The sequence below is a fragment of the Miscanthus floridulus genome, chromosome 3, assembly GCF_019320115.1.
Source record: "Miscanthus floridulus cultivar M001 chromosome 3, ASM1932011v1, whole genome shotgun sequence".
NCBI classification, from domain to species: Eukaryota; Viridiplantae; Streptophyta; class Magnoliopsida; order Poales; family Poaceae; genus Miscanthus; species Miscanthus floridulus.
The window spans coordinates 39686847-39755722 of record NC_089582.1 but is presented as its reverse complement, the minus strand read 5'-3'; the positions used below and the strand labels follow the sequence as shown (position 1 = coordinate 39755722).

The window sequence follows — 68876 nt, the reverse complement described above, 5'->3', positions numbered from 1 at the left end:
GAGTTGTGTGATGAATTTGGAATTAGACATCAATTCTTGGCCAAGTACACTCCACAATCAAATGGCCTTGTTGAGAGGAAGAATAGAACACTTATTGATATGGCAAGGTCTATGCTTAGTGAGTACAATGTGAGTCAATCTTTTTGGGCCGAAGCTATCAACACGGCTTGCTATTGTAGCAACCGCCTCTATTGTCACCTATTGAAAGAGAAGACACCATATGAGCTTTTGAATGGTAGAAAGTCCAACATTGCATATTTTCGGGTCTTTGGTTGCAAATGCTATATCTTGAAGAAAGGCACTAGATTAGGCAAGTTTGACAAGAAATATGATGAAGGATTCCTACTTGGATACTCAACCACTAGCAAAGCATATAGAGTTTGAAATTTGGATAGTGGTACTCTTGAGGAAGTTCATGATGTTGAATTTGATGAAACCAAGGGTTCACAAGTAGAGAATGAGAACTTGGAAGATGTTAGAGGCATTCAACTTTCAAATGCCATGAAGAACATGGATATTGATGAATTGAGGCCTAGGCAAGTGAATAATGATGAAGATGATCAAGTGCAAGTGCTCTCTAACTCAAATGTGCAAGATGATACAAATCAAGTTAGTACAAGTAGCTCTCATGACAATGAACAAGATCAAGTAGCTATTGCATCATCTCAACATAATGATCAAACAAGTGCAAGCAATCAAGTTCCAATCCTCCAACCAACCAATATTGCAAGGGATCATCCATTGGACACTATAATTGGTGATATTTCTAGAGGTGTACAAACAAGATCAAGATTGGCTTTATTTTGTGAGCACTTCTCATTTGTGTCATCCATTGAACCAAAGAAGATAGATGAAGCATTGAAGGATATTGATTGGGTGAATGCTATGCATGAAGAATTGAATAACTTCACAAGAAATCAAGTATGGGAATTGTTAGAAAGACCAAAGGGACACAATGTGATTAGAACCAAATGGGTCTTTAGAAACAAGCAAGATCTAGATGGGATAGTAGTGAGGAACAAAGCAAGATTGGTAGCACAAGGCTATACACAAGTTGAAGGTCTTGACTTTGGAGAAACATATGCCCCAGTTGCTAGATTGGAAGCAATTAGAATCTTGCTAGCCTATGCTTGTGCCTACAACATCAAACTCTATCAAATGGATGTCAAGAGTGCATTTCTCAATGGTTACATCAATGAAGAAGTATATGTTGAGCAACCTCCCAGTTTTGAAGATGACAAGAGGCCCTACCATGTGTACAAGGCATTGTATGGCTTGAAGCAAGCACCTAGAGCATGGTATGAGAGATTAAGGGACTTCCTACTCTCTAAAGGGTTCATGATGGGTAAGGTTGATACCACTCTTTTCGTCAAGAAGATTGAAAAAGATCTATTTGTATTGCAAATCTATGTTGATGATATCATATTTGGATCAACCAATCAAGACTTTTGTGAAGAATTTGGAAAAATGATGGCTAAAGAGTTTGAGATGTCCATGATTGGAGAGTTGAGTTACTTCCTTGGTCTTCAAATCAAGCAATTGAAGAATGATACATTTATGAGTCAAGGCAAGTATATCAAGGACATGATCAAGAAGTTTGGGATGAATGATAGTAAAGCCATTAGCACACCAATGGGAACCAATGGCAACTTGGATAGTGATGCAAGTGGAAATATAGTGGATCAAAAATTGTATCAGTCTATGATTGGAAGCCTACTCTATGTGACCGCATCAAGGCTGGATGTCATGTTTAGTGTATGCATGTGTGTAAGATTTCAAGCCTCACCAAGAGAAAGTCATTTGAAGGCTACAAAGAGAATATTGAGGTACTTGAAGCATACACCAAATGTTGGTTTGTGGTATCCCAAAGGAGCAAAGTTTGAGCTAGTTGGTTACTCTAACTCGGATTATGCGGGATGCAAGGTTGAAAGGAAGAGCACCTCAGGCACATGTCAATTGTTGGGAAGATCACTTGTTTTATGGTCATCAAAGAAGCAAAATAGTGTTGCATTATCAACAGCCAAAGCCGAATACATATCCGCCAGTAGTTGTTGTGCACAAATACTTTGGATGAAGGCCACTTTGAGTGACTTTGGAATCAAGTTCAAGAAAGTGCCATTGCTATGTGACAATGAGAGTGCAATCAAGTTGACCAACAATCTGGTCCAACATGCAAGAACAAAGCACATTGATGTCCGCCACCATTTCATAAGAGATCACCAACAAAAAGGGGACATTTGCATTGAGAGTGTAGGCACCGAAGATCAACTTGCCAATATATTCACCAAGCCATTGGATGAGAAAAGGTTTTGCAAACTAAGGAATGAGTTGAACATATTGGATTTCTCAACTATGTGTTGATGCACCCTCACTTATATGACATGCCTCTCCTTCGAGCTCTCTAAGGTAAAAGTTGATTGGCATGTCATACATCCTTGCTAAGGACATGACTAGTGCATCTAGACATTTCTCCATTTTATTAGGCTCATTCATGAAAATCAAATGATTTTGATGATTGTATGGTACCACTATTGCTTCTATGCTTAACTTGATCTAGTGGTAGCATATGACATGTTTGTGAGCTTGTAAACCTAGTGTTTAATCTAGAAAATGAGCTCTAAGTGTTTAACTCAACATGGTACAAGATAACCCTTATTTGGAGGTGTGAAGAAGCTTGTCCTTGGATCAAACCGAGCTAAATATCTTTAAGCAAATATTCTAGTTTGAACCAAATTTGAGAATATGATCCTCACCCCATTGATTGACATTGATAATCTCGATCCTACAAGTGGTACTACCTACGTTTTGAACCTTTGTGGTCATTGATGACAAAGGGGGAGAAATGAGTGTACAAAGATAGAAATGAAATAGGGAGAGAAAAATAGTAGTGATATTAATACATGGGGAGAAATATGACAAAGAAAAGGGATCAATTAAATTTTTGAGCACACAAGTAGGGGGAGCAAGCTCATGAACTTATATGATGTATTTGAATGTGCATTTCATATGTTTGCTTGCATGGCACAAGTTTTAAATTTCAATATCCTTGCTTGTGTGGTGTATGCTAGTTGTAGATTTGAATGATGAAATAAAAATCTATCATGCATAGGTTATCTAGTGATTTCATTTCCAAGTGTTTCTAAGTGGTATCGAGCTAACCATGGTACTAAGGATGGTATAATGGTGCACTCCGATTGGTATCACGCTTCAAAGGTCCATCTTTTATACCTTAGCATCATTTGGTAGGCATTGCCTCCTATATTTCCTATCTAAGCATATGTGCAAGCTTCAATCCAAACTCTTAGCACATACGTAGGGGGAGCAATTGCTACCATATGGGATTTATGAAACTTGTCCATATCTTTTTACACATGGTAAATATGCTTAGACAAGCAACATGGATTCAATTGAATTTTAATTCATATCTTTGTATAAGGGTTGTCATCAATTACCAAAAAGAGGGAGATTGAAAGCTCTAGTTTGGTTTTGGTGAATTGATGAAACCCTAAGTGCTAACCTAGTTTATCAAGTGATCATGAGATAGATAGCACACTCCAAGTCGTGAAGCAAATGAAGATCATAGCATGATGATGATGATGGCATGGTGATGATCAAGTGCTTGGACGTGAAAAGAAGAAAGAGAAAAACAAAAGGCTCAAGGCAAAGGTATAAATGGTAGGAGCTATTTTGTTTTAGTGATCGAGACACTTAGAGAGTGTGATCACATTTAGGATTGATAGCCGTACTATTAAGAGGGGTGAAACTCGTATCGAAATGCAGTTATCAAAGTGCCACTAGATGCTCTAACTCATTGCATATGCATTTAGGATCTAGTGGAATGCTAACACCCTTGATAATGTTTGTGAAAATATGCTAACACATGTGCACAAGGTGATACACTTGGTGGTTGGCACATTTGAGCAAGGGTGAAGAAGTTAGAGGTGAAGAGGAGTTAGTCTTGCTGGTCGCTGAGTGACTGGACGCTGGTCTCAGAGGGACCGGCGCGTCCGGTCAAGTGTGATAGCATAGACGCCAGCGTCGGTCATCGACCAGACGCTGGGTCTTGGACTGACCAGATGCTGAGGTCCAGCGTCCGGTCGTGTTGACCAACAGCGCAGAATGAAGTCAACAAGTGACAGGACGCTGGCTGTGTTCGGTCAAGCATGACCAGATGCGTCCGGTCGTGAAATATCGGTTCTGGAACCTTACTAGAAATGATCGGACGCTGGAGGCTCAGCGTCCGGTCAGTTTGTGCACAGCGTCCGGTCAACAGATGACCGTTGAAATCTGACGAACATCATTTGAAGCAGGGGACACATGGCGTGTATCATGTGACCATACGCTGAGGGACAGCGTTCAGTCAATCGGACCGGAGCGTCCGGTCACCCCGCGTTGTGCCCAGTGAAGGGGTACAATGGCTCTATTTTGTGGGGGCTTCTATTTAAGCCCCATGGCCAGCTCAAGCTCGTCCTCTTGGCCATTTGCATTGACATAGCAACCTTATGAGCTTAGCCAAAGCCCTCCCACTCTTCTCCATCATTGATTCATCATCTTTGTGAGATTGGGAGAGAATCCAAGTGCATTTCTTGAGTGTTTGCATCTAGAGGCACTTAGTGTTTGTGTTTCGCTGTGGGATTCACTTGTTACTCTTGGTGGTTGCCGCCACCTAAATGGCTTGGAGCAGCGAGGATCATCGAGCGGAGGTTGGTGATTGTCTCAGGCTCTGATCATAGTGATTGTGAGGGGTTCTTGACCTTTCCCCGGCAGAGAGCCAAAAGGTACTCTAGTGGATTGCTCGTGGCTTGTGTGATCCTCATCTTGTGTTGGTTGTGCGGCACCCTATTGAGGGTTTGGCGTGTGATGCTAATTAGCGCGTGAACCTCTAAGTAAGTGAATCGCCACAACGAGGAGTAGCTTGCCGCAAGCAAGTGAACCTCGGTAAAAAAATCATCGTGTTCATCATTTGATTCCGAGGTGATTGGTCTTCATTGTTATTCATTCTTGTGATTGATTGGCTCCTTCCTCGACATGGCGGTATAACCTTCTTGCTCACTCTCTTTATATTACCGCAAACTAGTTGTCAAGCTCTTTAGTGTAGCTAGTTGTGAGAGCTTGTTAGTTTGGTTAGTGTGGCTCTTTAGTTAGCCTTTGAGAGCACACTAACTTAGTGTAGTGACATAGCTATTGTGTGGATAGAAACTATATAAACTAGAATTGTGGTAGGTGGCTTGCAATTTTAGTAGGCTAGCGCAACACTTGCTTCGCCTCATAATTGTCTAACCTGTTTGCTAAGTGTTGTTGTAGAAATTTTTATTAGGCTATTCACCCCCCTCTAGCCATTAGGACCTTTCATCGATGCCGCTCCCTAGGCGTGCCCCTGCTAACTGCTCCTCCGATAGGGTCACGTCTGGGGTGTGACACAAGAAGACAAGCTTCTCATGACCTCTAGGGGCTCGCGGGCTTCTGGGCCCATGCATCAGCCCCTGGAGCCAACGTCCTTCACCACCAAGAAGACTCTAGATGGTCTCACCAGGGGGAGGGCGGTCCAAGCCAACACCATTTGACACGCAGAGTGTTAGAATAGAGCAGTCAAACAATGCCCAGGCTTCTTCGGCTCCAAGACACCTCGACGGTCCACGACGCACCGCTACAAGGCCCTCCTGGACTTCAGCGCACATAGACCATAGACTAGAACCCTCAAACCACCTTGTACCCGACCTATCTCATTATATAAGGGATAAAGTCAAACCTAGAGGGGAGAGGATCCGAGTTTGATCACCAGACACTCCATTCCATTCCATCAGCCAACATCCACCACCAGATTGCCACCGGTGAGGTGCTCCCGCCGCCTAATTGCTTCTGGTACTACCTCCCGGACCTACCTCTCAGGATACAGAATGCGGCGGTGTCCTTCTAGCTGGAGCTAGAGCACCTCATCAGTCACGAGACACCGCGGAACATTATCCTCTCTAGCGCAGCAGGGACTGATGTCCCCTCGCTCTACGCCTTCCTTGAGGTCCTCTCAGAGAACAGACCAGAGTATGACTCCGATGGCAGTGACTATGACACCCTGCCGCACATGTGCTACCATGTCAACGGCGATGATCTTGTTGAGGAGGTGCCTAGGCTCACGCCACTGGATCAGAGTCCCCGTAGCCACATGACCTACCTTTAGGAGAAGGCGGACCACTTGCACACTCGGTAGGTGGACTTGGAGTCCACCGAGGTAGAGCTCAATCCTCAAAGGCAGGACTTTGCGTGGCAGCAAACTACGCACCCTCTCGATGACGATGACGACGCCCACACGAGGGCTCCTAGCAGCCTCTGCTTCTCCAGCGTGGCGTACAACATGGCGACCATTGCTTGCCACCTAGAAGACATCTCCGACATGCCGGACCCGAAGACCAACGAGCAGCTAAATGAGGTGAAGTGGCTCCTCTGCATCACCCTCGAGTTGTAGGCCACGAGTTTAGCCTCTCGGGGCCACGCCATGCTCTCCTAGCCATCCTAGACGACGACCACTACCAACGGGGGGGAGGGAGTGCTCTGACGCTCATACCCTACAGGCGGTGGGGAGCAGCGGCGACACCTCCAACAATAGCTCCAACCAGTCATGAACCCGGGGCGCCAAGCCTCGGCAGGAGCGAAGGCGTGACCTTTCTCCTCAGTGTCCCCCCATGTGGCACCGGATCAGCGATGATCATGACATCTGTGATACCATAGAGGCTAGATGCCATGCTTAGGCATAGTCCTGTACCCCTGAGCAATGGGGCGGGGGCCCTGTCCTGGATCACTTTGGCCCCCTAGCGTTTGGGGTAGTGATCCGAGCGGCCCCCAACCCCAGGCATTTTTGGCCACCGACACACATCTCCAAGTATGATGGCAAGACCAACCTGGACCATGAAGGCCGGGGGGTCAGACGATGACTTTGCCGTCCAGTACCTTTCCCTGCTTCTATCAAGCTCAACAAGGGCTTGGCTCGAGCAGCTCAAGCTCGGCAGCATCCGCTGCTGGGTGATCTCCGTTCGGTCTTCATCGGCCACTTCTAGGGTACCTACACCCACCCAGGGAACTCCTAGGATCTTCACAACTGTAGGCAGAGGGCCGATGAGACCCTATGGGAGTACATCCAGTGCTTCTCCAAGAAGTGCAATGAGCTCCCAAAAATCACCAACGCCGATGTGATCAACGCCTTCATCTATGGCATGACCTGTGAGGTGCTCATCCACACCCTTAGCTGTGAGACCCCATGCATGAAGCGGGAGCTCCTAGATGTCACCACCTAGTATGCCACTGATGAGGAGGCCATCCAGGACAACTTCACCGGGTAAGCCAAGGCCATCGGCCACCTTAGCGGTGGTGATGGCGCTAAAGATCCTGCCTCATCCTAGACCTTAGCTGCGGGGAGGAGATGGTCACCATGGCTGACCGCATCGCCAGACCTCAGACCCGCGGGTGTGTTGCATGCCCAGAACACTTCAAGAAGGCGCTCGAGTCCCCCTACCCGTTTCACGGGGGGCAAGCGAAGCATCTCCTCAAGGACTATGCTACCATGAAGGGCTACATCCGTAGCACCCTCAACCACCAGCGCAAGGCCTAGAAGCCTGCCTCAAAGGCTAGCGACCCGGCAGACGATGCCTAGGAGAAGACAACGAGTTCCCTAAAGCCGAGCACTGCCTCATGATCTTTGGGGGATCCAAGGCATATGAATCCTACCGGTAGCACCACATCACTGAGCAGGAGGTGAACGCCGTTCAAACCCTTGCCACCCTAACGTGGCTTCGATGGTCCCAAACGGCCATCACCTTCGACCAAGAGGATCACCCCGATCGCGTCCCTCATCTAGGGCACTACATGCTCATGGTTAGCCCAATTATGGGCACCACGCGCCTCACCAAGGCACTGATGGATGAGGGCAGCGGCCTCAATATACTCTACACTAGCACCCTCGACAAGATGGGCATCCCTCAGAGCAGCTTGCATCCTAGCAAGGCGTGGTCCTACGGGATTGTGCTAGGGAAGGAAGCCATACCCCTCGGGCACATCTGGCTCAACATCACCTTCGACCAGCCAGACAACTTCCATAAGGAGTAGCTCACCTTTAAGGTTGTCGACTTCCTCAGTGTCTACCATGCCCTCCTCAGTTGATCGTGCTTCGCCAAGTTCATGGCTGTCCCCAACTACACTTACCTTAAGCTTAAGATGCCAGGCCCGAAGGGGGTCATCAGCATCGAGGGCAGCTTCAAGCAAACCTACTACTACGAGCAAGACTACATCGCCCAAACGGCCATGCTCAATGCCCCCTGTGCTCCCAATGGCCCTAGCCACGACACAAGAAGGGCGTCGGCGGGGGAAGCAGCTAAGATGGCGGCGGTGATCGATCAACCGAGCATCGGCAAGGCGGTCAAGACCCATAGTGGCTGTGGTGGCTCGACTAGCCCCTCCATGTAGGCTCTTGGCTCCCTAGAAAGGGCTGACCCGATCGAGGTGAGTTCCAACCTCCTGAGCCAAGGCCCGCCTATCGACCTCCCTTGCTAGACTACCTCTTCAAAAACAAAAACCAAGATAAGTCTCATCCTTCTAACCCTCTTACTTTCGCTTACCTTTGTTTGCTCTATTTGCTATCTTCCTTGACCTGAGCCATCCTAGCGATGGCTCGGCCGCACCGAAGGATCGACTAAGCTAACCACTTGCTAACCTTTTCTGAAGGAGGACCACTGTAGAAGGCCCTTGAGCGAGGCAAGGATGGGATGGATGGAGCAGGAGGAGCAGGCGAAAGATCGGTAAGGTGCTAGCGGAGTGGCCCCGGCCATCATGTTACCAGCTATGTCCTCTTTCTCCTCTCATGTGTCAATTCTGTTTTCTTTGCAGCTATCTACCTATCTCCCGATCCTTCATTGGATCGTTCCACCCCACTGCATGCCGGTCCAAGGGCCCCCAAAAGGGGCATCGCTGAGGGTTCTAGGTTGACCCATCGGGCTTCAAGGTTGCCCAAAGCAACCAAAAGTGCGAGGGATGCTTAGGAGACGAGCCTACGCGGCTATAGCTGGGGCGCTCAGAAGTGCCCTAACCATCTGGATGAGCGATGTCTGAGTACTGACCTAGAGCTGCTCGTGGTGACCCAACGAGGGAGGCAGCGAGCCCCCGAGTGCCGACAGATGGGCTTGGGAACTATATGAATGGCTCGGTCGGGAAGCCAAGGATCTCCCCTCTAGGGGACATGACCGGGGCATGGAACGACCGTAAACCCAGGGTTCTCATGGACTTACCCGCTAGCAGCACAGGGGCGGCGATCTTGGCCAATGAGGCCATCATCGTAATAGCCTAGCCCAATGAGGGATCAAGTCTCTGAGCATGACTCAAGAGAAGAATGAGATTACACATGAAAGTAATCTCATTTCATCAATTGGGAACAACCCGATTACAGTATACGATGGCAAAAACCACAACCGACCCACTGCCATGGTAGCAAAGGCCGTGGCCGCCCGGTTGGGACCCCTTGGTTGAGCTTCTATGGCACATAGATAGGCACAGTGAAGGTGGGGTAGACCCCGCCTCTCTAGAGCTCGGGAGCCGATCCTGGCTCGGGACCAACGACGCTCGACCAAGCAAGCCAGCGCAAAGGCCCGCCAAGCCCCTAGGCTACTGGCTCTCCCATTGATAAAATAGAAAGACCCCATCAACCCAAGGTGCTGGGATTCTTCCCCTTTCTCAAGGAGGAGCAGTGAGGCAGGGACTCGATGAGCCCCGGCATCGGGGAAGCGTTGGCACTTGCAACTCAGGGCAACACCACGGACGCTCAGGCTGCTGGTGGCAATTGAGGCCACCGTCTCCCGCCTAGCACCATGGTTCCACAACTACCTCTATGCCATGTCATTAGCTCCCAGTCGTTGGAGTCCTTCCACCCTCAGAGAAGCAGCCGCCCGGCGGACAACACCAAGCTCACTCGAAGGGAAGCATCGCACTTCATCGACACCGCCATCACCGCCAAAGAAGATGGATCCAAAGAAGAAGAACAGAGGGGGCCAGAGGAAGGGATTGAAGACACTGCGTCCCCTAGGGGCCTCCCTTTATAGCCAAAGGTGGTGCGCTGTGAGCGGCTCTAGCCCCTCCAATCAGCCATCAGCGGCTACAAAGGACCCTAAGGAATTAGCTAGGCGTCCCTTCAATCCCTGTAGCATGCCTCTGGGTGGTTGTGTGATGATGGCCGTGCAGTAAAGATGGAGTCAGGGAACCACTGGCAATGAGTCAAGTCCCCGATCCACTTTCCACCACGCACGACGCCCACTCCGCGCACGCCTCCTCATGGGACTTGGGTGGATCTGCCTCCCCCCGGGCCCACCAGCTATCTTCAACGATGCAGATCCATGTGCACCAAGCACCATGGCTCCTCCTCCACTAGATCTACTCCATGTGGCCCTGACATCCCATCTCCTAGATGAGACAAGATGGCACAGAGGCACGCACGTGCGTCATAACACCTCCACTAGGCACAATGGCCTAGATGCCATCAACCGCCTATGCAAGGCATTAGCGGATGGGACACGCCCAGAAGTCGCCCCCTTCACTGGCAAGGAGGCCCCACAATGGCCTCGGGGGCTACGCCAGCTCCCCAGATGGAGCAGCCCAACCCCTCGATAAACAGGCACTCAGGTGGCGCATCCCCCAGAAACCAACCAACTCCCTAGAGTTGGGTCAGGAGCCGTTGGGTAGTGGGCCCAATGAGGGCCTCTGTCTAAGCCTTGGTGCGCTCCTACTTCCCTGATCTATGGCTGTAAAGGGTCAGCCCTAGAAGGCCAGCTCAAGAGGATCAGGACCTGTGTTATCGCAGCCCTCAGAAGGGCATGGAGCTCTGGATGATCAGATGGCCATGAGCCAGAGCCTAGCGCTCTCGATCACCTAGCCCACGGTAGGCTCCAATCACAAAAGGAGGGCACCCCTGGGCCTACTGTTGGTGACTCCCAGACGAGCTCACTGAGCCCTCACTTGAGTCGAAGACCCATGTGACATAGACTCACGAAGGGATCAGCATCATCTTCGCTCGGCCTCGATAGTCAAGCATCATCCATCACACTAGAAAAGAGGGCCCCAAGCAAGGCACAACACTCTTGCCAGCGGAAGCCATCCCCACCAAGGAGGGTTTGGTCACCAGAAGATCGAATTCAGCCCTTCGTCGCCATCACGCTAGGTGAGGCCACGAAAGGCTCTGGGGCTCCTGACGAGATCCTAACATACAGGTATGTTAAGCCTCGGGTCCAATGGTTCCTGAACAAACAAGACCCCTGATCGACCCCTTCAGGATCGCCTAGGGGCTCGGGGGCTATGCCCATCGGGCACTCTCACGCGCACCCTCTAGCAAAGAGATCCAATCGAGCCTGAGTCAACCACAGCTTCCGCCTAGGACTTGGGGGCTTACCCAAGCCTTGGGCTCTCGATTTACGGCACCTCTTGGCCCGGGCCTTGGCTCCTGCCCAGCTAACGATGCCAGCCAAGGCCCAGGCATAAGAAGACAAGCCTCAGGCTACCGATGCCCAAAGGCTCCTCAGCGTTGCTCCCTTGGTGTGCCCTTGCCAACTACTCCTCTGATAGGGTCATGTCTGGGGCGTGACACAAGAAGATAAAGCTTCCCACGGCCTCTGGGGGCTCGGTGAAAGCCCTAGTTTGGTTTTGGATAATTGATGAAACCTAGCACTAACCTTTGTCATGAGTTGTGATATGATCTAAGTTGGTGCAATCCAAGTGATTGAGTAAGATGAGGTCCATGGTGATGAAGGTGGACTTGTGTTGATGATGATCAAGCTCAACTTGGAAAAGAAGAAAGAGAAAACAAAAACCAAGAAGATCAAGGAAAAGGTATATGATAGGTTTTTATTTTGCACTCAAGACACCATAGAGGGTGTGAGTGACTTAGGATCGATAGCCATACAATAAAGAGGGGAAATCTTTGGCTAAATGGTTATCGAGTGCCACTATGTGACATTGTTCTTGCATATGCATTTAGGAACCTAGTGTGCTAACTTTGACCCTTGTAAAATTCTTTGAAAAATGCTAACACACGTGCACACAAGTTCTACACTTTGTGGTTAGCAAGTTGGAAGCAAGGGCAAAGTGGTTGTGGACTTAGAAAATGAAAAGGAGCTAAAAGTTCACGACCGGCCGCTGGCCGCGGGGTGACCGGACTCACCCCGGGTGTGTCCGGTCACTTATAGCCGCGATGAAGTCTCTGGCCGAGAGCACTGAGAACCTACTGGATGTAATGACCTGATGCTGGCCGTGCATCCGGTCATGATAACCAGAGGAGGCGGCATTCGGTGGCGTGATTGGACGTAGGAACAGAAAAGCGATCGGACGCGCAGAAGAAAAGCAATTTTGCTGATGTACGCTGACGTCGCGCGCGTGGTATTCACTCGATGATTGAATTGGTACTCATCTTGTGATTGGTTCACTCCTCTATGGGGCGGTATAATCACCCTACTCATTTATTTACATTTCCGCAAACTAGTTGTAGCAAGCTCTTTAGTGTAGCTAGAATTAAGAGCTTCCCTTGTAGTTTAAGTTCATCTAGTGGAGCTCTTCAGTGTAGCAAGTGTGAGAGCTCTTAGTGAGTAGTAACTTAGCCAATTGTGTGCCTAGTAATCATAGTAACTAGAATTGTTGGATAGGTGGCTTGCAACCCTTGTAATGCTAGAGCAAATTTCCATTTTGCTATTTGTTATACTAATCAAATTGCTCTAGTTGGTTTGTAGATTTTTACGTAGGCTATTCACCCCCCCCCCCTCTAGCCATATTAGGACCTTTCAAGTGGTATCAGAGCCATGGTCACCATTGATTCAAGGCTAAACAACCTTCTATGCAAAATATGGCTCAAATAGTATTCAACCATGTTGGGGGCAAACCACCATTCTTTGATGGCACATCTTTTGACTATTGGAAGAGAAAGACAAATATGTACCTTGGTTCAATCAATGACAAGGTGTGGGATGTGGTAGAGAATGAGTTTGTGATTCTTGACCCTACCAATCTCACCGACAATGACAAGATCAACAAGCAATGCAACACTGTGGCACTCAACACAATATACAATGGCATTGATTCAAAGGTGTTTGAGCAAATCAAAGATCTTGAGAAGGCAAGTGAAGTTTGCGTGAGACTAGAAGAAACATATGAGGGCACTTCAATGGTAAAAGGTGCCAAGCTCTACATGCTCAAAGACAAGCTATCAAACTTCAAGATGAAGGATAATGAGTCTATTCCAGCGATGTTCTATAGGCTACATGTCATCATCAATGATCTCAAGAGTTTGGGTAAGAATATGAAGGATGAGGACTTCTCTCACAAGTTCTTGATGTGTTTGCCAAAGAGATTCAAGACATTGAGAACTATCATCTTTAGAGATGGATTGAAGGATGTCACTCCAAATGAGGTGCTTGGTGATGTGATGACCGAGGACCAATACAATAGTGATGGTGAAGAGCTTGTGAAGGAGGAAGACAAAAGAAGAAGAGTGTGGCATTCAAGGCTAGCTCATCATTCAAGAACAAGGGCAAGTCCAAGAAAGAATCAAGTGATGATGAAGATCTTAGTGACATTGATGATGAAGCTATGGCTCTCTTTGTGCGCAAGATGGGAAAATTCATGATGAAGAAGGGCTATGGTGCAAGAAAGAGAAGAGATCACACCAAGAGCAAATAATATGTGAGAAGATGCTACAATTGCAAGAACCCCAATCATGTTGTAGCAGATTGTCCCTAACAATAGTGACAATAATGAGGATGAGAAGAAGAAGCACAAGAAGGACAAGAAGGAGAAGAAGGAGAAGAAGATGACCTTCCAAAAGAAGAAGGGTGGAGGCTATGTGGTCACTTAGGATAGTGATGGCTCTTTGGATAGTGATGGCTCTAGTGATGATGACAAGAAATCCATCAAGAAAGCACTAGCAAGCATCGCCATCAACAACAAGCCTTCCATCTTCGACACTCCATCGACATGCCTCATGGCAAAGCCTACCAAGGTAAAATATGATGTGAGTGATGATGATAATGTGAAAGTGATGCTTGTAGGAGTGATGATGATGATGAGGAGGAATACACCAAGGAGGAGCTCTTGGACATGTGTGAGCAAGTGCACACTTGCTTTGAGATGAAGAGAAAGGAGTGTAAAGAATTGCGCAAGAAAGTCAAATTTCTTGAGCAATCCATTGATGAGCTCAATGCCACTTCATGAGAGGCTAATGGAAAGCCCATGAGAAGCTTAGCAAAGCTCACTCTAAGCTTGAAAAGGCTCACTCCTCTCTCCTCGAGCAAGCCAAGAAGGAGCAAGTGATTGCTACATGTGATGTGGAACTAACATGTGATATTATTGATGAATCTTTTTATAAGCCCATTGTTGTTGCTCCCACTAACCCTTCTTGTAGCACTACCACTTCTACTTCACCTTTGAGTGATGGTTTCACTTGTGATGCCTCACTAATGGTGGAAAATGAGACCCTCAAGAAGGAGGTGAATGAGCTCACTCGTGCCTTAGGCAATGCCTATGGTGGAGATGCCCGCTTGCTAAAGTGCTTGGGTAGCCAAAGGTTTTCTCTCAATAAAGAGGGATTAGGCTATACCCCCAAGAAAGGCAAGGCGGCCTTTGTCACTCCCAAAGCTAGCTTTGTGAAGGGCAATGGTCGGTTTTGCAATAGATGCAAGCAAGTTGGGCATATAGAGCAATATTGCAAGACTAACAAGAACAAGCAACCTAATGTATCCTCAATTAGATTTGATTCTTGTTACATGCTTGTTAAGGGTGCCAATGGTGTGAAGGCTAAGTTCATTGGTACACCAATTGTGGGCCCAAAGAAGAAGGCCATTTGGGTACCAAAGACCTTGGTAACTAACCTTCAAGGACCCAAGCAAGTTTGGGTACCTAAAAAGAATTGATCTTCTTTTGTAGGTCAATTATAAAGCCGGAGGAAGGCATTGGGTGCTTGATAGTGGGTGCACACAACACATGACCGGTGATTCAAGAATGTTCAATTCAATCAATGAGAATGAGAGCAATGGGATTGATAGTATCACATTTGGTGACAATGGCAAAGGCAAGGTCAAAGGTCTTGGTAAGATTGCAATATCCAATGACTTGAGCATTTCCAATGTGCTACTAGTAGAGAGCTTGAACTTCAACCTATTGTCGGTAGCTCAACTTTGTGATCTTGGTTTCAAGTGCATATTTGGTGTGGATGATGTAGAGATCATAAGTGTAGATGGCTCTAACTTGATATTCAAAGGATTTAGATATGAGAATCTATACTTGGTTGATTTCAATGCTAGAGAAGCTCAATTGTCAACATGTTTGCTCACTAAGTCTAGCATGGGTTGGTTATGGCATAGAAGGCTTGGTCATGTTGGAATGAAACAATTGAACAAGTTGATTAAGCATGATCTAGTTAGAGGCTTGAAAGATGTCACATTTGAGAAGGATAAGCTATGTAGTGCATGTCAAGCCAGAAAGCAAGTTGGTAACACACATCCTAAGAAGAGTATGATGAGCACATCTAAGGCATTTGAGTTGTTGCATATGGATTTATTTGGGACCAACTACATATACAAGTATTGGTGGCAACAAGTATGGATTTGTGATTGTGGATGATTTCACTAGATATACATGGGTGTTCTTTCTTGTTGACAAGAGTGATGTGTTTGCAACCTTCAAGACATTCATCAAGAGAATTCACAATGAGTTTGAAACAACCATCAAGAAAGTGAGAAGTGACAATGGAAGTGAGTTCAAGAATACAAGAATTGATGACTTTGTGATGAGTTTGGAATTAGGCATCAATTCTTGGCCAAGTACACTCCTCAATCAAATGGCCTAGTTGAGAGAAAGAATAGAACTTTGATTGACATGGCAAGATCTATGTTGAGTGAGTACAATGTGAGTCATTCATTTTGGGCTGAAGCAATCAACATGGCTTGCTACTATAGCAACCGCCTCTATTGTCATCCCATGATGGAGAAGACACCATATGAGCTCTTGAATGGAAGAAAGCCCAATATTGCATACTTTCGGGTTTTTGGGGTGAAAATGCTACATATTGAAGAAAGGCACAAGATTGAGCAAGTTTGAGAAGAAATGTGATGAAGGTTTCTTGCTTGGTTACTCCACTACTAGCAAGGCTTATAGAGTTTGGAATTTGGCTAGTGGTACTCTTAGGAGGTTCATGATGTAGAATTTGATGAAACCAATGGCTCCCAAGAGGAAGATGAGAATCTAGATGATGTGAGAGGCACTCAATTGGTCAATGCAATGAAGAATATGGATATTGGTGATATAAGGCCTAGAGAGGTGATTGAAGTTGAAGATGACAAAGATCAAGTGCTCTCTAACTCAAATGTGCAAGTTGACATGAATCAAGCTAGTTATCATCTCAAGTGCAAAATCAACAAGTGGCTAGTACATCATCTCAACCAAATGACCAACCAAGTGCAAGCAATCAAGTTCAAGTCCTCCAACTAATCAATGTTGCAAGAGATCATCCATTGGATTCTATCATTGGTGACATTTCAAGAGGTATGCAAACAAGATTAAGATTGGCATTATTTTGTGAATATTTCTCATTTGTATCATCCATAGAACCTAAGAAGATAGATGAAGCTTTGAAGGATGTTGATTGGGTAAATGCTATGCATGAAAAGCTAAACAATTTCACAAGAAACCAAGTATGGGAGTTAGTTGAGAGGCCTAAGGATCATAATGTGATTGGAACCAAGTGAGTCTTTCATAACAAGCAAGATCAAGATAGGATAGTTGTAAGGAACAAAGCAGATTAGTGGCTCAAGGTTACACCCAAGTTGAAGGTCTTGACTTTAGAGAAACATATGCCCCGATTGCAAGATTGGAAGCAATTAGGATCTTGTTAGCCTATGCTTGTGCCCACAACATCAAGTTGTACCAAATGGATGTGAAGAGTGCATTTCTCAATGGATACATCAATGAGCTTGTGTATGTTGAGCAACCTCCTAGTTTTGAAGATGAGAAGAAACCCAACCATGTCTACAAGTTGAAGAAAGGCTTTGTATGGATTGAAACAAGCACCAAGAGCATGGTATGAGAGATTGAGGGATTTCCTACTCTCTAAGGGATTTAAGATGGAAAAGGTTGACACCACTCTCTTCACCAAAAAGCTAGGCAATGACTTGTTTGTGTTGCAAATCTATGTTGATGATATCATATTTGGATCAACCAATCAAGATTTTTGTGAGGAGTTTGGAAAGATGATGGCAAGTGAGTTTGAGATGTCCATGATTGGAGAGCTTAGTTACTTCCTTGGTCTTCAAATCAAACAAATGAAGAATGGCACATTTGTGAGTCAAAGCAAGTACATCAAAGACATGCTCAAGAAGTTTGGAATGGATGATGCTAAAGCTATTAGTACACCAATGGGGACAAATAGAAGCTTGGATAGTGATGCTAATAGGCAATATGGTGGATCAAAAGATGTATCGGTCTATGATTGGAAGCCTACTCTATGTGACCGCATCAAGGTCGGATGTGATGTTTAGTGTATGCATGTGTGCTAGATTTTAAGCCTCACCAAGAGAAAGTCATTTGAAGGCAACCAAGAGAATATTGAGGTACTTGAAGCATACACAAAATATTGGATTGTGGTATCCCAAAGGAGCAAGATTTGAGTTGATTGGATATTCGGACTCTGATTATGCGGGATGCAAAGTTGAGAGAAAGAGCACATCGGGCACATGTCAACTATTAGGAATATCACTTGTGTCTTGGTCATCAAAGAAGCAAAATAGTGTAGCACTTTCAACCGCCGAAGCAGAGTACATTTCGGACCGGTAGTTGTTGTGCTCAATTACTTTGGATGAAGGCTACTTTGAGTGACTTTGGAATCAAATTCAAACAAGTGCCATTGCTTTGTGACAATGAGAGTGCCATCAAGCTCACCAACAATCTGGTGCAACATGCAAGAACAAAGCACATTGATGTCCGCCATCATTTCATAAGAGATCACCAACAAAAAGGGGACATATGCATTGAGAGTGTGGGCACCGATGATCAACTTGCCGATATATTACCAAGCCACTTGATGAGAAGAGGTTTTGCAAGCTAAGGAATGAATTGAACATACTTGACTTCTCAAATATGTGTTGATGCACCCCCATTATATGACATGCCTCTCCTTCGAGCAAAGCAAGGTAAAGTTGATTGACATGTCATTCATACATTGCTAAGGACTTGTTTAGTGCATCTAGTCATTCCTCACATGTCTTAGGCTCATTCATGAAAACCAAATGAATTTGATGCTTGTATGGTACCACTATTGCTTGTATGCTTGAAATGATCTAGTGGTAGCATATGACATGTTTGTGGGCTTGTGAACCTAGTGTTTAATCTAGAGAATGAGCTATAAGTGTTTAACTCAACATGGTGCATGATAACCCTTATTTGGAGGTGTGAAGAAGCTTGCCCTTGGATCAAACCGAGTTAAATATCTTTTGTAAGTAATCTAGATTGAACCAAATTGAGAAAATGATCCTCACTTCACATGGTTTCACCCCAACCTATCTAAAATTTGAGCTCACCTTTTGTGTTAATTGTTGACAAAGGGGGAGAGAATTCACAAAGATAGTAAGATAGGGGGAAGCAAACAAATGAAAATGATATTGTAAGGGGATTAATTAAAATTTGAAGCACACAAGAAAGAATTCACAAAGATAGTAAGATAGGGGGAGCAAACAAATGAAATGATATTGTAACGGGGATCAATTAAAATTTGAAGCACACAAGTAGGGGGAGCAAGCTCATAAACTTATATGTTGCATTTGTATGTGCATTACATATGTTTACTTGCATGGAACAAGTTTTAAATTCCATATCCATGCTTGTGTGGTGTATGCTAGTAGTAACTTGAATGATGAATGAAGCACTAGCATGCATAGGAAGAGTAACTAGACTTGTGCTTATCATGTAAAAACTAGACCCTTTCATATAATGTTGATCTCATGGGGTTTTCTAGTTTTTTGTGAATATATAGTTACTAATGGTGCTAAGGATGGTGTATATTGGCAACTCTGATTGGTATCACACTTCAAAGGTCCATTCTTTACACCTTAGCATCATTTGGTAGCTATTACTCTCCCAAACTTTCAATCCATGCATATGTGCAAGCTTTCAAATCCAAACTCTTAGCACATATGTAGGGGGAGCTAATACTACCAAATTTGGGTTGATGAAACTTGTCCATAATCTTTACACATGGTAATATGCTTGGGCAAGCAACATGAATCCAAAAAGATTTAATTGAATATCTTTGTAAGTAGGTTGTCATCAATTACCAAAAAGGGGGAGATTGAAATCCCTAGTTTAGTTTTGGATAACTGATGAAACCTAGCACTAACCTTTGTCATGAGTTGTGATATGAGCTAGGTTGGTGCAATCCAAGTGATTAAGCAAGATGAGGTCCATGGTGATGAAGGTGGACATGTGTTGATGATGATCAAGCTCAACTTGGAAAAGAAGAAAGAGAAAAACAAAAATTGAGAAGATCAAGGCAAAAGGTATATGATAGGTTTTTGTTTTGCACTCAAGACACAATAGAGGGTGTGAGTGACTTAGGATCGATAGCCGTACTATAATGAGGGAAAATCTTTGGCTAAACGATTATCGAGTGCCACTAGGTGACATTGTTCTTGCATATGCATTTAGGAACCTAGTATGCTAACTTTGACCCTTGTAAAATGCTTTGAAAAATGCTAACACACATGCACACAAGTTCTACACTTTGTGGTTAGCAAGTTGGAAGCAAGGACGAAGTGGTTGTGGACTTAGAAAATGAAAAGGAGCTAAAAGTTCACGACCGAACGCTGGCCGCAGGGGTGACCGGACTCACCCCAGGCGCGTCCGGTCATTTATAGCCACGGTGAAGTCTCTGGCTGAGAGCGCTGAGAAGAGACAGGACGCAGCGACCTGACACTAGTCATGCATCCGGTCATGCTAACCAGAGGAGGCGACATTCGGTGGTGCGATCTGACATAGGAGCAGAGAAGCGATCAGACGTGCAGAAGAAAAGCAATTTCGCTGACGTACGCTGGCGTCGCGCACGTGGTGAGTGAGACAGTGAAGACCAAACGCTGTTGTGCATCAGGTCACGTTCGACCGGGCGCGTTCGGTCACTAATTTCTTGCTCTAGAATCTTACTGGACTTGATCGGACGCACTGTGAATGTGAGTCCGGTTGTTTTGGGGACGAGTCCAGTTATTCATTAACTCATGGGTGATCGTTAAAGTTACCGTTGAGATCAGGTGACTTGGATTCAAACGGGGACACGTGGACAACTGAGGGTGATCGGACACAGGCCGACCGGACGTTGGGGTGCGTTCGATCAGTGCGTCTGGTCAACCCGAGAGTGTCCAACGGCTCTTTGAGTCTTGGGGCTCTATAAATAGAAAGGTACTGGCTTGGGGCTCACCCTCTTGGCACTTTGACATACTTGATATCCTTGTGAGCCTAAGCAAACACCTCCCACTCATCTCCATCATTGATTCATCATCATAGTGAGATTGTGAGTGATTCCAAGTGCATTTGCTTGAGTGATTGCATCTAGTGGCACTTGGGGATCATTGTGGCTACGGAGTTCTTGTTACTCTTGGTGGTTGCCGCCACCTAGACGGCTTGGAGCAGCAGAGGAGCTTTGGCATGAGTTGGTGATTGTTCGTGGCCAGCTCCGGTGATTGTGAGGGGTGTTGTGCCTTTCCCAATGGAGAGTCGAAAGGTAACTCTAGTGGATTGCTCGTGTCATTGAGTTACCTCACTTGTGGGTAGGTTCTTGCGGTGTCCAATTATGTGGACGAGGTTCGTACAACACCTCTTAGCCGCCAAACCACCAAGTGTTGGTCGACATAACGGGGACTAGCGTGCCAGCAAGCACGTGAACCTCGGGAGAAAAATTGGTTGTCTCTTGCCCTTTGGTATTCTCCCGGTGATTGAATTGGTACTCATCTTGTGATTGGTTCACTCCTCTACATGACGGTATAATCACCCTACTCATTCATTTATATTTCTGTAAACTAGTTGTAGCAAGCTCTTTAGTGTAGCTAGAATTGAGAGGCTTGCCTTAGTTAAGTTTATCTAGTGGAGCTCTTTAGTATAGCAAGTGTGAGAGCTCTTAGTGAGTAGTGACTTAGCCAATTGTGTGCCTAGTGATCATAGTAACTAGAATTGTTGGATAGGTGGCTTGCAACCCTTGTAATGCTAGAGCAAATTTGCATTTCGCTATTTGTCATACTAATAAAATTGCTTTAGTTGGTTTGTAGATTTTTACGTAGGCTATTCACCCTCCCTCTAGCCATATTAGGACCTTTCACTTGGGGGCTTCCGGGCCTATGCGTCAGCCCCTAGAGCTGACCTCCTTCACCACCAAGAAGACTTCAGAAGGTCTCACCCGGGGGAGGCCAGGTCTAAGCTGACACCAGTTTGACACGCAGAGTGTCAAACAGGGCAGTCAGGACGACTGCCCTAGGCTTCTTCGGCTCCAAGACACCTCGACGGTCCACGGCTCACCGCTGCAAGGCCCTCCTAGACTTCGGCGCACATAGACCATAGACTATAACCCTCAAACCACCTTGTACCCGACCTATCTTATTATATAAGGGATAAGGTCGGACCTAGAGGGAGAGAGGATCCGAGTTTGATCACCAGACACTCCATTCCATTCCATCTGCCTCCTGCTCTGCACCGAGGAGCAAGGCAACCCGGAGAGGGGCACCAAGAGCCCCTCCTCCACCGCATCCTGCTGTCTCCTTTCTCTCCGATGAGGGGGAGACTCCACCGGTGGTGAGATAACCTTAGGATTAGCACCGAGCTAACCCCCTACCAAACTCTCTTCCTTTACACTATGTTGTAACCCCTAGATTTTGGATGCTCTTGAGTATAAGGATCATCAGCTACTGGACGTAGGGACCGAATTGGCCCGAACAAGGATAAACCGTTGCGTCTTCTCTGCATGATTCTTGTGTTCCTGAGTCCACCCGAGCCATCGGAGACCCCGTACTCTAACACCGACTCGAACAACATGCTTGCCATGGTTTCGACCCCGCGACACCTATCGCCTCCTCCACATGGCATTTTAGGCATCTGGAGCGACGAACTAGAGGTCGGGAGTAGTGTTTTTTGGTATCGCTTGGTCTGAGGAGGAAGAAGAAGCTCGTGTTGGGCCATTAGCCGAGTACAAGTTGACGTCCCAATTTTTCTTTTGGACTAGCCTAGAACCTCAAGCCTGAAGATTGGGTGCCCTGAAAGGCTGAAACGTACACCACGCATGTCTCTACGATTGGCTTGAGTCAAGCCCCTCCGACCAGTGTCGATTCGGCAAAATAAACTCTAGTTTCCCGACGTCCGCCCACGCTAGCCATCGTTGTCGTGACACCAGTCTATGCCTGGTGTGGCTGCCCCTAATCGTTGGTCGGCTACCCTGCATCATTGTGGCAGTCGTCGGAGGAGATCAGGCAAGAGAGGAGACTAAGGAGAGATTTCACGGAGAGGGGGAGTAGGGGAGTGGCAGCGATAGTGTGGTGTTATTTCTAGTCGTGATCATGAATATGGAGTTGCGCCGGTAGCAGCTAATGGCTGGTTGACGTTGGGGTTGGGTGTGGATGAGGCGCCCCAATTGCCCCTATTGGCGCTACAACACATCGTCAATTGGTGTTGCCTGCAGGGGCGGATCCAGCAGTGGGGCGGGGGGGGGGGGGGGGGGGGGGGGGGCTCAAGCCCCCCCTACCCAAACCGAAGTAGTGCAAATTACCGTAGAGCCCCTATGAATTTTTAGGCTATAGTGTAGGGGGGCTGAGACTTAAGATCGAGCAGCAGTGTTGTTCAGTCCCCCCTAAAATATTTCCTGGATCCGCCGCTGGTTACCTGAGTTGTAGTTCTTCGTGGTGGGGACACTAGCGCTCCTTGTGGCTTGACGACCAGCACTAGAAACTTGCAAAGGTATGTTCTCCCACCACCTAAAATCTTGACCGAGCTCCACCACTAATCCTTGATAATGTGGGCTAGCTATGTGTGTCATACCAACAATCAATTTCAGACACTTCTGATTATACTTAGGGCCTACTTGGCATAGTTTTTAGAGACTTTGATTTCTCCTATCAAGGGTACTATAGTACCCCAAGCTATTTTTCACGTTGTTTGGTTTGGGGAGTGGCGCTCGGCCCGCGTTAGCTCGTCCGGTGATTTGCGAAGGAACGAGTCGGTCACGTGTTCATGTTGTTGTAGGGAATCATCTGGTTATTGGGGAGTCGACCGTGCACCAAACCAAACACGGTATTTTGCCTTGGACATATGTTCGGATCATTCTGCACGTAGCTACTCCCCAAACCAAATTAAACACGCCGTTTCTCTCTCACCATAAAATACACTACTACTGAAGCCAGGTTTTTAGACTTCACTGCTAACTAAGCTATGTTTCTTAGGCTTCAGTGACTCCGGCTTGTTAGGGCTCTGTTACTAGAGCTAAAGCCCCACAACCCATGACAAAGAGACGGCCTTAGCAAACCAGGATGCTATTTTTTAGGCCTATAAACATTGACTTTGATTTTGTCTTTGGACAATCACCAATTCACCAATGTACTCGTCAACTGTTAGTTTCACTTGCTTGTGCACCGCGTAGTCGTGACTTTGCTGGCAGCAGCTAGCTGCTAGCCTGGGGCAAAAGACCAGAAAAGGGCCGGTTCTGAGCCTGGGAGAAAGTAGTGCTTTTATCCTATCCTCGTCCGGGCAAGTGCCAACGGCAGAGGGCCCATATTATCCTCTGAAAAGGCTAGCGGATCACGGCAAGCTCGTGGTGGTGGTGGTGGGCGGTGGCCGCTGTACTTCGTTCAGAGGACATGCCATCCACGTATGTCCTCCAACCAACCTCCAAACTCTAAACATGAAAAAAATATACTTGACAAAAGTCACACTGCGCCTCTGCGCGTAAACTGATTAGTGCTCAATCGAGTCATTTGTGAGCCACATTGCATGTAAATCTACTTGACAAAAGTCACTAGAACCTGGGATTGGAAAAGCATTGGAGCCCAGCAATTAATGTCGGAGACACATTATTGCATGCATGTAAAAGATACCAGAGACCCAAACGAAGTGAAAGCAAATCATGCTCAGCAAGGTACACAAGATCAAGAACGCAACTTCTCTTCCTTGGCTGGTCAAAGGCCCTCTTTAGTAGAGCTCTAACCGGCTCCGCCAACTCATCACATAACGGCACTATTTGCTACTGTAACACAAATCTTTTTTTCTACCTGCGGTTGAAAATGAATTATAAAATGTAGGGTCTGTCTATCCATGGGGCGAGTGATTTTGGGAGCCGTGACACTCTAGTGTTGGACGGCGCCCCAACACCCGATTGGTAACAGATAAAAAATCGAGTGATTCTTGTCCATACAACACTTGATTTTCATGACCCTTGGATCTAGATCAAGTAAACAAAAAAAACTATCCAAACAACACAAAAAACAACCAGATTATTTTTATGTAAGTCAAATTGAAAAATATCAAAGGAGAACCAAATAAAACATACAAAAAATAAATAAAAAACTAAAAAATAGATAGATTATTTTCATGGAAGCCAAATTGAAAATTTTCAAAGAGGAACCAAATAAAACATACAAAAAATCAGAAAAAGCCAAAAAAAAGATCAGATAATAGTTTGAGTAATTCTGACTATTCTTATTTACGAATAATCAATTTACATCAGTTGAACACAGAACTTACAACCAAACAGAAGTAGTAAAATATAGTTCAATAACATGTAATCTGCTTTTATTAAAAGAATGAATATACATACAATATATAGCTAGAGGCTAGGTGATTTGATGGGGCAACATGTCCCTTCACCTGCAAAGCAACAGGCAACTGCACCTGCAGTTGCGTCTCCATCGGCTGCAGTTGTGTCCCATGGGCCGCAGGCGCGTGGTCCCGAGCAGCGCCACCGCGACTCACCGATGCCACAGCGCAGGATCGACGGGCAGAACAAAAGAAAAGAAAGATAGACGGCGGAGATCAAAAGACATGAATCGGACGGCCCACAAATTCGAGTGACAGGAGGCAAAAAAATCATACAGATTTAGCGAAAATGTAAGGAGTCGGTGAAGTAAAAAGAAAAAAGTACTCACGATTTCACTGGTTCCTTGTCGCTACAGTTAACGTTATTGAGCCGAAGCTGGTGAGAACTAAGGCCCCCTTTGACAGGGCTCTTGGAGGTTCTGGCTCCTGACTGTAGCAGCCTGTCGGCCGACCAGCAGCCGATAGGTGACACTGTAGCAGCCGACAGTGATATGCGCAGTGATCGTCAGGCGAAGAGCCATGCCAAAGGGGCCTAAGAACTTCACCAAACAAAACAAGGGACCAGCATTATCATTGTTTGGATCCCAGCCATAATTTGGCTTTGTCCCGGCAGTCGTGCCAGCCTGCAGTTTAACAATTTGGGGCGGCCGTTTCAGCCGCCGAATTTTAGCCCACGGCGCGCGAGGACATGTAAACACGCCCCAAGTCACACAGGTGCCACCGTCAATGTTCACATCCACATGGAGCAAAAAGTCATTTTACAAGTTTCTTCCGAAATACGATGACTTGATGAGAAGCTGAAATTAAACCTCAGTGTCAACTTCACAGGAATGCTTTTTAGCAACAATAACATACATATGCCAAATAGTCAGATCCAGTTATGTACAGCAGCAAAAATAAATAAATCATACCACATGAAGGAGAGAAAACACCACTGCATGCATAATTCATGACCAAGTCAGCAAAATCCCCAGAGTGAAAACAAATGGTTCAAACCGGATCAAAAAACACACAGGCTAATGTATAATACAGCATCCCTTTGGTTGGTATACATGTTCATCCGTATACAGACATTTTTTCCAGCTTATGTTGGAACATGGACTTCTAAATATGTGCCGCAATAATTACTACTTCTCATTCAAAAACCAAAAGGCCTCACCACGCGTACGAATCAAAACTAAAACATGACCCCAAAAAAAGGCATTCACAAAATGTTTCTGTATCCACTCCCTCCTCTAGCAGCTCCTCCACCTCTAGCATGTTGGTGTTCGCAAACCACACCGCTGGTTAGCTAGACAAAACTAACCTGTATATTAATCTGACAATCACCGATTCACACTCATGCACCTGGACTGGATGCCTGGCTGAATGGGTGCTTCATCTACCCCAAGTCATATATGGAATATAGTAATACTCTCCCTAGGAAGTGATACCTGCAAAAGGAGCCATCGTATCATTGTTAGAACTTGAATTTTTATTTGTCCTCAGATCCAAACAAACTAAATTCATTTTTTAAAATAAAGAAACAAAAATCATATATATAGTTCAGTATCTGATACCAGGAAAAGAAGGGTACTACATAGGAAAAGTTGACGTTCAGGATGGACTACAGCTCGTATGAAAAGCAGGCCTTGCTTACACCATAATGATATTGGCACTGACCAGATGTTCCTTGCATGAAAATTCTGCTCTTCTAATTTAAATCTATATCATACATTTCTAGAAAAATAACTGAGCAGATGACTAAAGTCTCAGTGAACATAGTACTGAGATAATCTTTCTCAACAAAAAAAAAATGACGTTCCAGCAGTATCTCTCATTCTCTCTGGTGTATCAACTCTGCTGGTCAATACTGGCCAAGTATGATAACAACAACAACAACAACAACAACAACAACAAAAACAACGTAGCCTTTCAGTCCCAAGCAAATTGAGGTAGGCTAGAGTTGAAACCCACCGAGAGCCCCAAGTCACGGTTCAGACACTTCAATAGCTGCTTTTAAATACTCCTATTCAAACATAGATCTCTAGGTATATCACAAGCTTTTAAATATCTTTTTATTGTCTCCCCCATGTCAATTTCGGTCTTCCTCTACCTCCCATCATATTATTAACTTGGCTTACGACTTCACAATGCACTAGTGCCTCCGGAGGTCTCCTTTGGACATGGCCAAACCACCTCAACCGATGTTGGACAAGCTTTTCTTCAATTGGTGCTACCTCTAGACGATCACGTATATCATCGTTCTGGACTCGGTCCATTCTTGTGTGACCACAAATCCATCGCAACATACACATTTCTGCAACACTCAGTTGTTGAACATGTCGATTCTTTGTAGGCCAACATTCTGCTCCATACAACATAGCCGGTCTAATCACCGTTCTATAGAACTTACCTTTTAGCTTTTGTGATACTCTCTTGTCACAGAGAATGCCAGAAGCTTGTTGCCACTTGGTCCACCCTGCTTTGATTCTATGGCTAACGTCCGCGTTAATATCTCCATCTCTCTGTAACATCGATCCCAGATACCGAAAGGTATCCTTCTTAGGCACTACTTGACCTTCCAAACTCACATCTCTCTCCTCTTGTACAACTCCGTCAAAATCGCATCTCCATCTCATGTATTCGGTTTTAGTTCTGCTCAATCGAAAATCTTTAGACTCAAGGATCTACCGCCATAACTCTAGTTTCCTATTTACTCCCGCCTGGCTTTCGTCCATTAACACTACATCATCAGCGAACAACATACACCGAGGGATATCCCCTTGTATGTTTCTAGTAACCTCATCCATTACCAAAGCAAAGAGATACGAGCTTAAGGCTGACCCTTGATGAAGTCCAATTTTAATCGGAAGTAATCTGTGTTACCATCGTTTATTCGAACACTAGTCACAACATTGTTGTACATGTCCTTGATGAGGGTCACGTACTTTGATAGGACTTTATGTTTGTCCAAAGATCACCACATAACATTTCTTGGTATCTTGTCATAAGCCTTCTCCAAGTCAATGAAAACCAAGTGGAGGTCCTTCTTCTGCTCTCTAAACCGCTCCATAACCTGTCTTATTAAGAAGATTGCTTCTGTGGTTGACCTTCTGGGCATGAAACCAAATTGGTTTGTTGATATCTGTGTCGTTCCTCGCAGGCGCTGCTCGATGACTCTCTCCCATAACTTCATAGCGTGGCTCATCAACTTAATTCTCCGATAATTAGTACAACTTCGGATATCTCCCTTGTTCTTGTAGATTGGTACCAATATACTTCTTCTCCACTCCTCAGGCATCTTGTTCGATCGAAAGATATTATTGAACATCTTGGTTAGCCAAACTATAGCTATATCCCCGAGACATCTCCACACCTTGATTGGGATACCATCAAGGCCCATCGCTTTGCCCCTTTCATCCTTTTCAATGCTTCTCTGACCTCCGATTCTTGAATCCTCCGCACAAAGCGCCTGTTAGTGTCATCAAACGAGTCGTCCAGCTGAACGGTGGTGTTCTCGTTCTCACCATTGAACAATTTATCAAAATACTCTTGCCATCTATGTCTGATCTCATCCTCCTTCACCAAGAGCTACTCCCTCTCATCCTTTATGCACTTGACTTGGTTGAAGTCCCTTGTCTTCCTATCGCGAGCCCTAGCCATCCTATAAATGTCCTTCTCTCCTTCCTTTGTACTCAAACATCGGTAAAGGTCCTTATAGGCCCGCCCCTTTGCCTCACTCACCGCTCGTTTTGCAGTCTTCTTTGCCACCTTGTACTTCTCTATGTTGTTTGCATACCTGTCATGATACAAGCGAATATAGCACTCCTTCTTTTCCTTAATAGCCTTTTGCACATCTTCATTCCACCACCAAGTGTCTTTCGAGTCGCATCCGCTCCCTTTGGTCACTCCAAGCACCTCTGAAGCAACCTTCTGAACACATGTTGCCATCTTCTCCTACATGTTGTTTGCATCGCCTTTATCCCAAGTATGATAACTACAGCAAATTTCTCATTTTAAGTTGCAGCATTGACATTACATGATACACCGTAATGAATTTGTACTGACCAGATGATTCATGAAAATGGACTGCCCATCCTAATTAGAATCTATCTTACATCTCTAGAACTGTTGAGCAAGATGACTCAAGTCTCAGTGAACCAACTACTACGATCGTCTTTTCAAGAGAAATAAAGATCTTATAGCATCACGCTTCCTTGTGTATCATTCAAATTTGACTCTGTTTTCAGTTCAGTTTTAGCCAGGTATAATAATAGCTAGACACAGCAAAATTCCCATTTTAACTTGCAACTGATTGTTTTTTTTTTTTTTGTTTTTAAAACGATATCTACAAGTTCTATTAAACTTCATCTTACTCCCTTTGTCCCTAAATGTTTGTCGCCACGATTTACGTGCCGATAACTTACTCGATTTATAGAAAATGTGTGCAACATTTCTATCTTCAAATAAATTTATTAAAAAACTAGATTCAAATATCTATCCAATGAGACTAATTATGTATCATAAATATTAATATTTTTTAATATATATTTAGTCAAAGTTGTTTCTCGGGAAGCGAAAACAACAGACATTTAGGGACGGAGGGAGTACTAGTTTATAGACAGAATTGGCACAATGCCAGAATGTTAAACATAATAATCAACAAAACAAATCTCCAGAAATCTAATTGAGTAGATGTAGGAAACGCAAATGCTATCAGCTTCAGCTATTCATAGTAGCTTTTCAACACTAATTTTCTGCAATTCTGCTCTAGTTTGAATGTTTAGGTGAAATAGCATGTACCGACTTGTCTAAACATTTGTTTCAATATTTCAATTAGTATTAGGATTTTCGAGTATGACAAATAGATGCTTTGCCCTCAATTCCTGCATCTTGATGAACAAGTAGTCAAGTACACAGAATAGACAAACAACTGACTCTATTGTACAATATAAGAACAACGCTGGGAATTTTACAGTTGTCAAGCAAAAAGAGATATGCTTGAACTTAGAATAACAGATTTAATGAACCCACAATTTGGTGGAACTACTTATGCTTAACTGATGCAATAAAAACGATACACTAAAAATCTCACAAAAAGATGGGCAAAAACAATGAAGTGGCCCTTATTTCAGGAATCCTAGCCATGGCTAACCAACGTCCACTTTATGTCATTAAGGTGCGTGTTTAGACTTGAGCAAAAGAAACTTGAAATACTAAACATCCATTATAAGACATAATCAGTAACTAAGACGTTTCCCATTTCATTGTGTATAAAACAACGGAAAGAAAGAAATGGAACAGATGTCCAGAAAGCAGCATAATGTTTGGTTTTGTGGTGTTTTAGTCCAATGGTGAATATCAGATCCTCCCTTATCTCTAAGCTTCTTTTAAAACTTGCTATGCATAGACATCTGTAAATATATAAACTTTCAGCTCAGGTAACTAGACAGACTAGTAAAAACTATCGTAAACCAGCTATAAATTGGTGCAAAAGTTGACTGGCTGGTCTCCACTTGGTTCCTACTCCTTCCATTCCAAATTGTAAGTCATTTTGGCTTTTCTACATACATAGTTTCTACTATGTATCCAGACATAATGTATATCTAGGTGCATAGCAAAAGCTATGTACCTAGAAAAGCCAGAATGATTTTCAATTTGCAATGGAGAGAGTACTAGTTTTATAAATTTTCATAGTAACTAATTACAAGTATTTATATGTGTAAGAAAATTATGAACATGACAAGTGTTGCAGTTTTGCTTGATGCAGAGCTCTACTCAGCAATCAAGAACGCATCCTACAAAGTTCTAGATTATGCGTACCATAGTTGTAAGATTAAGACTTAAGTGTATTTGTAATAAAGATATGCAGTATGCTAAACTACATTAACAAATGGCCATGTTATGAAAGTTTAAAGCTAAGTAGACCATGTTATGAAAGTTTAAAGCTAAGTAGACCATGTTATCAAAGTTTAAAGCCAAGTAGACCATGTTATGAAAGTTTAAAGCTAAGTAGACCATGATATGAAAGTTTAAAGCTAAGAAGACCATGTTATGCCATGATAGATTTTACAAAAGCAGAGGCATTTTCCTTATCTCAAATCTCAATTTTGTCAAGTTTCCTGATGACTATTTTACTTCTTCAAACAGCATGAAAGCCAATGTGAAAAATATAATAACATAGGAAACAAGAGCACAGAACAATCCTTGAAGAAAAGCCCAAAGTTTCAATTTCTTTTTGGACCATGGTGCAAACTCCTAATCATTAATTGATAATGTTACCCAAGGTGCAACATATTTGGATAAAATCATTTGCCCTCACCTATACAGTATCAACCTTCACATATATACATGATGCTGTTAAGAAAATCTGATGGTATATCCCTCTTTTTTCATAATCTTTTAATCTGTTTTATGTTAATACACTACCTAGTCGTTCAGGCACAGCACTACACATTTCCAACAGTGTACTGAACACAATGCTGCAAAACTATAATTGTAGCAAAATTCAGCTCTCGGCAGGAACCAGTTGGCCAAGAGAAATTCCCGTCCAGTGTGTCAAATATTGTCGAATATATCCAGAGTTTGACCAGAATGTTGAAAACATCATACACAAATTGCTTCCTAATCTCTTTGATTTACTCAGCACAATGTTGAATGAATTTGGCACGAGAACTATATCAAGGCAAATATCGATGCAGATGGTTTTGAAGAGAGTCAAGAGACAATGCCAGTGTTCATACTAGAATTGTTCATCATCATTCAAAGCTGCAGGGGCTCCTTAGGTTGAAGGGACTGGCAGGTAACATCCTGCTCGGGAATGGAGCCAGATTGTTCAGTTCCTAGCACTCTGATAATCATGTGGCTAGAAGTCCATTTCCAGTCGAATATCCTATCCCAATCTCACCAAATAAAGGGCAAGAAGCTTGTACAGTGCTTCCTCTACAGTTAAAGTGAACAATGCAACGCAACTCTAAATGCAAGGGCCAATAGACCTGTGACTTCAAATAGTTTGATTACAATTCAGCTCTACAGTCTACTCCTATTAATCTTCTTTGCGCAAGTTAAAACTCTACTGAAGAAAGCAAGAAAATGCTTAGAAAATACAAATAAAATCAAATATTCTATTTGAATATCTGGAAACAATACCATGACAAATTCACTATGCTGCAAGTAATAATCTAACTGAAGATGCACATGTCACGTTCATATGAGTACAAGTCCACGAAGTGTTTTATAAATGTACTGATTATCCATTGTCAAGTTCTATAAATGTCATAGGAGTACAGGACGTCAAAACTATATGATTTCTCTTTTTATTTTGTTATGGAAGAAACCACTACATCAGTCAGCCAACACGTAACAAAACTCAAGCTTTAATTAGCACAGACTAACTAATATGTTATGGGTCCAGTACTCAAGTTACTTGAATTATAAATGGAATTTAGAGGAGCCCACAACAAAGGCAGTGCCATGAAACTTGTATTCAGATTGAATAGATGCAAAAATTCAGACAAAAATGTTGAAATGAAAACTGACCTCTGCTTGGCTGATTGTTGTTAACAGGATAGTTGCCCATGTGACTTGCTGACATGTCTCATTTGATAGTTGGATCAACATTTCCAATATCATGACCAAAAGAAGGCATGTCAACCTCAGATGATGCGAACCTCCAGGCTGTGCCACCATAAATAGAGCTGCTCCCATATGTATCTGGGTTGTTTACTTCATATGTATTGCCTGATGCAGAAAAAGGCTCACCGATTGTACCAGTTGAGTTGCTCCTCCCATAGCTGCCAGAAGGCAAACCAAAGCTATTATCTCCAGCTCCACGACCAAGGTTCCCTGATCCAAGACTTGAAATGCTGCCCATCCCATGAGCAGAAGGGAGACCTCCCCAACTGTCACCGGTAATACCGACTTGGCCCCCATTTCCAGGTGAAGCAAAAGCACTCATGTTTGTAGGATTGCTCGGGTAGTTTAGACTCCCATTACCCCAAACATTCCTAGACATGGAACTCAACATTGATCCTGGAACATCGTTAAGACCAAGGTACCCCATAGGGCTACCCAACCTGTTCGAACTTGCATTGAAGTACGAACCCATTTGCCTCCCGTTGGAGTTGCTGATGAAACCAGAGCTTGCACCGAATGTTCCACTCATCCCGCCTTCAACATTCATGCCCATCCCATAACCTGGGCCAAAGGAAGAGAACCCATTCCGTGCACCTGAAAGCAAGCCATACCTTCCATCCACCCTCATACCATAACCTCCTATGGGGTTGGGGTTGTAACCCTGGTTGAAGCCGTTGAGGAAGCTATGAACCCTGTTCCCCACTCCCACAGGCGAGCGCACGACAGGTCCAGGGGACTGCTCCTTTGGAACAGCCCTCTTGACCTCGACCATCTTACCATTGAGCTCATGGAAGCTCTTGTGCAGGGCTTTGTCCACGGCGTCTTCCGAATCGTAGGTGATGAATCCAAATCCCCTCGGCCTCTGCGTGTTGTGGTCGTACATCACAACCACATCGGTGATGACGCCAAACTGCTCAAAGTACCTTCTGAAGTCGGCCTCCGTGACGTTCGAGGGCAGGCCTCCGACAAAGATCTTCCTGGTGCGTCCCGGTCCAGGCGACCCTATGCTGCTGGCGTTGCTCTTGCTCACGATACTGTGGTCGTCCCTGGGAACAGCCTTCTTCGCTTCCACCTGAACCGAAACGGGACAGGACAATTCAGCTATCAATCAACAGGGTAAACAAACAAACACAAGGCCGAAGCTTTATTACAGCAGAATTGGGGCGGCCCCGAGAGGGAAGGGAAGAGTACTACCATTCGTCCGTCGATCATGTGCTTGTCCATGGTGACGCGCTCGGCGACGGCGGCGTCGGCGAACACGACGAAGCCGAAGCCGCGGGCGCGGCCCGTGCTGCGATCCCGCATGATGACGGCCTCGGTGACCTCGCCGAAGCGGCCGAAGTACTCGCGGAGGCGGTCCTCGCTCGTCTCCCACGAGATGCCGCCGACGAAGAGCTTCCCGTAGTCGGCGGCGGCGGCCTCCATCGCTCCCGCCTCCCGTGCCCTCCCCTCCTCTCCTCTCCCCCCTGCAACCAACCACCACAGACGACGCATCGTCACCACGTCATCGACCAGGAAGGAAGGAACGCCGGTACTTATCCACATTCCCCCGCCGCGCGCGGCCGGATCCTAGCTGGGCGCGACGCGGCGATCGCGGAATTACGCACGGGGCGGGCGAGATCCGTACCAGATCCGGCCGGCCCCGGCGCGATCCGGCAGAGTGGCGCCGATCGGCGTACGAAGAGCAGAAGGGGGTCGGGACGCTTACCGGTGGGTCCGCTGCGGCGGCGGCGGTGGCGAGGAGGGATCCGTCAGCAATCGGAGGACGCAGGGTGAAGAAGAGGCGGGCGGAGCAGAGGAGGGAGGAGGAGGAGGAGGCGGAGGAAGCGTGGTGCGGTGCGGCGGAGGAATGATTGAATTCGGAGAGGAGATTGTTCTGGTTTTTTACATGTTGGGGGAGTGGCGGAGGGATCTCGCTCGCTCTTTGGGAAATTTGCCATTGAAAAATCACCGTATCCGTCCAAACTCCATAAAATACCACTCAAATAACGCAACGTGTCACCTGAATATAGCATTATGTAATGTTTGAAACAAGAGGCTTTTACATATATATCATTAAAAAAATTTGTAATTACACATAAATCATTAAAAAAATTGACCGCACACGAGTGTCATCGTTCTGAACTTCTTTGCTCTCCAAACTATTTCATTGGTGTTTTGTTCGTTTTTCACCGTTTGGGGAGTTCTAACAAGTGGGTCAGGTCAGTAAAAACATCCATAATACTCCTCTCATCCCTATCCTCTCTCTCAAACTCTCTTCTCGTACGTGCGGGGCGGAGCTCGCCTGCGCCCGCAGCGGCTGGCCGGGGTCAAGGTCGCCCGCGCGCGCCCACGACAGTCGGGGCAGAGCTCGCCCGTGCTTGCCGAGGCTGGGGCTAGGCTGGGCGGCCGTGCGGAGCAGCGGCGCCGAGGCGGTCACCGTGACCGCGAGCTCGCGCGCGTTAGCCTGGATGAGGTGGCGCTGTGGTCGGAGTGGAGCTGCCCCCACGCGGCTGCCCCCGGAACACGGCGATCTCCGCGACTAGAAAATTCATGGTTGTGTATTATGAGATTTTCGAGTGGAGCAGTGTTCTTGTTTTTTCCTCTCGTTTCTTGCCCCGATTAGCTGATTCTTGAGCGTTTTGGTTCGTTCATTTTCGTTTGATTCGTGCTATGACTTGAGTTTAAGCTACTCCTTAAGTGAATTTGATTGAATCGACTCGAGCACGAAGAAATCGAACGAATTACGTTTTTTTTGGATTTTTTTCGTGTTCTTGGCTACGATCTGATTTTCTTGGAGTTTGAGTCAATCTCAAGCGATGATGTCTTGGGGATAGGCTCGTGCCAAGCTGAATTTCACCTGTGCAAATTTTGAGTTCGATTCGTGGAGTTTTGGGTCGGTTTTTGTCGATTGTTTGTCCGCTTCTTTTTCTGTTTGTGAGTTCGTCGGTCTTTGTTCGTTGCTAGCAGTATTGGCTGCTCGTCTGTTTGGCAGGGGACGTGCGTGGGATTGGCTGAGCCAAAGGGGCGTGAGTGCCTAGCACCTTGGTGCTCATCCAGCAGCCATGCTGCTTACTTTCCCAGCGCCGTGTGCTCCCTGTGCGTGAACGTTTTTGTTCGTCTTCGTTCTCGGCTGTGTGCAGACCCACAGTCGTTCTGTCCCTCCCTGATCTCTGTGTTCGTTGGTCTCCTATATTCCGGCCACGAGCAAACCAGCACAGCAGCGTGCTTGCCCTTGGTGGGCTGCTCGCCGAGCCGGAGCCCAGCACCGAGCGTGCTTGCATCGAGCTGTGCTTATTCCTACCCGTGCGTGGCCTTCTTGGTTCCTATGCGTGCGTCCGTTCAGCAGCAATTTGGAGAGCAGCCCCTCCGTCTAGCAGTAGGATGGCGGCCGCGAGCTCGAGCGCGAGCTCCGCGGGCCGCTGACGTGAGCGTGGGCGCGAGCTCCGCCGAGCGGAGCTCTGCCGGCTGCAAGCGCGAGCGCGAGCTCCGTCGGGCATGGACGCGAGCGCGAGCGTGAGCTCTATCGAGCGCAGGTGCGAGCTCCGCCGACGTCGGACGCGAGCGTGAGTGGTGTGGATGAGAGAAGGGTATTTTGGACCTTTATACTGATCGGGCCCACATGTAACGGTGAAAAATGAACAGAACACCGATGGAATGGCTTGAAGAGCAAAGAAGTTCAGAACGATGGCCCTCGTGTGCGGTCAAATTTTTAATGACTTGTGTGTAATTACGAATTTTTTTAATGGCATACATGTAAAAGCCTCTTGGAACAAACATCGTCGCCTCCGTCAAGCTCCTCCCCTTCTCCTTCCAGAGGTGAGTGCGGCCACTGTCTCTGCTCCAGGTGGGACCGTGGTCAGCGACGTTGCTGCTGCATTCCAAAATTGGCCACTTGTCTTGCCAGCACCGTGGTCAGCGACGTTGCTGCTGCTGCTGTCGCCGCCGGCGAGGCTCTGGTCGGTCTCCCCCGAGTTGCCAGTAGCAGGCTCCTTGGTCTGCGCCTCTGTGGCTTTCGGCCTAGGCCGCCCACGAAGCAGTCCATGGAGAAGGAGCATGTGATGGGCCACTGCACGACACCGGTCTTGGTCGAGAACTTGTAGGAGCTCCCATACCCCACCCTTGGCGTAGTGTCGATGCATTCAATTCACTCATCGCAACCGCACAAGGGTTGCTTTGTGCCTTTGTTTGTTGAACCAAGCACGTATCAGTAGTACTAGTAGTCATGAGTGGCTTTGATCTTGCAAGAACCAAACACGTATCCATAGTCTTTGATAAAATTTGTTGAACTTGCAAGAACCATGCATCGAGGAGTTCATCTCAACAAGTATCGCCTTAGATCTAATGCATAACGGATGAGACATAGCTATTGAATTTTACTACAGACGTAAGAACATCCGGCCGCTGTATATTTGATCTCATAGGACACAGTATAAAGGGTCATCGATTTTGAATGTCGTAGCAACTAGTCAACCCCTTGACTATTATGACTGCTTGGATTGGAGTAAAAAAAGTATAAAAAGGACCCATCACAACCGCACTAGGCATTCAAGTCTCAAGCGTGTCATGGTGGTCAAAAGCTCCTTTTCTCGATTCCTTCTTGTGTCTAGCTTTCCTACCGCATTCACAGCTTGGTGTGGAGCTAGGAGAACAGGACATGTTGCTTGTGACTTGGGGGCATCATGTACATGACCGAGCTGTGTGATGCCTAATCATTGAAGTTGTTGTTCGTGCGGTTGTTGGGCAACAACGCATTACCAGAGTTGTTGAAGACCATGATTCTAGAGAAATCTTTGTGCTTTACAGCACTGTTGCGGATGCCCATCGGCTCTCTAACTACAGTGGAGACGTTAGTGGAGACCGTGTCATTTTCAAGATGGTTCACCATCTCAACTTGATCGGAAGTCCTTATGACCTCAACTATCTCAACAAGACCAACCCGATTCGACGACATTGAGATTTTGTGTGCTCCGGATACTGTTCATTGTCCTGTATCAGTAGTACTAGTAGTAGTAGTAGCCATGATTGGCTTTGATCTGTGGGATAGCACGAAGTCATGTAGTGTATGTGTTGAGCTCTTGTAGTAGGAACCCTTGCTAATATAGTATGTTGTGTTATTTGCATGTCTGTGTCAAATTTTGTTAAACTTGCCAGAACCTTGAACCGAGGAGCAAGTCTGGCCTTAATCTAATATAGAAAAGAAGAGCCATTGGTGTTGAAATGTTACCAAACAAGCAAGAAAGTCTGCCTGCCATTTTTTTGAATGACTCAGACAATGAAGATGATGTAGTGGATGAAGTTTCCTCAATTAGTTTCTATTTGTTTTTTTGTTGCCTTGGGTGTCTAGCCTGATGGCATGAAGTCATGTATTTTATGTGTTGAGCACATGTATGAGAAGGCAACAGCACGTTCCTCGCGGTTTAGATCTGTAGAAGGAATGGAAGAGCTCTAGGAAGGTAGGAAATAAAACAAGTGAAGTTGTGGACGAGATCATGGCGGTTAGAGCGACGGAGCGGAGAAAGCAACAAAACGAAGATTTACTCAAAGATTCTGAATTTGGACCAAATATATATAGAGGAGTATGATGCGTAATAAGTATTTTATACAACATAAAACAATGAGCTTAATCAATAATCCTCTTCGATGAAGTGCGAGAGGAATCTCTGCACTATCGGGTCAAGATACATAGACAAATCTTGTCGGCACATCGGGTAGGTCGATCTCTGGGTGAACCACTTGGTGATGCACTTGTGGTGGAATGCATGGCCACAGCCGGGCATTTCCACAGCATGGTCAGCCATAGGATTAGATGTTTCATTGTATAGGCAGATGATGTAGTCCCAACACCCCGCTGGCGCCACCTCTGCCTCCGCCTCCGCTTAGAGCGTCAAGAGCACCTTGGACGCGATGAACTTCAATTGTTCATTGACCCAAAGCTTAAGCGTGGCATGGGCAATGTAGCCATCCCAATAGGCCTTGTGCGCCAAGGCCATGAGTTTAGGAACCTCGAGCTCAGGAAGGATGTTGTCCCACTGCTCATCGGTGAGATTGAGTTGCTATAGCCGCGTGAATGTCCTCATCAAGTCACGAAGGACATCATAGACACCTTCTTGGTCGCCAAGGATGCCCATGGCTTGATTCGCCTTCAAGATCCTGGTGGCGCTGCCTCCTTTGTACAGGAGGTACACTGGCTGCCAGTGATCGCCGACTTTGAGGGTCTTGGCCACCGTGCATTCTAGGGTCATAGAGAATGATGCTTCAAGGATGCTCCTACCAAATGGATCCTTGATGGTGAAGATGTTCTCAACGTCATTCTACACTTGACGTGGTGTTTGAAAATGGAAAACTAGGCAGCAGGATCTCCGACAGAGCTCATGGCAATGGCTACTCTATGGGTCTAGTGGCTTAGTTTGTAGCTATGATTTGAATTGGTTTGGAGTTGGAGCAAGGAGGATTTAAAGGGAACCTGGTGTTAAATAGCTGCGGGGTGAACGGGGGGACAGTTATGAGATAGAATTTGAAGTGAATCGCTTCGAATGTAGAGGACCTTGGATGGCTTCTAGTAAATGTTGTCCTAGATTCTAGGGGTTGGTTGAATAGTTTCCAATACTGGACATGTTGGGAATATTCTAGTAGAACGTGAGATGTGTTCGGACCGGTAAGATTTACAATGCTTGGACTTTCTTGCGTGTGATGTATAATTTGAATAGCTATGTGGCTCCTCCGTTAGGCATTACATCAATGTGAGACTTGATCGGATGAATTCTGTTATGCATGTTTACCATTCTATAGACCAGAAAGAGAACCGCACCAGGGATTCAAGTCTCAATCTTGTCATGGTGGTCAAAAGTTCCTTTTCTCAAGTATGAAGTCATGTTAATCATCTGTAGTTAGAACTAGTATGTTTTGGTAGTACTTGGATGACATTGTGTTGTGGGATTGCATTGCTCTCCTCTTATTTGCATATATTAGATAAAATTTGTTGAACTTGCAAGAACCATGCAGCAACAAGTTCATACGAGCAAGTCTCGTTTTTCCTTGTTTTCACGTGATGGTTGTTACTGTGTCATTTAAAATTTTAAGTTTTGGCCCTGTTTTTAAATTTAGGTCAGCACGTAGGATTGTCCAACCATTGAGAAACAACACAGGCCGAACTTTAGTGCACCATGCAATGTGACATACATCGAATGGAACTTTGTTTACTCCTCTACTAATTTTCCAAGAATAGGGGAACATGGAGCCCCTGAACGAGCACCTCGCAAACTTGAAGCACCCCCAATCGAGTATGGAGCACCTAAATAGGAGAGAGCAAGGGAACAAGATTTGCTACGATTCACTTTCCTAAGACACGTTTACATGGATGCCTGGAACTCAAGCGAGGCGTCGTTTGGTTCCTCAAGAAAGAATCGTCGCATTGGACGATCCACTTCCCCGAGACATGTTTACACGGTATATGTGATCCTTCAAGAACACAGAGTCTCCACCTACATAAACTATAGGCACTATTCCCCCAGTGCTCTCTGCCTCATCGTAGTCATGCATTCGTACTTTGCTCGGACGCCGCATCCGTCATCGTTCGTCACGCGCGTGCTCTAACTCTACTTCTTCCTTGGCTATGTCATGATGGGTCGGCTCCCGATGGAGCTGGCCATGGACATTGCTGGCTGCATCACTGAATAGTCATATGCCCCCATGGATGACCTTGCCAGCCTGTGGGCAACCTGCCCGTTCATGCGCAAGGTGTGCGGCACCGTCGAAGTCGGTCGGTGCATACCACTGCGTTGGGTGCTGCAGTGTCAAGGTTTCTAGGAGCGCCACTACTATGATGACGACTACCACGCCTTACTCACCACTAGGCTAGCCAATGTGGGCAACCTAGAGGCCTAATTCCTCATCGGCTTGTGTCCCATCTTCGTGGAAGCCCACAGGTCGATGACACCGTTGATGGAATGGCTCCAGCACTCTGCCAAGGCAGGCTATAAACTTGGTATGTACGTCTACGCCTTCATGCTCTATAGGTCAAATACCAGTGGCGGTAATGACAACATTGCTCAGCACCTATTGAGGGAGCTTGAAGGTGCTAACAAAGCGAGGCCAGCTGCACTGTCGTGGAAGAACCAGACCTTTCCGCAGTTCCACTGAGACATGTGTTGGCGGTTGCAGGACATGGTGCCACATGATGTAGTGCCTAGTCTTTGCCCCCTTCATTACTAGGACATGCATCATTAGTGCATAGGCGGCGGCGGCAAGCCTGTCGGATTTGAAGTATGGGAGTTGTGGTCTATGTTCTGCAGCAAAGAGTGTAGGATCTCATGGGGGTGCGATAAGTTATTCACATCAATGTGGCAGAATTATTTTAATTTGGCAACAACATCAACTATATGTGTATCTCATTGTTCAAAGTCTACAGGTGCTGATCATATTTTTTCCATATGAGCATGCACCCCTGCACGTGTAAGAAAGTTGGGCCTCAGTACATTTGAATGCGTCAAACAGTATCCTCCATAGTTTTTCTCTTTTTTCTGTGATGCTTGTTACTATGTCGTTTACAATTTTAAGTTTGACTAACTTTATAGGAAATAGTAACAACATCTATGACATAAAAGATCACACCAATTTGAACATAATCTTATCTAATTCGCACGAATGCAATCACACGAGTACAATCCAAAACATCACAAAAGATTTCGTCGAATCATGCAAATAGAACAACATTTTATACTGAACCTAACAATAAGCTTAATCAAGAATCTTGATCCGTGAAGTGTTGCCCTATGTATACATAAAGCATGTATACTTCACAGCATACTGAAGGTCCACCCTATGTATATATAAAGCCTAGTCTCACTCCCATTGTTTGATTCCACCTTGCATTGTGCGAAAAACCCTCATCTCGCCTCGCAAAGTTCCGAACTCCGCCTCCCCATCGCTTGCAACTAAGGCTGAGCCCATGAAGTGCTACTCGAGGAAGGGTCACTCGACTCTAGTCCCCGCTTCCTCTAGTGTACTGGCTCTCCCTGCTTTGGAGGAGGCGGGGCTGATGGTACGCCCTGCTTTGGTGCCAGCGGATGTGGCGTCGATGTCTAGTCATGGGAGACTAGTGTTCCCATCGTGCTCCCACTCACTATCTCCTAGACTGCCATTGCTCTCCCCATCACCCTTGACGACGACGCTAGCGCCAGCGGCACCGGTGGTTCCGTCGCCACCACAACTCCCGATGTTCTCCACTTCGCCTTTGTCGCAAGCTGCGTGGACTCCTCTGTTCTTGCTAGGCCACGTCTCAAGCGAGTCTCATGTATCCTCATGCTCCCGCTCGGCATCTATCGAGGACATGTTTGAGCGCTCTTTGGCCTGCATTACGATAGACTCAGAGGACAATCATTGGCATGGGTACACAACTCTCATCCCTAAGAGCTAGAAGCTGATGATACGTGCCAGCTGCTATGGCTTGCTGGTCTACCCCCTTTGCCTAGTGAGTACGCCCCGAGGTTGGACACAGTCCGTTGTTAGGGAGCATGTCCTCGCTTGGGCCAACCGTCGCCCACATGGGACGTACGCCATTGATAAGAAGATTGTCTGGCATCGCGCGTCGGTGATGAACCAGTGCTGGATCATCAATGGGGTAGGCACCGGCGATTCCATGCCATACAACATCGATTAGAATGGTTAATTATTTGTCTTCTAAACCTAATCGCTCTCCCCCTTATCATCTGGGCTTGAACTTGTCTTACATTGTGTAGCGATTCCTCCATGACAGCACCACCCCCCATCATGGGGCTTCCCACCAGTGGTGCCGAAGAGTCGTCCCATTGCTGTTCACTACCACCAAGCCCGTCTATCCCCGCATAGCCCTCTAGTTCTGAAGTGGGTGAATCTTCAGGCGACAAAAATATCATAAGTTATTGAAGCATTACCACGAGGTCCGAGCAGTCTTGTGTGTGTCTAGGCTACACGCTGACATGCTGCGTGGGGACTTGGTGGCTATGTGCACCACACTTGTCGTGGCCTTGTAGGAAGCCATCGAGGCACGAGAAGACAAGGTGGCTGTGGAGGTCGAAGTCATTCATCAAGTGGCTGCCACGGCGCTAGCTGCTACCTAGCTTCAGTTTGGTAAGGCGCTGAATGTTCAAGTGGTGAAGCAGGGTTTTTTGCCAGGATCAGATGATAATGAAATCAATGATCTCATCGAGAGCCTCTGGCCAGCCACCAATAGCATCTTAGCGAAGCTAAACATGGAGCAGCTCCTACACGCCCGCCTCGACCCTTGATCTGTGGAACGTATCAGTAGTACTAGTAGTCATGACTAGGTTTGATCTGTGGGACACCCTTGCAAATATGTGAACTCTTATTTGCATGTCTGTGTGAACTTTTGCTGCACTTAAGTATTATAGGTGGGTTAAACTCTGTTGAGGATGGTCTAGCCCCTGTTGGTTGCTTTTTGCTGCAAATCTCTTTATGTAGAGTTCATACGAGTAGGTCTCATTTTTCCACCTTTTTCTATGATGCTTGTTACTATGTCATTTACAATTTTAAGTTTGGACCATGTTTTTAAATCTGGGTCGCACAGGATTGTTCGGCCACTGAGAAACAACACGGGCCAGACTTTTGTGCACCATGCAATGTGACATACATCAAATGGACTTTGTTTACTGCTTTCCTAATTTTCCATGAACAAGGGAACATAGAGAAGGTAGTAAGGTCTACTAATGAACTCTGGCAAGATGCTACGTCTACCATACAAATAGGTGTGGACTAATAACACAACTAATTGGCTAATTATTAGAAACTCTTGGAGATGCTCTAAGCACCCGATCTTGAAGAACAAGCACCTAGCAAACTTGAAGCACCCCCAATCAAGTATGGAGCCCCAGAATAGGAGAGAACCAGATGATTACAAATGTTCTATTTGCACAAGATCTGCAATCACCAAGGTCAAGCTCCTGTTCAATGGCAGCATCTCGCAAAACTTGCACTAGTATCTCAGTGAGGTGCTTTATATTCCATAATCTTGTTACCTCTGAGGATCAATGGATGTAGACCTGCATCTTGATGCTCAAATGCAACAAGATTATGGAATCTAAAGCACCCAATCTTGAAGGCCTTCTCCAAACACTAGCATCCCTATGAGGTGCTTTAGCTTCATCTTGAACCTCTCACGGGCTCTAGGCCATGAGAGGTACAAGGAGGAAGACAAAGCACCTCTAGGCGATAAATGAAAGATGATCGCCTCATGAGTGTGTGTGGATTCAAGAGTTTGTGGATTGAGCCCAATAGGTGCATCCAGACCCAGGTTAAATAGGCTAGCCGAAGATGGAGAAGTGCAAGTAATGGTGATGCAAGTAGTTGGGAATTAACTCATGGTGACTTTACCGCTGATAGACCAAATCTGACCGAGCCGATAGACCAAATCTGACTGAGCCAGACACATCTCACTCTTCACTCTTCGGTCTACCCCTCAACTATTGTGACTGCTTGGATTGGAATCAAATAAGTATAGAAAAGACCTATCACAACTGCACCAGGCATTCAAGTCTCAAACGTGTCAGAAGCTCTTTTTCTCGATTCACTTCTTGTGTCTAATTTTCCTACCGCATTCGGTTTACTCTAATATTTTATTGTGCTCGTAAGAAAGTTCGATGCGGCACATTTCATCTTGTTGGACACAATATAGTACAGATCTATGAGTAAAACTATTGTCTACGGAGTGCACTCGGTCAATTTGTATTAGTTGTAGTAGTAGTCATGAGTGGCTTTGATCTGTGTTGAACCCAGCTCATCTTATTTTTTGTGTATTTGATAAGATTTGTTGAACTTGCAAGAACCATGCATCAAAGATGATTTTTATTTAGAATGTTTGTACTTCACCAGATCACACAAGATCAGACCATCTGAAATCTTGACTACCCGGACGACGTACCCCTGCATTCCCACATAGGCGCACATGCATGGGTGGCGTCGGTAGCCTATTACAGTAGGGGACGTTGCTTTCGACCTATCGCATTGATGTGATGGGGCAAAGCCCCACCGCCCACCCACACAAACGTCTTGAGCGTGGGGTGGTCGACGGCCCTCAAACTATAGCAGCAGAGATAAGGGGCGAGAGGAAAGGTTATACACCTGTTGCCTTCTCTCTCTAGAGCTCCCAATTCCATCCCAAAGCTTTTGCCTTCCACCCTACTAAAATGACCCTGATTTCCACCAAGGGAAATCCACAGCGTCGAAGTGTAATAAGATTGTTGTAGATCATATTACCCAAATTCCAGTCGAATATCACATCCATACAACGATAATATCAGAGTACAAATAGTGTGGAATTACATAAGTTATTACATCGCCGCATTAGCGGAATCAAAAGTAGCATTCACTCAGAACAGCTTGAAGATAAGATCGCCAAACTCGAGCGTAGGCATGAACCCCTCATCCGTCAAACTCTTCGGAGCTAAACTCCTCAGCAGAACCTGTGTGCCAAAATTTATCAGTACGATTTGTACTGGCCACTCCCAACCCTATGAGCATTGCTTTGTGGAAATTGGATGCAAGTGGGACATAGTCAAAGGAACCTATAAAGCTGGGGTTTCCTATGCAATAGCATATCAAGTAAATAGTAATAGTTTGTCAAGTTTTTAACACCATTCCCACACACATTCCACTCCATTCCCTTTTCCGAGCCAGGTTTCGATCCTGGGATCGACATACCACCATCTCCATACCATCACCATACCCTACCATCGCTCAGTCGATAGGCCAACTCCCTCTCGGCACTGTCTCAAGGCCCATAGCCCCTGGCTATGACCGCCACTCTCACGGGGGAAGAAGAGAAGGACTCATCTCACTATCTAGTTTAAGCGAAACCCAGGAAAGGTCCATAGCCAACAAGTCGGCACATGTATCGATCGATCAACCATACACTCTGTAGAGGTTTTACATAACCACAAGATCTGCCTTCCTCGCTGATCGTTGTCAACTAGGCTAATTCCGGCTGCTTGCTAGCCTAGGATAATGCCACTCTACCACTCAGCCCTAGTTCACCCCAAGTCAAATCTGGGGTGGCTGAAACTGTGAGTCATGAGCCGGGTCCACAAGGTCTCCATGAAGTCTCGGAAGGGTGTGGGGGGAAATCCTCCGTGCCCCGTACCTGCTTACACTGTCCACTATCAACCTAGTAGTAGTGGCAATATCCTACCAAGTAGTCCAGCCGTCCCGCACCATATAGGGCGAGTGGTACGTAAGGCTTCTCGGTGAATCTGAGTACTAGTAAGTCCTTAGGGATGACCAAGCCAGAATGTCTCCATCAGGGTTTCCATTCATCGTGCCACCATAGCACCTCCATCCCGGGCTCCACCCGTCACAGGTTCACACCTAGGTCCACCTCATATACCATTTACCCACCATAGGTATCCATTTCCAGGGGTGCCCAGGTAGCATCCCATAGCAAGACTTGCCCTAGGCTCGTCGTATACTCCAACTTGGTCGACACAACCCTCACCCTCCACACACCCAAGTCACACACGTAGCACTCTCCCCATAGTCCAGGTAACACCAGTTTCCACCACGCACGTAGTAGGAGCATAGTAGAAGTATAAGTAATGAAATATATAGCAGTAAGCGTGTGTCTAGCCTAATAGCAGGGTATGCAGGGATAAGGTTGCGTCAAGGTAAAGGCTTTCAAGCAAGCATACTACCATGCATGTCCTAGCATAATATAATTGTAGCAGTAAAGTAAAGCGATAGCAGTTCTATATTAGCCATGCGTAATAGGTGCTATGAGATTGGGTGGGATGTGGCACCTTTAGTGTAGTCGTCTCTGTACTCCTCACGGTACTCACGATCCTCGTCTGTCTGTTTCTTCTCCGAGTCTGCAAACGATCGTAATATAGTCGCGTTAGCGATATCTATAGAATAGCACAAAGAAGCAATGAAAATTAAAAAGAGACAAATGCACTTGAACTTGGGTTCATTGCATAGAGCTTGATTTTAGATGAATTTTGGTCCTAGTTTCGTATTTTTCCGAGGTCGTATGAATTAGTTATGAATTTCTGAAGATTAAATCTATCTCTGAAAATGGAAAAGGCTAAATTAATCCTGGGCTGACACGTGTCATGCTGTGGTTGGTCCATGCGGCTTGCTAACGTCAGCATGATGTCAGCATCACGGTTTTGAGCTAACGGGTGGGTCCCAGCTGACGTCAGCATGATGTCATTAACGTCGTCCGCACCGACAGGTGGGGCCAAAGCTATTGGGTCACTGATAGGTGGGTCCGGTCAAAGTCAACATCAGTCAACGATGAGTCAACGGTCAACGGTCATCCGTCACGGTCACTGACATGTGGGCCTGGTCTGCTGATGTCAGCAGCTAATGTCAGCGTGATGTCAGCATGATGTCACCTCGACTATGCTGGCTTCTACCATGTGGGTCCCATGTGACGTCATCATAACGTCAGCATCTGACGTGTGGGTCCAGGGTGTCCATGTCACTGACAGGTGGGGCCAGGTCAACGGTCAGCGTTCACCAGTCAACGGTCAATACGGGCTGGGTCCGAACTGGGCCGGTTGGTCTTCGGGTTGGGCCGGTCTGGGCCAGGCGGGGCCAGACACGTGGCACACTGTGACGCAGCCATGTCACGGCCGTGGGCTCTTACTGGGCTGTGGTCCATGGTTGCGGTCTATGGTGGACTAAGTGGTGCTGGTCCATGGACCATAGACTGGTCTATGGTGGACCAAGTCCACCCGTCGCCTCCCAGGCGTGGTCTAGGTACTCCGGGTGCATGCGCAGGTGGCCGGCGAGGGGGGGTGTTCCCCTATTTTTCCCGTGGCGGTGCTCCTGCCGGCAGTGATCTTCACTGATGAGCCTCTGTGGCAAGGCTGGTGTCTGATTGATGTGGGGAAAAGTTTCCTTGGGCCACGGCGACTGCGTCTGCGGGGTCAAGGTGGCGACCAGAGCTCCCCAAGGTGCTGGCCATGGCGAGCGGCGGCTTAGCAGGGCTCGTCGGTGGTGAGGTCGCGCACGCTGGCTCTCCGGTGGCTAGTGCTGGGCAGATGGGGCTTCTACGGTTGTCCCATGGGTGCACGACGAAGGCGTCCAGGCTCAAGTGGGGCTTCGGACTCCTAGGTGGCCGTTTGGGGCTCCCACGGTCATGGCGACGCGGTGTCGATGGCGATGCGCATGCTGGTGCGCTACGGGCTCTGGTGGGGTGTCACGGTGGTCTCGGTGTGCATGTGGGTGCATGTGTTCCAAGTGGCTGAGGCAAGGCACTGGCCTACGCGCTCTAGGCATGGAGCGCCATGGCCGACGGTGAGGTTCGGCGGCAGAGAGAGACCGGAAGAGGGGAAAAAGCTCACCGTGGGTGGCGTGGAAGACTGGATGGCGATGCCGTGTCGATGCGAGGCCATGCAGCTCCGGTGTGGCCGTGCAGTGCCGTGTCGAGCCACGTTAGTGACGAAGCGCCGGCGCCGTCTTCGGCTCCGATGACCTCCTCCTCCGCGGCGGCTTCGGCGCTTTCTTCCTCTCCTTCCTTCCCCCTTCTCCCTCCTCTCTATTGGTCCCGGTGCGCAGCGTATGGCCACCAAATGGCGGCGGGTGATGGACGATCGCTAGGGCTCTGGGGCTGGGGCTCTTATAGCCGGAGCTTCGAGCTCCACGGTGGACGGCTAAGGATCACGTCGAGCGCATCGAGCGGCTTACGGAGCGTGGGTGGTTGGCATGGCGTTGGCGTGGGCGCTGCGCCAAGGGGGGGCAAGGCCATGGCTCGGGCGTGACCCCCTAGCCCGCTCTGCCATTACTGTCGGGGCTCTGTCGCGTAGTGGTCGTGCGCGGCGTGGAGAAGAGGAATAGTAGGGCTGACTTGTGGGGTCCAGCGGCAGCGGTAGTGAGCAAAGGCGGGGAGACATGCGGGCATGGGCGTCGTGCGGCTGACACGCAGGGTCCAGTGGCAGTGGCTGCAAGCGGAGGCAGGGAGACGCGCGGGCGTTGCTGGGCCGCAAGTTGGGCCACGCGCGCGCCAGGGCTGGCTGGGCCGAGTGGCTAGGCTGCGAGGCCTTCTTCTCCCTTTCTTCTTTTCTTTTTTGTTTTTCATTTCCTTTCCATTGTTTAAATTCAAGTTTGGTTTAGATTTCGAATTTAAAACTGAGGTAACTTGTTCATTGGAGTTTTAGGGAATTTTGTTTAGTAATAAACTTTATAGAATTTTTAGTCATAACATAAAGCAATGAGAATCCAAATCACAATTTAAGTTAATCATGTATGCAGCATCTATTTAATAGAAATTAATAATCATAATCAACATATGACATGCTATGCTTATGTATTGATTTAGGTTGGGTTACTTCTAATGCAACTCCTAGTTGGGTTACTTTACATGACACTCATCATCACATGGAGGTTTTGAGAAAAATTTTGTAGTTGATATTTTTGGTATGTGGATTTTTGGGTTGTTACAGTCCTACCCCCTTAACAAAATCTCGTCCCTGAGATTAAAGCGTAACGTACTCTTCGAAGAGGTAAGGATATTATAGCCGGAGGTCAGACTCTTTTTCCCATGTTGCTTCTCTCTCAGTATGATTACTCCATTGAACTTTACACATAGGAATAGTCTTGCTACGAGTCTCTTTGGTATTTCTACCCAGAATTCTAATAGGATGTTCTTTATACTCAAGTGTATCTTGAATGTCAAGTGCACCAGTTGGGACTGCTTCATCGGGTACTCTTAAACATTTGCGTAGCTGGGATACATGGAATACGGGATGTACACCCATCAATTCCTCAGGTAACTCAAGTTTGTAGGCGAGTTTTCCAATTCTCTTGCAAATCTTGTATGGGCCAACAAATCTAGGGGCAAGCTTGCCTTTCACATGGAATCTGACCGTTCCACGTAGCGGGGATACCTTGAGATAGACGAAGTCTCCCACACTGAACTCAAGTTCTCTTCTCCTTTTGTCGGCGTAGCTCTTGTATCGACTTTGAGCAATTCTCAAATTCTCTCTTACCTGAGCAACTCCTTCTTCTGCATCTTGAATCTTAGCGGAGACAAAGAATGATCTTTCTCCCGGTTGGGACCACATCAAGGGTGTCTTACAAGGTCTGCCATACAGAGCTTCAAATGGCGACATCTTGATACTAGCTTGGTAGCTGTTGTTGTAAGAGAACTCTGCATAGGGTAGGCATTTCTCCCAATCAGAGCTGTAATTCAATACACTAGCGCGAAGCATGTCTTCTAAGATCTGATTTACTCGTTCTATCTGTCCATCTGTTTGTGGGTGGTAAGCGATACTGAAATCAAGTTTGGTTCCAATGGACTTGTGCAGAGCTTCCCAGAATCAGAACACAAATTAAGGACCACGATTAGATACAATACTAGAGGGAGCTCCATGCAGTCTGAGAATATGCTCAACATATAGATCCGCTAATTTCTCGGCATTGGTCTTGGTCTTTACTGGTACAAAGTGAGCAATCTTGGTCAAGCAATCAACAATCACCCAGATGGAATCATTGCCTTTCTGTGAACGGGGCAATCCAACTATGAAATCCATGGATATGTTCTCCCATTTCCACTCAGGAACATCAAGAGGCTTTAGCAATCCTATAGGCCTTTGATGTTCAGCCTTGACTCTGTTGCAGGTATCACAACGTGCCACATGTCCTGCAATGTCTGTCTTCATGCCTTTCCACCAGAAGTGTTTCTTCAGGTCTTGGTACATCTTTGACCCTCTAGGGTGAATATAGTATTTGGAATTGTGAGCTTCCGACAGAATTTCCCCTCATAGTACTGGGTCAGATGGAACATAGATTCTGTTCTTGAACCAGATGGTTCCTTGTTTATCTTCTTGGTGGTTGGTCTTGTAGCCTAGTTTCATCAGACCACGGAGATACTCAATCTCTTCACAACTTTTCTGAGCTTGACGGATGCAATCTATGAGATCATACTGTATGCGGAGCTCATTCAGCAAGCCATGCGGTAGTATCTCTAGTTGGAAATCATCAATCTCTCCCTTGAGCTCAGGTGGTACTGATTCAGTGATCAAGGTGTGATAGTAACTCTTACGACCAAGAGCATCTATGACTACATTAGCTTTTCCTGGATGATAGTGAATTTCTAGGTCATAGTCCTTGATCAACTCAAGCCATCGGCGTTGCCTCATATTCAAATCTTCTTGAGTGAAAAAGTACTTCAAGCTCTTGTGATCGGTGTAGATGTCACACTTGTTGCCTATCAAGTAGTGTCTCTAGATCTTTAAGGCATGCACAACTGCTGCTAACTCCAGATCATGGGTTGGGTAACGGTTCTCGTGTTCTTTCAACTATCGAGAAGCATAAGCTATCACTCTTCCATCTTGCATCAGCACACAACCAAGTCCTTGACGGGATGCATCACAATAGACCACGAAATCTTTGCTGATATTAGGCAATGATAGCATAGGAGTTGTGGTAAGCTTCTGTTTTAATTCCTGGAAGCTTTGTTCACACTCGGGCGTCCATTCAAACTCCTTGGTCTTCTTTAGTAGATTGGTCATCGGACGGGCTATCTTGGAGAAGTTTTCGATGAATCGGCGATAATATCCAGCCAATCCCAAGAAACTTCGGATTTCTATCACATTACGGGGTTGATCCCATTCTTTCACGGCTTCAATCTTGGCTGGGTCAATTGCGACACCTTTAGCTGATAGTACATGGCCTAAGAAGGCAACTTCCTATAGCCAAAACTCACATTTGCTGAACTTTGCGTATAGCTGATGTTGGGCTAGTTTCTCAAGCACCATTCTCAGATGATGTTCGTGTTCTTCAGCGGTGGATGAATAGACAAGGATGTCATCAATAAATACCACCACAAACTTATCCAGTTCATCCATGAAAACCTTATTCATCATGTTCATGAAGTATGCGGGAGCATTCGTGAGTCCAAAGGACACCACGGTGAACTCAAACTGACCATACCTAGTCACAAATGCTGTCTTCGGGATGTCACTTTCTCGAATCTTCATCTGATGATAGCCTGATCTAAGATCAATCTTGGAGAAATACTTTCCACCTCGAAGCTGATCAAGCAGATCATCAATTCTTGGTAGGGGGTACTTGTTCTTGATGGTGACTACGTTCAAGTTTTGGTAATCAATGCACATTCTCATCGAGCCATCCTTCTTCTTAACAAATAGAACGGGGGATCCCTAGGGTGAAGCACTGGGCCTGATATATCCCTTCGAGATGAGCTCATCAAGCTATTCCTTGAGCTCAGTCAGTTCATCAACTGACATGCGATAGGGTCTCTTGGCAATGGGTCCCATTCCCGGTAACATATCAATGATGAACTCGACATCACGGTCTGGTGGCATACTCGGTAATTCTTTAGGGAATACATCGGGATAGTCTCTGACTACTGGCACATCATGAACTATCTTCTCCTCTTTTCATGATTCTGAACTTGCTTTAAGGGCACATAGGATAGAGGTGGACTTTCCAGACTGAGGTTCACATCTAATGACTTGGCCTGATGGGTGGGTCGCTTGGACATATCTAGGTGAACATGATATGATACCTCGGTGAATGGTTAACCAATCCATACCTAAGATGGCATCTATGTTAGTGGAAGGTAGCAGGGTTAGGTCGGCTCTAAAGATAAGACCCTCAATGGTAAGACTCACTCCCTTACAGATGTGGGTGCACTTTAGGTCTCCTAAAGGTGAGCTGGTGATGATAGGATCTTCATGTGGGGTTATAGATAGGTCATGATCTCATGCAAACTTGGATGATATGTAAGAACAAGTTGCTCCAGAGTCAAATAGAACTGATGCAGTATTGCCATTAACTAAAAACATACCGTACACAATGTTAGGGGCAGCTTGTGCTTCCTCGATGTCTAGATGGTTGAGACGTCCACGAGTAGCTAATCCCTTGAACTGAGACTTCTGTGCAACTGAGTTTTGAGGGCACTCAGTGGCTTTGTGACCTGGTTGGCCACAAGCAAAGTAGGTGAAAGGCGTACCACTTGTAGGGGTTGGCGTGGGTGCCTTCTAGTTTCCAGTGCTTGGTGTGGAGCGGTTCTGTGCTGGGCGTTCATTCGCTGTGCGGGGACGGTTGAAACGGTCCTAAGCATAATGGTCCCGGGTGTAACGGTCCTGAGCAGGGTGGGAGTATTTGGTGGTGTAGCCTCCACTTCCCCTACTTGATCCTGGGTTGTCATCCCTGTTATGGCGAGAGCGTTCCCTGGATGGTGCATCTCTACGGAACCTCTTGCGATCACGACCACGGAGAGACTCCTCAGACTTACATTTCCTATCCCTGTACTCTTCTCCAGCTTCAGCATGGTCCTTCTCAATCTGGATGCAGCGATCCACCAGAGCACGTAATGTGTTGCTCTCAATACCGCCAAACTTCAGCTTGATGTGCGGGTTAAGTCCCTTGCGATAATAGTATAGCTTCTCATTCTCAGAGTTCACAACATAAGAAGGTGCATAGTGCAGAAGGTTGGTGAAACGAGTAGTGTACTCAGTCACCCTGTCTTTTCCCATCTTGATGTTGCGGAACTCCTCGGCTTTGGCCTCCATGATACCCTTGGGAATGTGATACTCAGTGAATGCTTCAGCGAACTCATCCCATGAGATGTGGGCAGGGTCCTCATGGGAGTCACTAAAACTATCCCACCAGGCACGTGCTGCACCCGTGAGTTGGTGTGTGGCAGCTCCAACACACTCATCATCAGTGAAAGTAGTGAGGTCAAGCTTCTTCTCCATTTCCTTGAGCCAGTCATCGGCTACAAGCGGGTCAGGGTCGGTGCCATCATAGGTAGGTGGCCTTAGCTTCAGAAATCCCTCTAGCTTCCTTTGGAAGTCATTCTACTGACCCCCCTAGTGACGGTTTGCTCCTTCAACAAGAGCTGCAAGAAGCTGGGTCCATTGTGCCATCACTTCTGCTAGGTTCGGTGGTGGTGGTGGAGGAATGTTCTCCTTAGGCGGCGGAGTATTCTCCAGGTGGAAAGGTATCCCTCCACGTCCACAGCCATGGCCATGACCACAGTTGTTGCCACCATGTCCCCCATTGAGTTCAACTGGTTCAGGGGTGGGCGCACGTCCTTGATTCATTAGGCGATTAGAACGGCGGTTCGACATCTGCAACACGGATTATAGAGAGTTTAGTGCTTGTGCCATAAGTGCTTATAGTTCAATATGATTACATGATTTTGACAATTTAAAGAAAAACGTTTATGCTATCCAACACTCATTACAAAAGAAGCAATAAGATTCATAAAGATGTAATAAGATCCAAAACATTCGTTACATGGTTTTTATTACATAGCATCATCTCTAGTAGCTACACTTGAAGACGTGCAAGAATCGTTCTACTCATAGTGTCTCATAATACATCTCATAAGGGGTACATCATGGGGTACAACTTATGGAAGCTACTGACATGACTCATGACCACGCAGGGTCATCTACTCTAACTCGTACACCATAGCTGGGATACGACTGTTCTCGATCTCGATCTCCTCATTAGACTTGTGAAGTTGGGACACATACTTCAAGGCCTCAGGGAGCTCCTCAGTAGGCTTGGCTCCCGGTAGGGTAGGGCAGGCGTCTAGGTTGAGGCGAGTCGGGGCTAACTCAAACTCCTTTATCCTAGGCTTCGTCTTGCTGCGAACCTCCTTGGGTAGCTGATCCCACATACCCTTCATCTCCCTGAGGCGCTTACTGTCAGACTTCTGCCAAGCTTGCTAGGTCCTCTCACACTTGTCCTGTAGGTACTCGGTCTGCCTGAGTGCCTTGATTAGGTGACCCTAGTTGCGAACGGCCTTCTTCCTAAACTCCTCTAGCTCCTGAGTCAGGGTCTTGTTCTGAGATTGGATCTTCAGCATATCAATCCCCTTGGATCTCTCTCTATCTCCTCTATGGTTGAACTCAACCTTCTTGTCGTCCAACTCATTCTGTAACTCCAAGACCTTACTATCGAGGTAGCAGTTCCTGTTGCCTAGGTCGGCTGCTTTGTCCTGTAAGTCAGTGTCCTTGGCTCTGTGGTCCTCCTCACGATGGTTGAGCTCGTCCTATAGCTTGGCAACTGTCTCCAGTAGACTAGCTCGCTCCTATGCTCCCTACGAGTCTTGCTCCTGGTACTCCCACCGGAGGGCCTAGTCCTAACATCTCCTCTGCTCCAGCTAGGTCACGTACCTGTCCTACTCTAATAGGTGAATAGCTGAGACACGAAGGCATCTATCCTCCTTGGCAAGGATAACTCTGCCTACTGCGAAACTCTGCTCACTGGGGGTAAGGCTGAGGTCGAGGGCCTAAGGAAGTAGACAGAACTCTGTCGTCCTCAAGTGCTCGTAGTGTTCCCTCATCACTCTGTGAAGTGCCTTGTGTGAGATAGCTCATAGTCCCTCCTCGACTGTGTCCTCTATAGTCAACTCGGTGAAAGCTAGGATAGAAGGTAAGGTAGTACTAGCTGGGAACTCCACTGAGGTGACAATCAGTCATTCGATTCCTCCTTCCTTAGCTGGCTTCTCGATGCAGGTGACCTTGACAAGCTCATCGGGGACACCTAACGTGACGAGAACTCGGCAGAGGGTCTATGCAAAACCCCCGAGCTCACGTAGGTCAAAGGTAAGCTTGGCGTGGTCCAGAGGTAGCGGTCCTAGAGGTGGCCAGTCGACGTTTGTTGCCATCTGCATGTTTCAAGGAGACAGGTGTTAGCAGGTCAATAATAGATAAGCCTTGCATAAAAGTAAATGCAGGGTCGGTATATAACCGAAAGAAGGGCTGTTCACATCCTATTCTATCGTCCATTTCTAAGGGTTTCGTCCTAAGGTCAAGTATGGCTCTGATACCAACTGAAACGACCCCGATTTCCATGAAGGGAAATCCACAGCGTCGAAGTGTAATAAGATCATTGTAGATCATATTACCCAAATTCTAGTCGAATATCACATCCATACAACGATAATATCAGAGTACAAATAGTGTAGAATTACATAAGTTATTATATCGCCGCATTGGCGGAATCAAAAGTAGCATTCACTTAGAACAGCTTGAAGATAAGATTGCCAAACTCGAGCGTAGGCATGAACCCCTCATCCGTCAAACTCCTTGGAGCTAAACTCCTCAACAGAACCTGTGTGCCAAAATTTATCAGTACGATTTGTACTGGCCACTCCCAACCCTATGAGCATTGCTTTGTGGAAATTGGATGCAAGTGAGACATAGTCAAAGGAACCTATAAAGCTGGGGTTTCCTATGCAATAGCATATCAAGTAAATAGTAATAGTTTGTCAAGTTTTTAACACCATTCCCACACACATTCCACTCCATTCCCTTTTCTGAGCTAGGTTTCGATCCAGGGATCGACATACCACCATCTCCACACCATCACCATACCCTACCATCGCTCAGTCGATAGGCCAACTCCCTCTTGGCACTGTCTCAAGGCCCATAGCTCCTAGCTACGACTGACACTCTCTCACGGGGGAAGAAGAGAAGGACTCATCTCACTATCTAGTTTAAGCGAAACCCAGGAAAGGTCCATAGCCGACAACTCGACACATGTATCGATCGATCAACCATACACTCTGTAGAGGTTTTACATAACCACAAGATCCACCTTCCTCACTGACCGTCGTCAACTAGGCTGATTCCGGCTGCTTGCTAGCCTAGGATAATGCCACTCTACCATTCAGCCCTGGTTCACCCCAAGTCAAATCTAGGGTGGCTAAAACTGTGAGTCATGAGCTGGGTCCACAAGGTCTCCATGAAGTCTCGGAAGGGTGTGGGGGAAATCCTCCATGCCCCGTACCTCCTTACACTGTCCGCTATCAACCTAGCAGTAGTGGCAATATCCTACCAAGTAGTCCAGCCGTCCCGCACCATATAGGGCAAGTGGTACGTAAGGCTTCCTGGTGAATCTAAGTACTAGTAAGTTCTTAGGGATGACTAAGCCAAAATGTCTCCATCAGGGTTTCCATTCATCGTGCCACCACAGCACCTCCATCCCAGGCTCCACCCATCACAGGTTCACACCTAGGTCCACCTCATATACCATTTACCCACCACAGGTATCCATTTCTAGGGGTGCCCAGGTAGCATCCCATAGCAAGACTTGCCCTAGGCTCATCGTATACTCCAACTTGGTCGATACAACCCTCACTCTCCACACACCCAAGTCACACACGCAGCACTCTCCCCATAGTCCAGGTAACACCAGTTTCCACCACACACATAGTAGGAGCGTAGTAGAAGTATAAGTAATGAAATATATAGTAGTAAGTGTGTGTCTAGCCTAATAGCAAGGTATGCAGGGATAAGGTTGCGTCAAGGTAAAGGCTTTCAAGCAAGCATACTACCATGCATGTCCTAGCATAATATAATTGTAGCAGTAAAGTAAAGCGATAGCAATTCTATATTAGCCATGCGTAATAGGTGCTATGAGATTGGGTGGGATGTGGCACCTTCAGTGTAGTCGTCTCCGTACTCCTCATGGTACTCACAATCCTCGTCTGTCTGTTTCTCCTCCGAGTCTGCAAATGATCGTAATATAGTCGCGTTAGCGACGTCTATAGAATAGCACAAAGAAGCAATGAAAATTCAAAAGAGCCAAATGCACTCGAACTTGGGTTCATTGCGTAGAGCTTGATTTTAGATGAATTTTGGTCCTGGTTTTGTATTTTTCCAAGGTCGTATGAATTAGTTATGAATTTCCGAAGATTAAATCTATCTCTAAAAATGGAAAAGGCTGAATTAATCCTAGGCTGACACGTGCCATGCTGTGGTTGGTCCACGTGGCTTGCTGACATCAGCATGATGTCAGCATCACGGTTTTGAGCTGACGGGTGGGTCCCAGCTGACGTCAGCATGACGTCATCAACGTCGTCCGCACCGACAGGTGGGGCCAAAGCTATTGGGTCATTGATAGGTGGGCCCGGTCAAAGTCAACGTCAGTCAACGATGAGTCAATGGTCAATGGTCAACGGTCAACCATCACGGTCACTAACATGTGGGCCTAGTCTACTGACGTCAGCAGCTGATGTCAGTGTGACGTCAGCATGACGTCACCTCGGCTGTGCTGGCTTCTGACATGTGGGTCCCACGTGATGTCATCATAACGTTAGCATCTGATGTGTGGGTCCAGAGTGTCTGTGTCACTGATAGGTGGGGCCAGGTCAACAGTCAGCGTTGACTAGTCAACGGTCAATATGGGCTGGGTCCGAACTGGGCCAGTTGGTCTTCGGGTTGGGCCGGTCTGGGCCAGGCCGGTCCAGACACGTGGCACGCTGTGACATGGCCACGTCACGGCCATGGGCTCTTACTAGGCCGTGGTCCATGGCTATGGTCTACGGTGGACTAAGTGGTGCTGGTCCATGGACCATAGACTGGTCTATGGTGGACCGAGTCCACCCGTCGCCTCCTAGGCATGGTCTAGGTACTCCGGGTGCACGCACAGGTGGCTGGCGAGGGGGGGTGTTCCCCTGTTTTTCTCGTGGCGATGCTCCTACCAGTGGCGATCTTCACTGATGAGCCTCTGTGGCGAGGCTGGTGTCTGATTGATGTGGGGAAAAGTTTCCCTGGGCCACGGCGACTGCATCTGCGGGGTCAAGGTGGTGACTAGAGCTCGCCAAGGTGCTGGCCATGGCGAGCGGTGGCTCAGCAGGGCTCGCTGATGGCGAGGTCGCGCACGCCGACTCTCCGGTGGCTAGTGCTAGGCAGATGGGGCTTCTACGGTTGTCCCCTGGGTGCACGAAGAAGGCGTCCAAGCTCAAGCGGGGCTTCGGACTCCTAGGTGGCCGTTTGGGGCTCCTGCGGTCATGGCGACGCGATGTCGATGGCGATGCGCATGCTGGTGCGCTACGGGCTCTAGTGGGGTGTCATGGTGGTCTTGGTGTGCGTGTGGGTGCATGTGTTCCAAGTGGCTGAGGCAAGGCACTGGCCTACGCGCTCCAGGCGTGGAGCGCCATGGCCGACGGTGAGGTCCGGCGGTAGAGAGAGACCGGAAGAGGGAAAAAGCTCACCGTGGGTGGCGTGGAAGACTAGATGGCGATGCCGTGTCGATGCGAGGCCGTGCAGCTCCGGTGTGGCCATGCAGTGCCATGCCGAGCCGCATCAGTGATGAAGCGCTAGCACCGTCTTCGGCTCCGATGACCTCCTCCTCTGTGGTGGCTTCGGCGCTTTCTTCCTCTCCTTCCTTCCCCCTTCTCCCTCCTCTCTCTTGGTCCTGGTGCGCAGCGTATGGCCACCAAATGGCGGCGGGTGATGGACGATTGCTAGGGCTCTGGGGCTAGGGCTCTTATAGCCAGAGCTTCGAGCTCCACGGTGGATGGCTAAGGATCGCACTGAGCGCATCGAGCAGCTTAGGGTGCGTGGGTGGTTGGCATGGCGTTGGCGTGGGCACTGCGCCAAGGGGGGGGGCAAGGCCATGGCTCAGGCGTGACCCCCTGGCCTGCTCTACCATTGCTGTCGAGGCTCTGTCGCGCGGTGGTCGTGTGCAGCGTGGAGAAGAGGAATAGTAGGGCTGACTTGCGGGGTCCAGCAGCAGCGGCAGCGAGCAAAGGCGGGGAGACGCACGGGCGTGGGCGTCGTGCGGCTGACACGCGGGGTCTAGCGGCAGCGGCTGTAAGCGGAGGTAGGGAGACGCGCAGGCGTTGCTGGGCCGCAAGCTGGGCCACGTGCACACCGGGGCTGGCTGGGCCGAGCGGCTGGGCTGCGAGGCCTTCTTCTCCCTTTCTTCTTTTCTTTTTTTTGTTTTTCATTTCCTTTCCATTGTTTAAATTCAAGTTTGGTTTAGATTTCAAATTTAAAACTGAGGTAACTTGTTCATTGGAGTTTTAGGGAATTTTGTTTAGTAATAAACTTTATAGAATTTTTAGTCATAACATAAAGCAATGAGAATCCAAATCACAATTTAAGTTAATCATGTATGCAACATCTATTTAATAGAAATTAATAATCATAATCAACATATGACATGCTATGCTTATGTATTGACTTAGGTTGGGTTACTTCTAATGCAACTCCTGGTTGGGTTACTTTACATGACACTCATCATCACATGGAGGTTTTGAGAAAAATTTTGTAGTTGGTATTTTTGGTGTGTGGATTTTTGGGTTGTTACACCTACTGTATCGTCGATGCCTCCTGCCTGGACCATGGCAGAGCCAATGAGGTCGTCTGTCGATGGGTAGGCCCCAGAGGCCTTCCATGTTGGCAATCCTCCACTGACAAATGGACGTCTCATCGATGTGGTCTCTCACCTGCTAGTTCCCCCTTTGGAGGTGGATCATCACCGTACCACTGTGATGAGGACATGGCACCTTCGGATATGAACAATGATTATAAGGTGCGCTCATTCCTACATTTGCATAGTGGCTTTGGTTATAATTCACTTGGTTCCACATGTACATGTCACTATTTGATTGTAGGTTCAAATGTGTTTCATAATGGAAGTTCATCAAAGTTGAACTTTTGGTTCGTCGGCAGCCCGACAGTGCCTCATTGGGAAGGCCATAACTCTTCCATCCGGAGTGCGATCGAGGTCAATGAGAACTTGATGGAAAGATTGTTTGATAAGCTTTCAAATAGATCTGATTCCATCTCAATATCACATCAACAAGGCCTCCAAATCATCAATATATTCTGTCACTATTTCTGGCGGGAGCTACACTGTCGTCATGGGCTTGTTAGACATCCTTGGGACCCAGGCCCAAGTTGGAGCATGCCCCAAGAAGATGGAGAACACCTAAGAGATGGCCTTAGACGTCCTCCTCCTTGGCCACCACCTTAGGAGGCCAGCAAGGACGTCCAAGCCAAGCCAGAGGCCCAGTCCAATCCGAGTTCGAGTCTGCCTCGGCCATCAGGACCAGTCTGCAATAAAACGGACGCCCAAGACGCATCCGAACTCCGTTTTCGATGATCCACATATGGATGGAAATATAATTTGATAAGGAAGTCAATCCAAGTAGTTTCACATCAAAAGCTCTTCGGAATCAACGGGAATCGTCGAAACAAGTCAGCGTCCAGAATCTGTCAGGGTGCTGCGACACCTTCTTTTGGGCCGTTGGGCCTTGTAACGTGTTGGGACACCTTTAGGACGTGAAGAGGGATCCTTGGATGTCCCTTAGGCTATATAATCAGTAGCCACCACTAGGGCTGAAAACGGTCGGAAACGATCGATAGGAGGTTAAATCATTTTCAGTTTCATATTGTTGTCTCGAAAACAAAATCAATACGATATTGTCGGTAGCGAGAACGGTATCGATATTCCGGTAAATTCGGAAACGAAATTATTCGATCAAAAGTACATCGATAATGATCGAAAATCATGAAAGTGGTATCTGAAATACAATAATAATTAATTAACACACCATTCCGCATAGCATGACATCACGGACTTAATACAATAACAATACTTAAGTCTCACAATTACACAAATAACACAAGCGTAGTCACAACCTCACAAACTCAAACGTACCAATATACTAGTGACTGAAATACTAAACCAAGGTCTTAGTTCGACACTTCGACAATTCAACTTAACAAAGGACGAGATGTAGAATGGATGCTAGAATTATGATTTATGATAGATCGGTGGTAGTTCTTCACAGCTGGCCTCCTATAAATGAACCTCCGGGATGTCATCATCTCCAAGCACATAATCACCACCCATTTTTGAGAATTCATCCTACAATTAATAATAGAAATAACACGTTAGTACTAAAAAACAAATTATATGCTATTGCAGTACATATCAATATTTGTACCTCGATGAACAGACTATTCTTAATGGCTTCAAGAACCTCAAGATCACTAGGCAAAGAAGAAATATTCTTAGAACCTGAAAATTAGAAGGTGGCAATATGAGTAGAAAGAACATCAACACATTGTTAATATAGATCAAATGATCAGTTTACACTTCACCTCTTTTAGAGGCAGTTATCCAATCCTGAGTGCAAACAAGTGCTTGTACCATGTCTGGATCAAGGCTGCTTCGATATGGGTCGACGACCCGTCCACCAGCACTAAATACAGATTCAGAAGCCACAGTTGACACTTGCATTGCCAACACATCACGTGCAATCAGGGAGAGCACATGATATTCATCCTTCTGATTTTTCCACCATGCTAAAATATCAAAAGTATTATGGTTGGCTTTAGCAACCTTCAATTGTGGTTCTGCTAAGTACCTCTCCAATTCACTTATTCCTTCATCATTACCACCAACATCACTTTCATAAAGGAATGAATCAAGCTCATCTTCCGCACTATCCATAAATTGATCTATAGTTGAAGTTGATGAAACAAGTGTTGTATTCTTGGAAGAAGGTACTGAGGAAACATAGCAATGAAACATGTTCTTTAGAACACCGTTGAATTTATCAAGTTCAGCTTGATAGGAATTTCTATATAACTTTCTCAAGTAAAATTCTACAATTTTTCTCTTGAACCTAGGATCAAGCACATTTGCAACAGCTAGAGCAACATTTGACTTCTTCCAATACTTGTCAAACTTGACACTCATAGCATTTGCCATTTGGCAAAGAGTGGCATCATTACTATTGCACCAATCAGATAGATATAACTTAATCTCACAAAAACCTCTGAAAAACATGTTTGCTGTTGGATATAGAGTACCAGAAAATATCTCAGTGAGATCAAAGAATTTTTTTCAAGAAAGGAATCAGAACCTGTGCCTTTTCCCATTCTTGACTTGAAGGAGCAATACACTCATACCTCCGGCGGTCGACGGAAGTGAGCCTCTCAAATGCAAGCTTATAATAAAGAGCATTCCTCAACATGAGATATGTAGAATTCCATCTCGTAGAAACATCAAGTGAGAGAGAACGTTTTGTATCTAGCCCACATTCAGTAGCACATTTCAGGAACTCCTCCCACTGAACTGTCGATCCCTTTACAACAACCACAAACGATCTAATCTTTTCAGTTGTAGAGCCAGTCACACGCATACCATCTTTAACAACCAAATTAAGGATGTGATTGGCACATCTCACATGAAAGAACAGCCCATCGCATACTAAAGGACTATGCCTCTTCAATTCTACAATGACATCCTTAACTGCTACTTCATTTGCCGCTGCATTATCCAAACTTAGAGAGAACATCTTTTTCTCCACATACCACTTCAAAAGAGAAGAAGTAAGTGTATATGACAACCTCTCACCAGTATGTCGCCCTTCCACATGGAAGAATTGACAATTCTCTTCTGAATTTTCCAATCATCATCAACCCAATGAAGAGTAATACACATATAACCCTTGTTCTGGTTGGATGTCCACATATCCATAGTTGCACTAAAGCGACTTTGGACTGTTTTGAAGTATGCATACAATTTATCCTTTTCAGCCAAATAATATTCCATTATTTCCTTTCTAACTGTGACACGAGACTTTAGAGGATAATGTGGACGCATTGATTTGACCCACTCTTGGAAATATTCATGCTCAACCATATTAAAAGGGTACTCGTGAACTATCATAGCCTCATAGAACTTTCTCAAGCTAGCTTCTTGATCATACTTGTAAGGTTGGACAACTGCGACGCCAGTATCTTTATCAGTTTTTGTTGTAAGCTGTTGTTGTCCTTTCTTGATGCTGTGATAATTAGCGAGATGGGTCCAAAAGCCAGTTGTTCCAAATCTGCTCTCAGCTATGTGTTTGCTGGTCTTGTTTACACAACCTTTGACATTGCACTTAGCCCAAAGCTGAGTTTCCTCCTTACCATTAACCTTCACTGTTACTTTGTACTTGGTGAAGTACTGCCACACTTCAGATGTGCTTTTCTTGGCCCTTTTGCTAGTAGGTTCATTTCCATCCTCGCCATCGCTGCCTGCATCCACATCGATTGGATCAACACCATCTGTTTCAGTGCCACCAGTACCAGTACCACCACTTGGCAATAAAATTCTCTCAGATGAAGGTGCTGTAGCAGGTGTTGCAGAAGAAGCAGACATGCCAAGATTATGGTTAGCATTTTCACTTGCAGCTGGCCTTGCACGTTGATGGGATCCTATCACAGATAATGAAGTGCAAACGTTCTCATATAGTCAAAATAATTCTACACAGTGAAATAGTGCATCAGTAATATATACAAATAAATTTATATTAAAGTCCACGGTCCTACACTTGCATAGATATTGCTATAAAGTTCACATAGAAATAAATCAGTTAATGAGTGATTGATATATATACGCATATGGCATAAATAAGTGAATGAGTGATTGATATATATACGTATATGGCATAAATTAGTGAATGAGTGATATATATACGTATATGTCATAAATAGTGAATGAATGATTGATATGTATACGCTACGCATATGGCATAAATCATACGTATACGGTCCTACACTTACCAGACGTAGCCGGCCGCGGCTGTTGCCGAGTCTTGAGAGGCAGCGAGTTCGATCGGGAGTTGTGCCTCCATCACTCGCCCTCGAGGGCCTTGCAGCGTCGGATCTGCATCTCCAGCCGGTGCCATCTTCTAGATGTCGACGCGAAGACGCCGACCGTCTGAAGAAGAAGGACGATCAGTACTTCAGTAGTGGAAGACTACGCCCACGAAGCCAGCACCCAGCAGTGTCGACATGAACTCACGGGGAGGTGTGGTGGACACCGTGGAATGGCGTCAGCCGTCAGCAGTACTGGAGACGGAGATTGCCAGATTGGTGATGGAGGCGGCGGCTAGGGCTAGGTTTACATGCTGTGCGTCGATCGTGATCGTGAAGACTGAAGCAAATGGTGAAGCGGGCAGCCAGCAGGTGCCTCGTAAGGCTGGGGCGCTCAGCGGGCTTGCCAAATGGGCTCGGCCTGGGTACTACTGCTATGCGCGAGAGTGCGCTGCCATGGCCCGTGGTCTGGTCTCTTCGTGAGATCGGTAATTACCGACGGCATAATACCGAATACATACGGTATTCTTCGGAAACGGTCGGAAGAGTGCTGGATCGTTTTTGTTTTCATTATCGAATATCTCTACCATTCTCGTTTCCGTTGCGTCGGTTACCGTCGCCGTTTCCGTTTAAGGAGAAAAATCGATGATTTCTCGAAAACGATTTCCGATAATCGAAAATTACCGTTTTCGTTTTCATCCCTAGCCACCACCTACTTTAGGGGTTGGGGTTTTGCTTAGATTATTCTGTCAAGAAATAGTTTCGCCATTCATCTGTTTGTGAGACCCCAACTCGTGAGATTAACCATTCATCTGCAATTTGGTTGCTTTCTTTCTCGTTCTTGCTTGTGTTCTTCGTTGCGCAGGCAGGGATTAGCCTTCTTGGCGAGGTCAATCTAGTCCGTGACTCGGTTGATAACCAGAGGAGCTGTGGTGCTAAGATTGCAGGGTTCGATCTTTCGATCTGAAGCTGGATCGGTGTGTCAATCTCCGCCACAACGATAGTTATCATCACCTGACGGAAGATCGGGACCTCCGTTCCCATTAAGTGTGATGAGGACATGGCACCTTTGGATATGAACAATGATTATAAGGTGCGCTCATTCCTACATTTGCATAGTGGCTTTGGTTATAATTCACTTGGTTCCACAGGTACATGTCACTATTTGATTGTAGGTTCAAATGTGTTTCATAATGGAAGTTCATCAAAGTTGAACTTTTGGTTCGTCGGCAGCCCGACAGTGCCTCATTGGGAAGGCCATAACTCATCCATCCGGAGTGCGATCGAGGTCAATGAGCACTTGATGGAAAGCTTGTTTGATAAGCTTTCAAATAGATCTGGTTCCATCTCAATATCATGTCAACAAGGCCTCCAAATCATCAATATATTCTGTCACTATTTCTGGCAGGAGCTATACTATCGTCATGGGCTTGTTAGACATCCTTGGGACCCAGGCCCAAGTTGGAGCACGCCCCAAGAAGATGAAGAACACCTAAGAGATGGCCTTAGACGTCCTCCTCCTTGGCCACCACCTTAGGAGGCCAGCAAGGACGTCCAAGCCAAGCCAGAGGCCCAGTCCAATCCGAGTTCGAGTCTGCCTTGGCCATCAGGACCAGTCTGCAATAAAACGGACGCCCAAGACGCATCCGAACTCCGTTTTCGATGATCCACATATGGATGGAAAGATAATTTGATAAGGAAGTCAATCCAAGTGGTTTCACATCAAAAGCTCTTCGGAATCAACAGGAATCGTCAAAACAAGTCAGCGTCCAGAATCTATCAGGGTGCTGCGACACCTTCTTTTGGGCCGTTGGGCCTTGTAACGTGTTGGGACACCTTTAGGACATGAAGAGGGATCCTTGGACATCCCTTAGGCTATATAATCAGTAGCCACCACCTACTTTAGGGTTTGGGGTTTTGCTTAGATTATTCTGTCAAGAAACAGTTTCGCCGTTCATCGGTTTGTGAGACCCCAACTCGTGAGATTAACCATTCATCTGCAATTTGGTTGCTTTCTTTCTCGTTCTTGCTTGTGTTCTTCGTTGCGCAGGCAGGGATTAGCCTTCTTGGCGAGGTCAACCTGGTCCGTGACTTGGTTGATAACTAGAGGAGTTGTGGTGCTAAGATTGCAGGGTTCGATCTTTCGATCTGAAGCCGGATCGGTGTGTCATTCTCCGCCACAACAATAGTTATCATCACCTGACGGAAGATCGGGACCTCCGTTCCCATTAAGTGGTAATTAGAGCTAAGGTATACCGTCAGGTTCACATTTATTCCCTTGTTTGAGTGTTTCGCATTCGTCCCATAGTCCAGTGCCATACTTGTTTTTCCTGTCCTAGAACCTTCCGCACCATAGCCTTTGCATATTTCAGTTTCAGAGTCCGCTTTGTTGAGTTTGTGTCCAAGGTCAAAGTCTTGTTGCTGGTTTAGATTGTGTTCTTTTCTAGTTTGTGTTGATCCCTTCACCCGCCGCTATTCCGTATCACCATCGGTTTGCATCTTGTGTCCACTAAATCCCTGATTCGAGTAGCTTCCTTAAAACAGTCATAACTTTTGCATCCGAACTCGAAACGGGAAAAATTTTATATCTATGGAGAACGCCAGAAAATTTTAGATCTATTTCATCCCAGCAATGCTGCAATGCTGGGTTCGCAAAAATTAGATTTGCGAAATTCGATTAGGAAAATTAAGTTTCTAGGCCCACAAGTTTTGGTATGCTTTTTAGCACAGTCCTAATTTTCTATAGGCCACATCTTTTATTCAATTGAGCTCAAATTTTTTGTGGTTTATTCTTGTGTGCTCCTTACTGAGAAAAAAATATCAAAAGAGAAAAAGCAAGAAAAAAAAGATTGGACAAAAAAATAAAAGAAAAAAATAGTAAAAGAGAATAGAAGATATCGAAAAGGAGCACATAAGGAACACTCAATAGCTCTATTGTTTGTGGTACCTTTTGCCTTGTTCATATCCGTTGCTACCTTTAATACTTGTTTCCTTTCATCCTCATTTCCTCTCTTGTTTATCACAACTGGTGATAGGAACACGTATAGGCCAGCAACTAGGACAAGTGCTCTGGACATTTATTCAATATTGCTGTCTGTCACTGACTTGTGTGCCACATATACATATTTGTTCTTTTGCGTGCCTCCCAAGCTCCACATATACTTCAAATCGGTACAGAAAAAGACCCTTGCAATCTTGGTGTCACACCCTCAGGTATCATGTACCAGCCACCGGTTGTACCGTCCACTACTTTGTGTTGGTAAGAACCTTGTAAGAGCTTGATAAGGTGTTTCCTTTTGCTATGATCTTGAGAGGTAGCACCACTCCACCTGCGTAGTAGGATTATTAGGGATAACCTTCACTGTTTGTTCCTTGTTTTTGTGTTTACAATGATAGGTTGTTCGTATCCACCGACTTATGATGGTATAGGTGCTGATGAGTACATGGAGTGGGAAATTGCCATTGATAACATATTTGCTACTCGCTTTATGTGTTCAAGGAGGAAGGTAAAAAATGCAGCTAGTGTTTTACGATATTTTGCTTTATCTTGGTGGGAGTCTTTAGATCCTTCTGATAAACCTCAAACTTGGAATGATATGAAAGATCTTATGCGAGAAACCTTTGTTAACCCATCTCTTGTAATTAATTCAAATGATGAGGTGCATCAACTAGATCAATCTCTTGTTATTCCTCCTGCTATGCCTAACCTTTTGCAGAACAATATACAAAAGAGCGAGGATGACGTGATAGAAAATAAGATGATCACGGTCTCATATGACAATTCAGAACAATCAACTAATACTCCTACTGATCATGAGAGCAAAGGTAAAGCCCACGATGCTAAACTCACGAAAGGTGAGAGTTCTCTTGATGTGCTGAATTTTTCCACCAATCATGCTATGATAGAGCAAATTTTAGTGGAGCCTTCGCTTGATTTACCTTTGTCACAAGATGATTTGCGTGATGTTTCTTATGACGAAGATGACTTGCATGATGATATTTATGTTATACCCATGCAATCATTGAAGATTGATCACGCTATATGTGTGCTGAAGATGAGTACTTGTGCTGAAAATAGACTTGTTATTCATAATGCTAGTGAAGTTGATGAGCTGAAATTATTTTCTTCTTTAAATACTTTGGGTTACATTGAATTTAATTTTCCATGGAATCTTAGTTCTTTAGAGAAGAAACTTTATGCATATGCTGATTTGCCATGGTTCTCTAGACATACATATCATTTTATTGGAAAATATAATTATAAAGGAGAGTATATGGTGCATCGTGTCTATATTTGTTCAAATTTGAAATCTCCTTATATTGAGCAAAAGTATGATCAACCAAAGGATTGCAATTGCTATAATCTTATCATGTCGAGTTCCTCTAGTTTTGTTATAAAGAAACATGTTAAATTTCAAGAAGAGGAGCAATGTTGGCTACTACCAACAATGTTTTCTTCATCTAATCCCAAACCGAGGACGGTTTGTTGTCAAGAAGGGGAGGATGATGAGGACATGGCACCTTCGGATATGAACAATGATTATAAGGTGCGCTCATTCCTACATTTGCATAGTGGCTTTGGTTCTAATTCACTTGGTTCCACATGTACATGTCACTATTTGATTGTAGGTTCAAATGTGTTTCATAATGGAAGTTCATCAAAGTTGAACTTTTGGTTCGTCGGCAGCCCGATAGTGCCTCATTGGGAAGGCCATAACTCATCCATCCGGAGTGCGATCGAGGTCAATGAGCACTTGATGGAAAGCTTGTTTGATAAGCTTTCAAATAGATCTGGTTCCATCTCAATATCACGTCAACAAGGCCTCCAAATCATCAATATATTCTGTCACTATTTCTGGCGGGAGCTACACTGTCGTCATGGGCTTGTTAGACATCCTTGGGACCCAGGCCCAAGTTGGAGCACGCCCCAAGAAGATGGAGAACACCTAAGAGATGTCCTTAGACGTCCTCCTCCTTGGCCACCACCTTAGGAGGCCAGCAAGGACGTCCAAGCCAAGCCAGAGGCCTAGTCCAATCCGAGTTCGAGTCTGCCTCGGCCATCAGGACCAGTCTGCA

General features: G+C 46.1%; 1 protein-coding gene across 1 annotated transcript; it reads right to left on the bottom strand.

The window, feature by feature from the left end:
• Window positions 1–25768: 25768 nt before the first annotated feature.
• LOC136541590 (heterogeneous nuclear ribonucleoprotein 1-like) lies at window positions 25769–34361 on the bottom strand. Its single transcript, XM_066533534.1, has 4 exons — window positions 34163–34361; window positions 33649–33920; window positions 32359–33526; window positions 25769–26270 (listed from the first exon to the last, which is right to left on the bottom strand). Exons 2-3 carry the CDS (start codon window positions 33877–33879, stop codon window positions 32417–32419), a joined length of 1341 nt encoding a protein of 446 aa, XP_066389631.1. The 5' UTR covers window positions 33880–33920; window positions 34163–34361; the 3' UTR covers window positions 25769–26270; window positions 32359–32416.
• Between the last annotated feature and the right edge of the window lie 34515 nt (window positions 34362–68876).

Coding starts and splice junctions, on each gene's coding strand:
- LOC136541590 (XM_066533534.1), bottom strand. CDS start 33,879: ATGGAGGCCGCCGCCGCCGACTACGGGAAGCTCTTCGTCGGCGGCATC. Junction 33,527..33,648: donor ACATGATCGACGGACGAATG/GTAGTACTCTTC, acceptor GTTTCGGTTCAG/GTGGAAGCGAAGAAGGCTGT.